Source organism: Peromyscus californicus, unplaced genomic scaffold, assembly GCF_007827085.1.
Source record: "Peromyscus californicus insignis strain IS unplaced genomic scaffold, ASM782708v3 Scaffold_4__1_contigs__length_199733344, whole genome shotgun sequence".
Lineage (NCBI taxonomy): Eukaryota > Metazoa > Chordata > Mammalia > Rodentia > Cricetidae > Peromyscus > Peromyscus californicus.
Genome location: NW_026294562.1, coordinates 79,943,998 through 80,015,529, shown reverse-complemented (window position 1 = coordinate 80,015,529; position 71,532 = coordinate 79,943,998). Strand labels below are relative to the sequence as shown.

Here is a 71,532-nt window from a genome sequence, read left to right as displayed (position 1 = left end):
TAGTTGTCATCTAAATATATCTAAATATAAACCTAGAAGTGCTTCTCATCAGGCCAAAAATCTCTGTCTAACTTATACCTGGCTCTCTGGACAGAAGGAAAATGCACATACCTTTAACCCAAATCTGTAGTTCTTGTTGGGACTCAAAGGTCTGAGTCCACTTCTGCTGTTTTGCAGATACCCATCACCTGCTTTGTCTACGATATGGATTTCAGATGGGTAATACTGATGTATCTAAAACTTTTATGTCATTTTATAAGACAATTCATATAGACCTCAAAGGATTAAAAGAGTCATAGAACTTGTATCTACTTCCCAGAGGTTGAAAGGACCCCAGATAAGCAGAGCTTATTCCTAAGAATGGTATTTTTTCTCTCTCCTGGTCTTGGGACTCTTGCTCTTCCCAGTTACTAAAAATGTGGGCCTAAGGGTTCCAAATAACTTCATAAACTTAAACTTCTGTTTTTAGTTTAAAATTGTCCCAACAGGTTTCCACTTGGCTGACAGACACCTCCAAGCTTCAGTTGCTGACTACACTGCTCTGGACTTACTAAAAGCTGACGTGGACCAGCCCAGCCAGTGTGAATGCTCCTTGTCTCCAGCTGGGTCAAATCAGATGCTTCTGATAAATGCCCCATTGCCTAAATTCCCTCCTTACCTTTGACTCACCTTTTTAGCCTTCTTGGGGCTTGACCAACTATGTCCTGTTTCAGCTTGAAGCAGCTATAGAAGAGAATACATCATCCCTGCTCCCCAAACAGGCTAAGTAGGCCAAGTCAAAGGAAAACTCCCTGGCACAGGGAGAACAATATGGCTAACTATAATGCCCATTGATGTACCAAGAAAATGGGTCCAGGGTTATCAACTGATAGATTCATTAACTAAAATGATTCTACAGTAAGATAAGACACTTAACCTTCTTTATACAGAGCCAAAAAGGTTATTATATGGCTTAAAATTATTATTTTTGTATAAATCATTCAAGATTATAATCTGGCTCATATTTAGATATAAAAGAATCAAAGGTTTGATTCTGGTTATAACTCAAAGGGGAATGAAGGGTCCAGGAATATAAAATATAAAATTACAAGCTTAAGAGATAAAAACTGACAGTCATCAGCTCTAAAGGTTAACTGCTAACAATGGCTTTCTGCTTTACAGCCAGCTCCCCTGTCAACAGCCAGGGGTTAACTTTTAACCCCTTCCCCCTTATAGCCAACAACTGCCTGCACCAAAATTAACTTTTTCTTTTTTTTTTTTGGTTTTTCGAGACAGGGTTTCTCTGTGTAGTTTTGGTGCCTGTCCTGGATCTCGCTCTGTGGACCAGGCTGGCCTCAACCTCACAGAGATCTGCCTGACTCTGCCTCCCAAGTGCTGGGATTAAAGGCCTGTGCCACCACCACCTGGTTCAAGTTAACTTTTTTTTGTTTTTTTTTTTTGTTTTTTTGGTTTTTCGAGACAGGGTTTCTCTGTGTAGCTTTGCGCCTTTCCTGGAACTCGCTTTGGAGACCAGGCTGGCCTCGAACTCACAGAGATCCGCCTGGCTCTGCCTCCCGAGTGCTGGGATTAAAGGCGTGCGCCACCACCGCCCGGCTTCAAGTTAACTTTTAATAGTTGTTTCCATGTGACTTATAGCATGCATCCCATGCCTGATGTTTCTACGTCACTCCTAGCATGCACCCCATGCCTGATACTATAAAAGGGGGCCAGGACCCACCTCCAGGGCCACAGCCTTAGAATTCCAACATTGGCTGTGGTCTCAGCTAGATGATAAGCTTTTGTGCCTCTCAGTGTTTTATTTTTTAAATTTTTTTATTTTTTATTTTTCTGGAATAAAGTTTGCTTCTGGTTTAATAGACTTTGGGGGTCTGTCTCTCACTATTTCAAGACCCCAGAACCAACACTCTCTGATTTCCCAGCCCCCATTTGTTGCTTTTTAAAGCCTTGATTATTTTGCTGGGTGTGTGTCTAGCTCATTGTGGTTTTCATTTTCATTTTCCTGAAGCCTCGTGACATTGGACATCTCTTGTGCTCACTTGTCATCTTTATGTTTTTAAATATAGTTTGTGTTCGGTACCTTGTTCAGAAGGGTCTCCCCTGTTTCAGTAGTGTAAACTAATTAATATGCACCCTGGTTTTGTTTTTGTTTTTGTTTTTGTCTTGACCCTGGGGATTGAATCTTGGGCCTCCTGTGTATTTGTTACTTTCTGTGGCTGTGAAGAAACACCATGACTAGAAGCCACCGATGGAAGGGTTTATTTGTGCTTATAGTTCCAGAGGCATGAGAGTCCATCATGGGGGGGGGGGATAGAGCATGCCAGACAGCTGCAGGCATGGTGGCCTCAGCAGGATCTGAGAGCTCACAACCTCAGCCCCGAGTAAGGAGCAGAGCGAGCAGTAAGTGGGGAAGACTACACACATCACAGCCTGCTCCCAGTAACACACTTTATTCAGCAAAGCACCGCTTCCCAAGGTTTGTACAATTTTCCCCAAACAGCACCACCAAATGGGTACCTAGGGTCCAAATGCCTGAGCCTATGGGGGACATCCTCACTCACACCATCACATCAGTCATTGAACTATGCACCACCCATCCCAATTCCAAATCTTTCCACATTTTTTTTTAACATTTAAAATGTGTTGTACTTAGAATTATTTTCTTATGCACATAAAAGAAAAAATTTGGCTCTTCTGTTTCCCTCAGAGGTCAGCCTGTGCCCTCCCTATTCTTTCAAGTTTACTGACTGACAGCTTCGTGAACTAAATTCCTGAAAACATTTGGAGGCTCTTCCCTAGGCTCATTTTTTCAATTTTCCACAATTCACCTCTTTCTTCAGTTCTGAACTACCTGATTATGTTCAGTGTGATGGCACGGTGTCTTGTTGAGCTAATTCCAGACAATTCCCTTCTTTCTCAGAACTCCTAGTTATTCCCACACATTTGTTTTCTTTATTATCTCCCTAGCCACGGGCACTTGACCTCCTCTCATGCTCTCAAGGGCCCGTGGCTAGGGAGGTTATAAACTCTAGAGGGAGCTCCTGCTGCCGTTGTTTTGCTGAGTGGACATGTCCATCTGCTTTCTAAATATTTACCTTTCTAGCTATAAATTAGTGCCCTTCTCAGCATGCCTTAGGAAAACTTCCTATTCAGTGGATGGTGATTAATGCAGACACTCATAAGTGGTCAAAGTGCCTGTCTGCCTGCCACCATGCTTTCCACCATGATGTTCATGGTGACCCTCTGAAACTGTAAGCAAACCCCCAATTAAATGCTTTTTTTTTTTATAAGCTGCCTTGGTCATGATATTTCTTCATAGCAATAGAACAGTGACTCAGTCACCTGTCTTTCTCTGAGGAGCTATTGGTGGTTAATAGGTACTGGGGATAGGGGAATCCTTTCCTTCCGGGGTGTAGCCACTGATAGTTCCCATGCTCCAGTAAATAATCTCCTATGTATGTTCCTGCAAGCATCCCTAATTAAACCCTGCCAGTCACACGGATGCACACAAAAACAGGAAGGCAGAAGTGGGGCTTTGGGGGAAGAAGAAGGGGTTCATCAGGAAGGGGTTTTAGAGTCAGTAATGGGGGTTAAAATGACTGCAATTCATTATATGCTTATGGGAAATGTCAAAGAACTTTTTAAAAATGGTGTAGGTAGGTAGGTGTGGCATCTCTGTAATCCCAGCACTCAAGAGGCTGAGGCCGGAGGATCACAGGGCAGGCCAATGTGGGCCACCTGGGGAAACTGTCTCAAAGCAAAGCAACAAATGGAAGAGGAGATGCGAGGAGCTGGAGTCTGAGTCACAAAACCTTTAATGTTAATGCAACCATTGTCATCATAACTAATGCACGAAACATTATTTTGCTGTGTTTTCCTGACTCTTGCTGTGTGGTTCTTAGGGTGGGTAAGAGAGCACTAACACCATACACTACTGAACATGATATCTGTTTAGATTAGCTTCAGTAAAATGTAAAATACATACTTTGTAGCATTTCAAAGATGGTGACCGTTCACAGGCCGCCATGCCATACTGCAGACATCTCTCTGTGTAGGCAGTCCCGTATTGTGTATGCGTTTAATACCTACATGGAATCAGATGGTACATTCTGTTTTATAAATTGACTTTATTGTTTACTTCATTGCTTTCCTTCCCTTCTCCTTTCTTTCCCTATCCCCCCCCCCACCCCCCCGCCAAGAGAGGCTCTTATGTAGCTCAGGTCAGCTTTGAACTTACTACGTAGCTCAAGCAGGTCCTCCTGCCTCTGCTTCTCAAGTGTGGGAATTACAGATATGTTTCCACACACCTGGATTTATTTGTTTGTTTTTCAAATAGAGTCTCATTATACAGCTCAGGCTGCTCTGAAATTTGCTATGGAGTCCAGCCTGGCTTTGAACTCATGATCCCCCCACATTGTCCTCCTAAGTTCTTTTTACTCCAAAATTTCTAAAATACACAGAGATCAAAAACAGAGATTAGTAGTCCTCCCTCTCTGATAAGTCTAGATCATAAACATTTTTGATGTTATGGGACAGGAGGAAGTTACATATCTTAATAAGTATTTAAAATGTAAAATCCTTTCAGTTTGTAGTCTATACAATAACAAGCCACTATCCACAGTTGGCCCACAGGCCATAGTCTGCCAGCCTCCCACACACACGATCGGCTACACACCCCCTATTTAGTAAGCTGTTCTGTGTCCTGTGCACAGTAGTTCTAATTCATTACTGTAAATAGTTCCACAGTGAACATCCCTGTGAGGAAGTCAGGGACGGATCCTAGAAATAGTTACTCAGCCAAAGTGTGTGACGTTCTACTCTTTGATTTCTGTTTATGCATATTTATATTCTGATCAAGTACGCACAAGAAAGCCTGTCTCAGCACATCCTGACTGGCACTGGATATTCATCACCTTTTAATTGCTGCGTCTGGACATCTCCCCAATGTTTGCCTGCTTGTTCTTCATTTAGTTCACAGGACTTTTTTCCACCTGTGCGTTCATTACTGACCAATTCCTGGATTGTGTCTTGGCTTATTTTCCTCCATGACTTTTTTTTTCATAATTTATAAGCTTTTCACATGCATCTGTTGAGGGGGGTTCACTGCACATGCTAATAGGTGGATGTGGAGGCCAGAGGTCCCACCAGGGGCTTCCCCCATCACCCTCCACCTTTCCTTTGAGACAGCGTTTCTCGCTGCACTTGAAGCTAACTGGCTCAGTCAGACTAGCTGCCTGGAAACTCCCGGGATCCTTCTGTCCTCACCTCCTCAGCATTAGGTGAGTGCTACTACACCTGGCTTTTTACAGGAGCACTGGGGATCTGAACTTGGGTCCTCAGGCTGTGGGACAAATACTTTACTATCTCCACAGCAACCGTAAGAACTTTTTACACACAGTACTGCTCAAATTCTCCCAGATGGTTTATATTTCACAAAACTATTTTCACTAAAATTTTTGTATGTCCTACTTTCACCATGATGTTAATTAGATAACTATTATCGTGCGAATCCACAGATGAGTCATTTCTTCGTGACACTGAACCTTTCTGGACAGCACTTTTCCCCAGTTTTTGGCCTTGTTTCTGGTGATGACTCTTTTGATTTACAAGTTCTATATTGTGTCTCATGAGGAATGATGGACTCCTTTACGAGGGTGCCTCACATTCAGGTCATACCTCTCTACCGTCTTTATAGGGATGCTCATCATGTTTTATTTTAGTGCTGCTATGGTCTCCTTACATGGTGACCTTTGGTTCACTTAGCATTTATTTTGAGGTAAAGGATAAGATTCAGTTTCAACTTTGATTTTTTTTTTTTTAACCAGGCGGCCCGGCCTTCCTCACACTATGCAGGTACCTTTAGCCATTAACTACAAACTAGGGACTCTCCATACATATTCTTGAGTCTAAAAGGACTCATTAAAAAAAAAACCTCATTTAGTTTTTATTCATCCTGGCTTTAAATCAAGAATGCCTTGAAAAACAATGCATGCCTTGTCTTTACTTGGCAGTGTTCATATGTCAAAGAGCTTTTTTGTTGTTGTTATTCGGGTTGATAGGATTGTTTGTGGTTCCTCCTAAGCAGCGTGGAATTGAGAACCTTGCCCATACATACAATTGTGGGTCTTTCTTTGCTCACTCTCTCTCCACTAGTGTAACTGTGTTGATGGGAACAAATGGTTTGCAGCACGACTTCTAAACCTGAAGAGATCCAAAGGAAGCAGATTGCAAAATGGCATGTCACCAAGTAAGGATAAGGCACTGGCTTTGGGGGTCACCTGGGTCAATTCCAGTTCTACTGTTCACAGGGGCATGGTCTAACCACATAGTCTGTCCTTTACCTCCCTGAGCTTTGATTCTGTCCTGTATCAAACAAAAGTAATAATTATAAAACCCACTGCCCGCAGAGGACTGGGTACATTAAATGAGGCTGTAACCCATTGTGTCTGGGGTTATCCATTGGCATTCATGTACCCCCACCTCCTGTGTGTGTCTCTGTGTGTGTGCACATGTGTGTGCATGTGAATAAGTGTGTGTATAGAAACCAGACATCAATGTTGAATGTGTCTTCCCTAATCTTTCTTCACCTTATTCTCTTTTAAGATTGATTTATTTTTATTTTATGTGTATGAGGTTTTTTTTGCATCATTGTATGCATGTGCACCATGAACATGTTGGTGGCCGCAGAGGTCAAAGGAGGGTTTGGGATCCCCTGGGAACTGGAATTATTTATGGTTGTGAACTGCCATGTGCATGATAGGAACCAAACCTCTACAAGAACAAGTACTTTGAACCACTGAGCCATCTTTCCAGCTCCCCCCACCTCCCCCGCCCCTCCCCCAACCTTATTTTTTGAAACAGGATCTCTCACAGAACCTGGAACTTGCTGATGTAAACTAGCTTGCTGGTGAGCTCCAGAGTTCTTCCTATCTCTATCTCCCTAGCGCTGAGATTAGGGGCTGTGCTCAGCTTTTCTGTGTAGGGCGCCGAGTGTCAAGCTCTGGCCCTCATGCTGGTACTTCAAGCTCTTCACTGACTGAGCCATTGCCTACTGAGGTGTCTTAGTTTAGCCTTCAACCCCCTTTCATGTTGACACTTCACCTCCTTTCAGCGTCTGGCTCTTACTGAATGAGCCAGCTCCAGACTGACTACACAGTCTACTCAGCCGAACCATTGACCCTTTGCCCTGTCACTCCTAATTATTGCCTGAGTCCTGCTCACTGTCACTGCATTTCCAGTATTGTTGGGAAAGCCTTGACTACCCACAGTGAAAACCTGTGGCTTCAGTCAGAGGCCACCACACGCCTAAGTCCCCTAGTTGGGCTTCTGGCTGGGACCCTGGCATTCTTCCTTCCTTTCTTGGCCTGTGGTACTGAGACTCCGGATGGACATATGGATCACTACTGTTTCCTAATTCTACAGGGGACATTTGCATTTCTGAAAGGATGGTGGAGAATGACTCCTCATACTGCCAGCATTCCTGAAAGTGTGACAAAGAAGGACGTGTGGCCTATTGTTGACCCCGAGGTCAGTTCATTGGAGGTGCCACAAAGTCCAGGGCAGTTTCTCTGAGTGTGGCTTTTGCTCTCGCCTTCTGCCTCATGGAACAGCTAGTTATGTTGACTGTGCTGCCTATAAACTCCTGAGACAGTGTCTGTTACTCATCTCTCTCCTGGATAGATAGGCAGGTGTGCTGAAGGATGACTAAACTGTAGCCCTTCCCTTTACCTATGAGTAATGTTGGTGGTCCAGGAGACCAGGGATGTGCCTCCCTGCTCTGATGTGCCTGGTTAATGGCTTCTAGAAATTCTGAAATCTGAAAGGCCAATGGTAGCTTTGGAAGAACAATGGAGGCAGCAAGCAGGGTTCTCCCCTTTTCCCCTTTTGGCAAGGGAAATCCCCAACTTGAAGTGACTTAAGGAAAGGATGTGAGCAGAACAGATGTCTAGACCCAAGGTCCACATGGGCCACCAGTCTTACTCTTACACTTGGCTCTGCCTTCCTCTGAGCATCTCTGTCCTTTTGCTTTTCTGTCACAGAGGTGAGCGCGGCCTCCAGCACCTCCTGGTTTGTGCCCTCTTTCTCCACAAGCCACAGAGAAAGGGTGCTTTCCATGACCAGGAATCCCTGAGCCAATGAGTGTGGCCTGCAAGATGGAATGTCTGGCAAGCAAGGCCCCATGCCTCAAAGGTTGGGGAAAGCATCGTTTTGGGGAGCTGAGCATTGGTGGAAATGGGCGGCAGTGCTACCCAACTCATGTGAACTGAGATTGGAGGAAGACTGGCTTCCTCAAGCATAGTCAGGGTGCTATTATCAAAGGAAGGAAGAGTTAAGTCTTAGCAGGTACCCATCGCAGAGATGGAACAGGAGAGAGAGTATAAGAGAAAAAGAGAGACTGCTGAGGATCACAGCCATTTATATTGGAAAAAAAGAGACTAAGACCCGTTGAGGGCAGGCATGGTGGGGCACACCTGCGACCCTGTGGAAGCTTAGGCAGGAGTTTTCCAAGAGCGAAATGTGGCATATATGACTCAATGGGCTACTATTGCTCATGAGAAGGAATGAAATGCTGAGACCTGCAGCATGGATGAGCCCTGGGGACATCTGTGATGCCTCTTAGATGAGGCACTTAGAGCAGCTGGGTTTGCACAAACAAGAACAGCTGTGGCTTCTGGGGGCTTGACAAGGGGGAATGGGCAATTGTTTGATGGGTATATTAAATTTGTTGTATGAGTTTGACTTTCACAATATGGAAGGGTTTTAGAGATGGATAATGGTGATGGTTGTACAACAGTAAATGTATTTAATGCCATCAAACACTGCACTTCCAGAAAACTAAAATTTCAGCTGGCTGTGGTGGCCTGTACCTGTAATCACAGCACTTGGGAGGTGAAGGCAGGGGGATCAGAAATTCAAGACTAACTTTGGCTATCTAGAAAATTCAAGTTTAGCTTGGACTACATGAGGCCTTACCTCAAAAAGTACATACACAAGGGCTGGCAAGATGGCTCACTGGGGCAAGGCACTAGTGCCAAGCCTGAAAACATGAGTCCACACGGTTGAAGGAGAGAACTGACTTCTGCAGGAGGCCCTCTGACCTCCACGTGTATGCAATGGCACACTCAAGCATTTGCACACACAGTCACACCAACAAACAGTTAATTATTGAGTTAGCTAATTAATTAAAAATTAAACACACAGAGAAGAAGAAAGACTTTTCACTGCTTTCTTCTCAGAAATTGAGAGGTAGAGGCAGGAGGGTCTATGAGTTCCAGGCCAGCCCCAGCTACATAGTAAGACTCTTTCACAAACAAACAAACAAACAAGTTAAGATGATGAATTTTATATTATACAATGATAAAACAGATAAGCCATTCTAGCTGGGTCGGGGAAGAAGAGCTACTTTTGTCCTGTGCCTTTAACAATACATTGATCTCGAACTTCCTCAGGATCTACAATCAGAAGAGGCTGAGGAGCACTTGATGGATGTGGCAGAGGAGCTTAGATCTCTCGGCCCCATCACATCACAGGTTTCTGAGCAAACAGTGAGATCATCATCTGCAAAAGACCAGCTCACTCCCTGGCTGCTGGGATCCATGTGGGGACAACAGCATTGCTAACAGAGGCTCAGTCATTGGCCTGTGGATATCGTAAAGAGGAGCCTTCTGCAGGAGTCAGCTCTCTATATTCTAGACAAATACTTTGCTGCAAGCAGTAAAGTGTATGTGTGTGTGTGTGTGTGTGTGTGTGTGTGTGTGTGTGTGTGTGTGTGTGTGTTCTAGTTCTGGGAACCCAGGGTCTTTATTATGCTAGGTAAATGCTCTACCATCAAGCTAGATCCACATTCTTGTGTCTTCCTGCTCCCCCTTACCCCCCCCCCCCACCTCCACACAGGGTTTGTCTGTATAACAGCTCTGCAGCTCTGGCTGTCCTGGAACTCACCATGTAGATCAGGCTGGCCTCAAAACTCACAGAGATCTGCCTGCCTCTGCCTCCAGAGTGCTGGGATTAAAGGCGTGTGCCACCACTGGCTGGCTTCTTCTTCTTCTTCTTCTTCTTCTCCTCCTCCTCCTCCTTCTTCTTCTTTTTTAAAGACATGCTTTTTTGGCCAGGCAGTGGTGGCACACACCTTTAATCTGAGCACTCAGGAGGCAGAGGCAGGCAGATCTCTGTGAGTTTGAGGCCATACTGATCTACAGAACTAGTTCTAGGACAGCCAGGGCTACACAAGAAACCTGGTCTTGAGTAAACAAAACAACAAAAAAGACATGCTTTTTTGCGTGTTTATTTTATTAACTTTTTTTGAGATATGTAGTGTTGGCTGTCCTGGAATCATAATGTAGACCGAGCTGGCCTTGAACTCATGGAGATCTGCCTGCCTCTGCCTCTGGAGTTCTGGGACTAAAGGTGTGTGCCACCACAGCTGGCTTATCCCCATTCTTTTAAGAGACATTTTTAGCTATCATAACTGGGCGATGCTGCTGGCATCTTGTTAAAAAATACCAGAGAGGCATCTAAACATCCTACCACGGATAAGCAGGTCTCCCACAATAAAGACTTGCCCCTTCCTAAATGTGGATAATACTCACATCCACACACCCATACACACTCACGCCCTCACCTATACCCTCCTAGGTACCTTCCTGGTCTTTGTTAATTTTCAATGAATCACAAGAAGTTTATAGCATAAAGACACACTTCTAAAATTAGCCTGTTGCACAACACCCTTTAACTCTAAGAGCCAGGCAGTCTCTGTGTGTGAATTTGGTTCTGGGCTGGGGTTCTTCTCAGGTCACAGGGCAGCGGAGGGAGGAAGGAGGGGCACCAGTGAACCATTCCCTCATCAATATGTAGATGTAGATATGACACACACAACAGACTTTCTGGAGGTTGTAGGGAGCCTTTGGGATAAGGACTGGAAAGCATACAAGGAAAAAAAGGTTAATGTGATGATATGGTTTTGTTTTTAAACAACCAAATGAATACTTGACATTTCTGTGTTTCTGGAAAAGCACCACCATTTGAGGATGCTTCAGTTGGGCACAGTTGATCAGAAATTGAAATTTTCATTTAATCAACCAAGATTTTCTGTCAAAAAAATCAGAAAAATAAAAGCAGCAACAGAAAAGAGTAGTTGTTTATTCTCCTCCCTGCTTCTCCTTCCCCCTTTATTTCAGTGTGTGTGTGTGTGTGTGTGTGTGTGTGTGTGTGTGTGTGTGTGTGTGTGTGTGTGTGTGTTTGAGATGTGAGTTCACAACGGAGCTGTGGCTGGCTTCAGACATCTGACCCTCCCGTATCAGTGCTGGGATGACGGGGGCTTCTCCACATTCAGCTCTCCCTGCTTTTGCCCTAGCCATCTTCTGTGTGGGTAAGTTAAGCTTAATTAAATTTGTGTGTGGGCATGTGCTCTGCATGCATGTAGAGGTTAGAGCATAACTTGTGGGGATCAGTTCTCTCCATCTACCATGTGGGTCTAAGGCCAAGCTGTCAAGCTGGCTGGCCAATGCCTTTATCCAGTGAGTCCTCCCACCAGTCCTGCTTTGGGTTTTGTGTTTATTTTCCTACCAGAGTTTCATGTCCTCAGGTTAGCATTGAAGTTTTTATGTAGCCAAGGCTAGCATTGAACTCCTGATCTTCCTGCCTCCACCTCCGAAGTGCTGGGATTATAACTACATGCTATAGTACATGGCTCAATTTATTTTATTTCATTTTATTTTTTGAGACAAACAGGTTCTCATTATGTAGTCCTAGAAGGCCTGGAAGTTGCTATATAGACCAGGCTAGCCTGGAACTCAAAGAGATCTGCCTGCCTCTGTCTCCTAAGTGCTAAGATTAAAGGCATGTGCCACCATGTCCAGATGAATTTTATCTTTTTATTTATTTTTTTGTTGTTGAGACAGGGTCTCATGTAGTCCAGGTTAGCCTTGAACTCACTGTGTAGCTCAGAACGACTTTGAAATTCTGTTTCTCCTGTTTCTGCCTCCTATGTGCTGTGCTTAATAGGCAACCACCACTTCACCCAGGTTTTATACCCAACAGCAATTCTTTATTTTTTGTTTTTGTTTTTTGAGACAGGGTTTCTCTGTGTAGCTTTGGAGCCTGTCCTGGAACTCTCTCTGTAGACCAGGCTGGACTCGAAAGATCTGTCTGCCTCTGCCTCCCAAGTGCTGGGATTAAAGGCGTGCACCACCACCGCCCGGCCCCAGCAATGATTCTTAAACTCACCAAGCAGTTCAGGGAGCCTTTTCACCTTTCAGTTTTAAAACAAGTCTAGGACTGGAAAGGGGGAGGGGGATGGTTCTGTGGGTAAAGTGCTGGCCAGAGTTCAAATCTCCGGAACCAGCATAGGAAGTAAGGAAGGGTGCGGCAGCCACCTGCAATCTCAGCACTGTGGAGACAGAGGCAGGGAATCCCCTAGGCAAGCTGGATAGGTGAACTAACCAACCAGCAAGTTCTGGGTTCAGTTGCGAGATCCTAGCTTAATAAATGAAGTGAAGAACAATGTAGGAAGACAGCCAGTTAACTTGGGGCCTTCTCTCTCTCTCTCTCTCTCTCTCTCTCTCTCTCTCTCTCTCTCTCTCTCTCTCTCTCTCTCTCTCTCTCTCTCTCTCTCTCTCTTGTGTACACACCACTTACACATACATACCAAGAGAAAGAAAAAGTCCAGAAAGCTGGTCGTGTTAGCACATGCCTATAATCCCTATACTTGGAAGGTAGAGGCAGAAGGACCAGGAGTTCAAGATCATCCTCTGCTGCAAAATGAGTTTGAAGCTAGCCTGACCTACACGAGACCTTATATCAGAAAACAAAACAAACAAGAGCAGCAGCGGAATCTTCTACAACATTCCTAAACAGTGTATGTTCAACCTTTTGACTTGGTGATCCTACGTTGTCATTTACAAAACCCATACTCAGAACTACACAACCAAATTACTCCCCCAAATTGAAAACAAAACCTCGTAATGCTGTATGCCAGTTTTCAACATTTTGTTGGGCCACATTCATAGCTCCCTGGGGTGCATGTGGTCTATGGTCCACAAGGTAGATAGGCCAGAAAGGTTGTCTATGCATTGTTCATGGATTTATAGACCCTTAGTCTATCTTTTTAAATAAAAAGGCTTAAGACTTAACATTTATTTTTTTTTCTATTTGTTATCTTTTTAATCCACTAGCTCATTAACCAACCTTTTTTCTATTATTGGGATAAAATTTTAAACTCTGCTTTTGAAGAAAAGTGTATTTTTTCTCATTATGTTAGACTGTTTTCTGCAGAGCTTGGAGATTTTAGAGAAGGAAGAGAATAAAGTAAATTTAGAAGCTGGCATAATGTTCCATCCTTGTAATCCTAGCACTCAGGAGACTGAGGCAGGAGGGTCTTGAATTCAAGGCCAGCTGGGGCTGCAGAGTGAGACCCTCTCTGAGTAAAACAAAGCAAGTATGTAGAGGCAGCAAAGCCGCTTGGGCATGGAGATTGCATCTGACCTTCAATGAGTTGCAGTCTTTGAACCTTGGCTCCCTGTCTGCCTGCCTCACAGGACAGGCATGAGGAGTAGGTAGGGTGGTGTTTGTCAACCACTCAGTGTGCGGCCTGGACCAGGACTACTGATCATTAACTGGTATTGCCGTGATAACAGTTTAATGACTGCAATAATAAAAGGTATAGCAAAGGGTTCTGCTTTTCCATTCCATAGAGAGGGAGAGGGAGGGAGAGAGGGGGAGAGGGAGAGGGGGAGAGAGAGAGGGAGGGAGAGAGGGAGGGAGAGGAAGGGAGAGGGAGGGAGAGGGAGAGAGGGGGAGAGGGAGAAGGAGGGAAAGGGAGAGGGGGGAGAGGGAGAGGGAGGGAAAGGGAGGGAGAGAGGGGGAGAGGGAGAGAGGGAGGGAGAGGGAGAGGGAGGGAGAGAGGGAGGGAGAGGGAGGGAGAGAGGGGGGAGAGGGAGGAAGAGGGAGGGAGAGGGAGAGAGGGGGAGAGGGAGAAGGAGGGAAAGGGAGAGAGGGGGAGAGGGAGAAGGAGGGAAAGGGAGAGAGGGGGGAGGGAGAGGAAGAGAGGGAGGGAGGGAGAGGAAGACTATATGGCCGAAGATGAAACTTTTGGTGATTCTCCTGCATTAGCCTTCTGAGTGTTGAAATTACAGGCATGAGCCACCACACCTGGCCTAAGATTTCTGACTTTAAAAGATGGTTTTTCACTGTGCATTTTTCTATATTTACAGTGATAAAATATTGCCCTCAAAGGCTTTAAGACTGAATTCTGTATTCTTTTCTTTGGGGCTATAAGTTCACCTCTAGATTCCCTCTTTATGTCCAGAACAACATGCCCCCAATAGAAACACTGTGTATCTAAAATCAGATGGGGCTTATTTTTAGCTGTTGACTGAAGTAGATCACACACAGAAAACCGGCGGCCACAACGTTGTCCGTGATCACAGCGAGCACACCCACAGCAGCACCCACACCATGACACAGATTGCATGTGCTCTGGCCTGGTGACCTCCTGAAGCTCAGGGCTGCCAGCTTCGCTCACTGCTGAACGCTGCAGCCTATGGGATGCATTCTTTGTGTCTGCCTTCTGTTTCTTCCTTTTCAGATTCATTAGCCAATACACAGGATCCACACCTCCCCTAATGCTTCTCTCATCAAAACATTATCTTGTGTGTGTGTGTGTGGTATCTCATGTCGGTCTCAACAAAGCTGTTAATATTTATTAAGTCTAGTTGAGATTAAGTCTAGTTGAGACTTGGAGAATGAACAGGCGTTTGCCAGAATCAGGAAACAATGTAGGTGGAAGAAACAGTCTGTGTAAAGACTCAAAGGGAGAGTGGAGCTCAGGGGTGTTGAGGACACGGACAGCAGTCAGGCTTTGGGAGTAGATAGCCCATGCTCTGTCTAAATGTTTTCAGAACTGTCACACCCCAGCTGTTTCCTGTATTTTCTACAAACATAAGAATACATAAATAACATTGTTATCACTGTTCAAGTGAATTTCCTTTTACATATGGGGGCTTTTATTACATGTATAAATGTATGTGTATATACGTATGTTTGAATGTGTGTGTGTGTGTGTGTGTGTGTGTGTGTGTGTGTGTGTGTGTGTGTGTGCGCGTGCGCGCACGTGCGTGGGGTTGGGGGTTGCACAAAGCTGTGTTTGCATGTGTGTGCAGGCAAATGTAGAGGCCCGAGGTTGACACTAGGAGCCTTTCTTGAACACCCCGCCCCCAAATACTCACTGAGGCAGAGCTGAATGCAGCCGTTCTGCTGGTCAGCTTATTTCAGGGATCCCCCTCTATATTCTGAGTGCTGGATTACAGGTGGACTGCATGGCTATTCAGTGTTATGAGGGTTCTGGAGATCCGAACTGTGGTCCTCACACTTGTATGGTGAGTGCTTAGCCACTAGCCAGCACCCCAGCTCATGGGAATTTTATTTCTCCAGCTTTCCAAATCTGAGACTTGTTGAGCCTGTGCACACACACACACACACACACACACACACACACACACACACACACAGAGTTAGTAAATCTTGCAAGGCTGTGTTTCAATGTCTGCCTGTGCCCATTTTCCCCATTGCATCAGCATTGCTTGGAGATTGCTTTAAAGTCTACCAATCTAACATTAAAAATGTTATTTATGTTGCTTTATTTGATTTTTTTCCCATGAAAACATTGCATTTTTATGTTTATTGACCATTTGGTTTCTCTTTTCCTTTTATTTTCTTTCTCTTCCCTTCTGTGCTGACCATTGAACCTTGCCCAAGCTTTCAACCACTGAGCCCTGACCTCAAGCCCTGACCTCTCCCTTTGTATACTTTATCTAACTTGGGTAGCAGGACACAGGAAAAATGAGAATGAAAAAGGAGAAATGGGACCTTCGTGATCATGCATATAATGTAAGACAAGGTGATGCTTGGATTAGGCCCTCAGCAAGTGGCTGTCATTTTCACTGCTCTACTGTTGTTGAAAAGATGCAGAAGATGATGGGGAGATGGTCATTGTCACCATGCCTTAGTGACCTGCTGTCTGTTCAGCAGCTTTCTGGCTGTAAGGAGTTCTGAAATAGTCAGCATGTCTAGTTATTGATGGTGACATGGGTCCTGGGGACTCCTCTGAGAAAGAGAGTCGCTCAGGTTCGAACACATCCTGACATTTGAGGCGGAGAACAAGATTCATTTCCTGCAGTCATGTTGCCCCAGGCTCCAAGCCACCGCACATGCTGAACGACCGCAGAGCTATCTCCGCAGAGATGCATCCTGGGTTTCGGAACACAGATGTTCACTCTGCGCCTAGCCTCAAGGATTTCCTCCTAGTTCTAGTCCTTAAACAGCTGGCTCCAAAAGTCTTAGTATTTATGCTCTGAGAGCTTACTTAGCCATTTGGGGTGGGGGGAAGGCATGTATATTAAAAAACTACACATATATTGAAGAATTAATACATATAAATTCTGCATACAGAAAACATTTCTACTCATATTTTGTTTTTATTATATTACTATGACGAAGAAATTAATTTGAGTTCTGAAATAGCATTCTTTTCAGTGTAGGTATGTGCGTGTGTGTATGCATATGGAGGCCAGAGATTAATATTGGGAATCTTCCTCGACCATGCTCCACTTCGTTAAGGCATGATGGCTCTCTGGCTGACCAGTGCTCACCTGTAGGACGAGTGTAGCGAGGTAGCTTGCTCAGGGAGTCCCTGTCTCTGTCCTCCAAGTGCTGGGATTACAGGTAGGTCGCCATGCCCACCTGGCTTTTATATGTGTCCTTGGGGATCCAAACTTCAAGAAATTCTTAATCCATGAAACCGTCTCCACAGTCCATAACATTCATTCATTTTTTTTTTTTTTGAGACAGGGTCTCACTATGTATCCCTGGCTGTCCCAGAACTCTGTATATAGACCAGGCTCTGGATCAGGCTAGCCTTAAACTCACAGAGATCCTCCTGCCTCTGCTTCCCAAGTGCTGAGATTAAAGGTGTGCATCACCCGGCCCAGCTAGTTTCTCAGACTTTGTAATCAGATCAGGCACTGCTATTCTCATTTTTCCTTTCACGTTGCTTTTCATGGGAAATTTTTTTAAAAAATAATTTTTAATTTTATTATTTATCAAGACATCTGTATGTGTCTTATGAGTGTTTGCAATGTATATGTGGAGGTGGATGCCAGAAGAGGGAGTCGGATCCCCACCCCTCCTGCTGGATTACAGGCAGAAGTGAGACGCCTGACATGGGTGCTGGGACTTGAACCCAGGTCCTTTGAAAGAGCAGCAGCTACTCTTAGCTACTGAGCCATATCTCCAGCCCCAGACTTTTAGATTTTTATCCCAGCGACTGCTATAAAATCGACTTCTCGAAGATAAAAGATCCATTGCAATTAAAAGGCAAGGGAGGGCAGCCAAGCTGTTGAACTGGAGCTGTCTTGAGCTGGTCTCAAAGTGGTTTCTGAGAGACACGGAGGAGCATCACTGTGTTTTCTCTGGAAATTTAAAATGTTCACAGCCTTTCTATGAACTTGCAAGAGCTCTCAGCTGTGCCCTGGCACTCAGTCTGGTGACTGCAAGGTAATTTCCTAGGTCTGGAGTAGATAGTCTGGGGTTTGATCTGGTGTCATGGTCATGATGTCATCACAGATCTGCCCACATTCTTGCATGAGCAGAACAGCTGTCCATGCAAGAAAAGGCGAGGACAATGTACTGTCAAATGCTAACTGCCCTTGAACTCCATCTGGGCATGGTGGTGGGCTACAGAGACATCTTAAAGTATTAGCATCCAAATAAAAATAAAACAGAGGCCTTGGTTATATCAACCAGGGGTTGGAAAGCTGTGAAGTCATTAGGAAAAATTTATCATCCTAGCCTATTGGGATCTCTGCGGTTTGAGAGACCACATGTGCATGGGGTCATCCAGACACTTGGAAGTTCTCAGGGTGAAAACGTGCTGGTTAAATCGAGACTTGCCAACTTGTTTTGGAGCTGTGGAATCTAAGCTTGCCTTGGGCGGGGAAAGGGTACGTTCAGAGGACTAACAGCTAGCTGGCCTAGGCAGCAGTCAAGGAGGGTCGAGTTCGAGGTTTGGAGAAGCTGAAGTGGGTCAGAAGAATTCATGTACAGCAGCAGGGACAGGCATGAGAGCATGGGTCTGCTCAACTGTGTGGGCCCCTGCAGGGTGAGGTGAATCAGGGCATAGGACGGAAGGCCTGTGCGGCTGGCCAAGGGCTGGCTTTTGAATGTGAAATGCCTCCGATGCTCTCCTGTGTTTGAACACTTGGTGCCTGGCTGGTGGGGCTGACTTGGAAGGCTGTGGAAACTTTTGAAGGTGAAGCATCTTGGGACTTGAGCCTCTGGCCCCACTTCCGGCCTGCTCTCTGCTTCCTGATTACAGATGCAATGTGACCAGCCACTAGCAACCCGCAGCAGTGCCTTCTCCACCATGAGAGACAGTGCTCCTTTTTAAACTGTAACTAAGATAGGCCCTTCCTGCCCTGAGCTGCTTCCTTGTTAGAGATACTGTCATTGGACTGACCGTGCAGGGAGCAGTCGTCCTGGCGCTCATACAGTGCCTTTCTTTGTCTTCCTGTGCCCATCTCAGGTTCTTCTGCAGTCAGCTGAAGCCATCTAACCAAGTTCTAGCCCATCAGGTGTACCTGGAAGAGAGACTTATTTCCAGGCCCAGCCCATAGCAACCTCTCACAGGACATTCTCTTTCTGCATTTGCTGGAGGACACCCCAGGGCTGCAACATGGGAGGCTGAAAGATGGAAATATCCTGGTATCCCAGTGACTACTTAGTGGAAAACTGGGTGGACAGTTCTGTGAGCCAAGAACCCATTATTATTGTGTTAAGGCATAGAAGTGTTGAGGGGCATGTTTGTAACGGCATTTAACATACTCTCATAGAAGCCATAATGGCTACTATTTATTGGGGCCTATCTCAGTGAATTCATACAAAAGCCTATGGGAGTGGGCCCTTTCCATATGCTAGAAGAGGAAACTGGAGCCATGCTGGCAGCAGGTGAAGAACAGAATATTCTGTTCCCCAAATGCAGACTCAAGTACCAAACTGTGCTGTACTGGCTCCCAGTGGGAAAGGAATGGATGAAAACTAGGTAGGCACGGGGACTGGATGAAGAGTTACTGGGTGCTAGTAGCTGGGAGGCTGGGAGATGGGGAAACAGGATATTGTCCATGCTGACTGAGGGAGTATCTGAAGGGCTCAGTGCAGACAGGCCTAATTGTAGGTGTATAGTAAATACTGGCTCTATTTATCTGTCTATCTATCTATCTATCTATCTATCTATCTATCTATCTATCTATCATCTATCTAGCTACCCATCCATCTATATGTACGTGTGTGTGTGTGTGTGTGTGTGTGTGTGTGTGTGTGTGTGTGTGTGTGAGTCACAGCTTACATGTGGACAGCCTTGTGTGTTATTCCTCATCTTCCACTTTGCTCTTTTGAGACAGGGTCTTTGTTTATTGGATGCTGCATGCACTAGGCTAACCAGCTCACTAGTGTCTGGGCATTCTCTTGCCTTTGTCTCTCTGTGCTGTAGGAACTCTGAAATTATAGACTTGCTGGACCACCTCAGGCTTTATGTGAGTTCTGGGGATTCAGACTCAAGTTTCATGCTGACACGACAAGGATTTTACTCACCGAGCCATCTCCACATTCCTAGTTTGAGTTTTGTTTTTTTTTTGTTTTTTGTTTTGTTTTTTCGAGACAGGGTTTCTCTGTGTAGCTTTGCGCCTTTCCTGGATCTCGCTCTGTAGACCAGGCTGGCCTCGAACTCACAGAGATCTGCCTGGCTCTGCCTCCCGAGTGCTGGGATTAAAGGCGTGCGCCACCACCGCCCGGCTAGTTTGAGTTTTTAAAACAAGCAGTGGTGCTGATCTGGGAGGAAACAGGAGAGAGTTGTTCTGGAAGCTCCATTGGGAGGATGTGTGGTGACTATCTTATCTTGCTGCTCACAGGGACACAGAAGGAAGGCTAAAGAAGTATCTTGTGCAGTGTGATTTTGAGGTAGGAAGAGGCAGGAAACAGGATGGAAGATAATCAGCATGAAAGCAAAGTCCAAACATTTGGCCATGCAAAGATGCTCAGTGGAGGCCTATGTCAGGGCTCTAGCTTTCAAGGCAGTCAACACACTGCCTAGCCTTTGTCTGGGTGTATCCACATCTGTCCTGGAGTGGATACTTGTAATCTGCACCACTGTGTTCAAATTCTTTAGTTTCTTTGTGTCTCCTTTAATCATCAGAAAATAAGGACAATGAGTAACAGGACTTATCTCAGGGCTGTTGTGAAAAGATTCAGTGTACTTGTGGGACTGGACTAGTGTGCTATCAGCAAGTGGTAGAAGTGATCATTAAACTCCTTAGTCTTTAATATTAGTCTTCTATCTCTATATGCACAGAAACTCAGATCAGAGCTCTCAGCCCAGCAGAATCTCGAAACTCAGTGATTAGAATAGTGATGGACTTACAGTAGCCATTTAAATATTTGTGAGACAATCAAGAAAGCACATTGTACCTTCTTCTTTCCCTCCCTCCCTCTTCCCTTCCCTCCCTCCCTTCTTCCCTTTCTCCCTCAGTCTCTTCTGTCCTTAGTCCATCTGCCGATTTATTGTTCTTGAAAGTTGAGAGTGTATAGCTGAGCTTATCCTTTCCTTCCAATAGTGTGTGTGACATGAAATGAACCATTCAACTATCCGAAGTGTGCAGTTTAGTGGCATTGAGTGCCCTCAACTGTTTCATACATCTCTGCCATTCATATCTAGAATATTTTTAACCCCCCAACAAAAACCCAGGTACCGTTGAACACTAACCCACTCTACTCCAGGTCTAGAAACCACGTGCTCTTTTAAAAACCATTTATGTATTTATTTATAGATAGATAGTGTTTGTCCAGAGGTCAGAGGACAACTTGCACGAGTTGGTTTTCTCTCTCTACTTCGTAGGTCCTGGAGATCAAACTCAGTTATCAAGCTTGGAGGAAAACTGCTTTTACTCACTAGGCCATCATGCTGTCCCCCCGACTTTTTTTTTTTTTTTTTTAAGACAAGGTCTCATATAGCCAGGCTGGCCTCAGACTTTCTCTGTAGCCAAGGATGACCTTGCACTCTCCTGTGCCCACCTCCCACGTGCTGGGATTACAGGTGTGTGTTGCCATGTCTGGTTCTGTGTGGTGCTAAGGAGAGGGTCCAGCCCAGGACTTCATGTGTGCTAAACAAGTACTCAGCCAGCTGAGCCCCATCCTGGCCCATTCTTCTTTCTGTATTTATACATTTGACTGTCTGGGTACCTTATGTGAGTGGAATTACATTGTCCTTTTGTGACATCTCATTGTTTTTATAATCCTAGGCTATGTCATCCTGAACACGCACTTTCTCTTCTGTGGCTCTAAGGTACCACCTACGTCATGGAATATTCACCAGGTGAATGTGAGACGACAGATAGAAGGTTGTTATCCAGTTCCTGGCTCATGGAGGTATGCAGTGTAACACCCAAGTATGTATTCTAAAGTTGATGGGCAATTACGTATGCACTGTTTTATATGGTTATTGTAGGTGTTACCACTCTGAGGAGAAAGGCTGCCCCAGTGGAAGAGTTACAGTTTTGAGAGAAAAGACTTTCCCAGTGGAAGTATTACAGCTGGCGGTGGGGGGTGGTGGTGGTGGCGTAATGTTTCTCCAAACCACCAAGTGTTAAGCTCTGCTTGTGTGTGTGTGTGTGTGTGTGTGTGTGTGTGTGTGTGTGTGTGTGTGTGTGTTGGCGGGGGGACGGTTCCCCACTGCAAGTGTTAGCAGCTCTGCTTTAGGGGAGGGGAGGAAGGTTTCCCCAGTGCAAGTATTACAGCTCTGAGGGGAAAGGTAACCTGGCAGTCAGGAGCCAAGGAATACCACAAAGTCACACTGCCCAACAAACCTCACACAAGAGCCTGGGAGAATGGCGGCCTCTGCTCAGGTGAGAAGCAGTAGAGAACTGAGCAGAAGACAGGCTTTATATAGGGTTTCTTGGGGGACAGAGCTTTCCGGGGTGGAGATTTCCAGGGTGGGGATTAGGGGGATTTCAAGTCCTGAGTTTGGGCTTTTTACTCTGTGGTAGAGCTTGGCTGCCTGTTTCTGGAGGGCCTAGGGCTGGCCATTATGGCAGGTAGAGTTTTCTGTGGACGGAGCCTGGTGGCTGGAGGTCCTCAGGGGTGGGGCTTGGCCACTTGTGCCTTGCGGGGCTTATAGGTATGTTCTGAATGAATGGACTCTGGTATTTGGTAATGCATCTGGAGCTGCCACGATCCCTTCTCATATGTTCACTCACTGAAACCTTGTAAGGATGCCGTGACATGGTTCAGTCACTGTCGTCTGCGGGTGAAAGAGTGAGGGTGAAGAGAGTTTGGCCACACTCAGTTCCGTGGCTAGCTCCTGGCTTGTTCATGCTGAGCTGGGGTTCCAATGCAGGCAGTCTGAGTTGGGATGTGTGTGCATCTCATTGGTGGTGCCCCGGCTTCGAGTGTGTGAGGGTGTAGGTCCCACCCATCAGCAGGTTTCTAAAGTCCAGCAGCTTTACCATATGCAATAATACCACATTGTCTTTACTGCCTCAGGCACCCAGCAACCATCATCCACACACGCACTTGTGGGGCCAGGTTATCAGGATGAGCGTGGAAAAGGTCCTAGGTGGGAAGAAGGCCCTTGAGGCTGGTGGAACAATGGTAGAGGTGTTGGCTGCTACTGAGTGTCAATTTTCTCCTGGTGGGGCCCTCCTCATGCCTGTGCACACATGCTGGCCACCTTTGGACCCTGGAGAGATGAGGCACTGTGGAGGGAGCCTGGAGTATGCTCTGCACGTGATGCAAGCAGGCCACACCTTTCCTGTTGCTGGCACCAAGCCCAGCAATCATTGATCCCACGTGGCCCTTGCTCTGTTGAGATTAGAAAAAAAATGTTTACTCTTCTGGGCCACCTCCCATCCAGGCTTTATTGCTTTCTGGACACCTTTGGTGAACGTCCCCAGTCCTTTAAAAGAGCAGTCTGTAGCGGACCGGTCTCTGTCCTGGAGATAAGTGGGCACATTCCAGAGCAGCTGCTGTAGCTCCTGGTAGCTCTTGCTTGGACCTTCTTGCACTGATGTCTGGGGAGGTGAGTTTGTTGACTGGGCAAGGGCACCAAGGATGTGTTCAAGGCTGGGGATGGGGGCTTCTGTTTGGGGGCAGCTGCCACCCGTGTTTCCTCTCTTTTTCCCTACGGCAGGCACCGATGTGTGAGGTGGACCTCGGTGGGGGCAAGGTGAAGGAGAACAGCATGGCTGGCAGATGCCGACAGTCCTGTTACGAGCGATACATACAGCCGTGTGTGGTGGAACTTTTGGGCTCTGCCCTCTTCATCTTCATCGGGTGTCTATCGGTCATTGAGAATAATCCAGACACTGGGCTCCTGCAGCCTGCCTTGGCTCATGGGCTGGCCTTGGGGCTCATCATCGCTATCTTGGGAAACATCAGGTGAGACCAGCTCCCAGCATTTAGCCTAGTGCCAACCTGGGGAGCTCTTGGGCACCCATTTGGGATCTTACAAATATGGGGGTAGGTGGGCTCATCTAGCTCTGCAGCCTGTGGATTCTGTGGGCAGGTCACTCTCCAGGCCTTTTAAATGGAAATAATAGTTACCACACTTTAGTTATTTTCCAAGCCAACACACATCTATTGCTAACTATGCCTCTGCTCTATACAGAGCACTCTTTTGATGTCATTCTATTCCCATGACAAACTGATGGAGTAGGTCATGTTATTTCCCCTGGTTTCTGCCTTGTCCTCCCCAAAGAGAAAGTCCACATCTCCGGTAAGAGGTATGTGCTAGAGGGTGGGGGGAGCCAGGAGTCAAGTTCAAGCTGTCTGACTGTAGCGCCTCAGGAGAGTGTGGGGTGCTCGGCCCTCTCTGCTCTTGCTGTTACACTTTGGAAACTGATTAGGAAAAGCAGAGCAGCACAGAGGATGTGGCTGGGGCTTTGTTTATCCGCTGTGGTGCACAGAAAGCTGCCAGGGCTCCATCCCCACAAGAGGGGTTTTTGTGGGGCCAGAAAGATGACCCTTCTCTTGCTTGGCCTTTATCTGGGTATGGGCTCAGTGGGATGGGTTGGGAGGAGGTGGGCCATTTCCTAGAAAAGCCTACTGTCATGGTGGGTATCCTGCTTGGGGCATCTAACTGGGTGAACTGGGATAGGGCTGTTCTCTATTTAATCTCACTCAAAATCAGATCTAAGTGAGGACAGTGACATACTGTTCTCTAGAAAGCAAGAATGAGCACTTTATTCTCTCTTTAAATGTCCGAGGGAGACTGTCAGTGGGATGAAAAGCACATGGCCTTCTATCTAGGTAGGCCTGGTGGCTTCCTGGCTGGGTGACCAAGGCGGGCCACCGAGCCTGTGTGCAGTTGTGGGATGGAGAAGATGAGAACAGCCAGGGTTCAGCGAAGCCAGATGCATGCTGAACTTGCACCAACATCTTGGTTTTGCAACCTGTTGTGTGCTGTGCAAATGTGGCACCTGGCCACATTTCTGGAGGTCGGGAACAAGCTCTGAGGAGCCTGGGGGAATTCGTGGATGTTCTCCCTATGCGTTTGTCCCCAAGGAGGGCCTGGTTTCAGGGACTGTCCCACCCATCCCAAGCTCCGTCTGTGCCTCTCATCCCACCACAAGACTCTTCAGAGAAAATGGGGCTTTGCTGCATTTCTGCTTACGGTAGGGCTGGGCTGACTCCAGCCTGCAGGCCCAGCTTGGGGGACAGGCTAGAGTATATATTCTCACCCAGTGGTGAGCTTTGGACCGTGGCCTCAAGGCTTCCTTCTCCTCTTGGTTGTAGCGGGGGACACTTCAACCCTGCTGTGTCGCTGGCAGTCACACTGATCGGAGGCCTCAACGCCATGCTGCTTCTTCCCTATTGGATCTCCCAGCTGGTCGGAGGACTGATTGGGGCTGCCTTGGCTAAGGTTGGTGATCCCTGCTGGGACTGGGCTTGTGGCTTGTCTCTGATGGGATTCCCTTCCCCTTCCCCCTCTCTTTCCTTCCAGTTGATAATTTATACTTGAAATCTTTCCATCAATCAAAAAAGCTAATTCTGGGGCTAAGGAGATGACCCAACGGTTAAGAGCAATGGCTGCTCCTCCAGAGGACCTGGGTTTGATTCCCAACACCCACATGGCAACTCACAACCATCTGTAACTCCAATTCCAGGGATCCCACACCCTCTTCTGGCCGTTGTGGTTACCAGGCATGCATGTGGTGTACACAGACATACATGAACACAAAACACTTACACACGTAAAAAATAAATAAAAAATATTTTTTTTAAAAAAGCAAGTTCTTAGCTGCAGGTTCCGCATCTGCCAGCACAGGTGATGGAGCATAAGGCCTTCAGCATGCCAGAGAAGTGCCCTACCATAGAAGTTCATCCCCAGGCTGGGCCAAAGATTTTATAGCTCTACATATAATTCCATGGGCTTCTCCTTGCTCCCTCCCTCCACACTCCCTCCTCCTTTCCCTTCTTCCCTTCTCCCTCTCTCTGACACTCACCAGTGCCTGCTCCCCGGAGGCTGACTCAGTTTCAACCCCTCACTCAGCCTTCCTCAAGGCATGCAGGCCTTGCCATGTCTCGAGCTTGTGAGGCAAGCTAGTTTTGTACTCTTTTCCTCAAAGAGGGTTAAGTAAGCAGCATAGGCTTCAGGACACAACACCCGTTGTTCTCAATTTTCAGGTGAGCAAAGCAAGGTTCAAAGAGGTCTTGTAGCTCCCGAAGTCACATGTAAACCTGGGAGGAACTGGGATATGGATACATATATGTCCGAGAGCAGATGGGCTGGAGCACAGGCCTACATGGTAAGCCCCTGGGCCCAGCTCCCAGCTTCTCTCTGTCCTCGGCTGAGTGGGTTTTCTCCACAGGCGATGAGTCCGGAGGAGAGGTTCTGGAATGCATCTGGGGCAGCCTTTGCAACAGTCCAGGAGCAGGGGCAGGTGTCGGTAGCCCTGGGGGCAGAGATCATTCTGACGATGCTGTTGGCATTGGCCGTGTGTATGGGCGCGGTCAATGAGAAGACGAAGGGTCCTCTGGCGCCGTTCTGCATCGGCTTCTCGGTCGTTGTGGATATATTGGCAGGGTAAGTGTCCCTCAGCAGTGTGATGGCCACGTCCAGATGTGGACCCACATCAGGGCTGAGGGCTGCAGCCTCAGTTGCCGGCAGGGGCCAGGAAAGTGTGGCAAATGGAGATGGTGGACTGGTTTTGGGCAGGCCATGGGCAGTGGCGGGGTATGCGGCATCAGACAGTGCTAGATGATTTTTGGCTGTGTGAGAATGTGGTGACCCTTCTACTTCATTCAGGGCTAAGTCAGAGCTCTGGATTTTTATTTCTGTAGTAGAAATAAAACATTCCCTCAGGGTGTTGCCTCAGTCTTACAAAAGATTGCTTCTACTCGTGGCCTCTTTTATTTTGAGCCTCTTGCTAGTTTTGGGGAAGGCATTAAGGAGACAAAGTTGGGTCAGGAATCATTTCTCCCACTGTACAGATAGTCAAACTGAGGTTCAGAAAGGCAAGAAATGACTTAGGGTCATTGAGAGTATAGGTACAGTGGCAGGCCTGGGACGGTCACCCACAATCGGATGAGGTGTGTACGAGGTCACTTCCAGAAGTTCTGTTCCTTCCTTCCTTTTCTTTCTTTTTTTTTTTTTTTGTTGTTTTTTCGAGACAGGGTTTCTCTGTAGTTTTGCGCCTTTCCTGGAACTCACTTTGTAGACCAGGCTGGCCTCGAACTCACAGAGATCCTCCTGCCTCTGCCTCCCGAGTGCTGGGATTAAAGGCATGCGCCACCACCGCCCGGCTTGTTCCTTCCTTTCTTTTGGATACAGAACCAAACCTTTCTCAGGGTGCAGGTCTCCCGGCCACCTTGGGTGTGCTGGGAATGCAGCAGATTAATAGTAGTGGTGCTTCTCTGCCCCCTAGTGGCAGTTGCTTTACTTACATGTGCGCTCCACCACTTGGCCTGGCTTCTGGGTACAGAACCCATTGAAGGCTGTAGGACCCAGCCCAAAGGTATGGGGTCTGCAGACAGAACCCAGAGCTAGAGGGGTGCCTTGGAAACAAGCTCCCTTCGGTAAGCCTGGGGGTAATGCCCCCTTTGGTGTGCCTAGGAAACAGACCCCTCTGGAGGAGGAGGGCCCAGATCTGTGGCATGAGGACCTCAATGGCCTGGCTACACTATAGTGATCATCAAGACATGCACATTTTGTCATTTGTTCCTGGCTACAGCCTGTAGGTTGGGCACTTTCATCTCAGTGGACATGCGGAGAGGTTAGACAAAGTTTTCAGAGTAGAACTGCCTGGGCTGGACTTTGAATGTAGGTCAACTGGACTTCAAAGTGGGTGACGTTCCTCGGACTTTGCTTTATAGACTTTGGAAGAGAACCTGTGCTATTTTTTCCTCCTGTCATGACTAAGCAGCTGTTTTTACTGGCTACTGTTCTAGAAGAGTGTGTGGGGAGTGGCCTATATGATGGCCATGTAGGAACCATCCTATGTCTACCTAGTACTAAGATCTAGACTCAGAGAGAATGTCTGGGTGCAGTGGGCTGTAGGTCTGATTAAAGATGTGGATTTGAGGTAGGACCTTTAGAGATGCTGGTGAACCGTGTACCTGTGTGTCTGCAGGGGTGGGATCTCTGGAGCCTGCATGAACCCTGCTCGTGCCTTTGGACCTGCGGTGATGGCCGGCTACTGGGACTTCCACTGGATCTACTGGGTGGGCCCCCTCCTGGCTGGCCTCCTTGTAGGACTGCTCATTAGGTAGGAGGGTGCCAGGGAGTCTACACCTAGTAGACTGGCACTCACTTGGACTTGGAGGAAAAGGGGAATCTTTAGAAGGAACTAAGCTGGCTCTGTCTAGGGCCATTGGCTCCAAGTGACAGAAATCCACTTTACAAGGGGGTCTAACTGGCCCTTAGGATTGAGATGTTCATGAGTGGCCCTGGCTCCAAATAGTGCTCAAACACATTTTTGGGGACTTGGGATATCTCCTAGACTTTCCTTTCCGATAGGTGGGCTTCATGTTTAGAGGTGCTTTAAAATTTTTTTCACTAAAAAGTTTTTGTACAATATATTTAGATCATATTCTTTTTCTCCTTGAGGCACCAACTCCTTCCAGGTCCCTTCAACTGTGTCTGAGAGGGTTGGATCTGGGCTGGCTATGTAGCCTTCTTGTACCATTGCCTACTGCAGTTCAGGGGCCCCAGGCCATGCCCAGGACATGGTGTAAAACACCACTAATCACTCCACTGCTGATTTTCACCATAAGAATCCTTTTGCCTGAGGGGGCTGAGCTCAGGAAGCCACCTGTCTACAGAGTTCTGGGCCTGGAGATTCATGATGGGAAGCTGGGTCTCTCTTCTAGGGGAATGGAACCTCACAGGACAATTTCTTTTTAGGCTCCTCATTGGAGATGAGAAAACCCGCCTAATTCTAAAGGCAAGGTGAAGAACCGCTGGCGGCGTCCCCACTGCCTGGTGGCCTCAGCTGCCTGTCGTGAGCCGAGGACAGGACAGTTCGACCATTTCCTGAAGGGCTGAGCTCAGAAGAGCTACTGTGGCAGCAGCTGACCTTGGCCTGGCTTCTCAGGCAGACAGGATGCTGCTATGTCCTGAGCATGCTCCCAGAACCCGTTCATGGACTGTGCCTGGGGAATGCGTGGCCAGCAATGCCTAAAGACGGGTGGAGACCACACAGACAAAGAGCTTTTCTCGAGTGGGCAGGTCACAGGGGAGATGAGCATGTGGAGACTATGGTTGCTAAAGCACATTGTTCATTTCCCCAGCCCCCTTCCTTCCCTCCTTCCTTCCTTCCTTCCTTCCTTCCTTCCTTCCTTCCTTCCTTCCTCCCTCCCTCCCTCCCTCCCTCCCTCCCTCTCCCTCCCTTCCTTCCTTCTCTCCCTTCCCTCCCTCCCTTCCTTCTTTCCCTCTCTCCCTCCCTCCCTCCCTTCCTTCTCTCTCTCCCTCCCTCCCTCCCTCCCTTCCTCCCTCCCTCTCTCCTCCCTTCCTTTCTTTTTTATATGTTGCGTTGCAACCCAAGGTCTCCTGCATACTAGGTGAGCACTCTGTACTGAACCTCCTGCTCTCCCTACCCTTTTCCTCCTGATACCATAGTTACAGAGGGGATTTCCGGAGCCCGGTGACCTCCTGGCTCCCCCAGCTGCCAATCTGGATCTGTAATAAATGGCTTTAGTGTTTCCTTCCAGTTGTCTTGTTGATGTCTCTTTCATTTAGGACATGGACATGGATGGGGAGGAAATAAAAGTCTGCTGGAGCTTTGCCTGCACAGAGTCTGGCTAAGCTTAGTAGAGGCTGGTTTCCAGAGTCGATGTATGATATACATATATATATATACATATATATATGTACGATATACATATATATATATTATATATATGAATGATATAGTCCCACTCAGAGCCTGTGTGCACAAGGCTCTGTGATGAACATGCTGAGGACAGCACCTTCAACAAACAGTGGCCAAACTGGATGGCCACATGTAGAAGAATCCATGTCACTCTGCACAAAACTCAACTCCAGATGGGTCAGATACCTCAACATAAAACCAGATACTCTGATTCTGACAGGAGAGAAAGTGGGGGATAGGTTTGAACTCATTGGCACAGGAAAAGATTTTCTGAACAGGATACTGATAGCACAGGCACGAAGAACAACAATCAATAAATGGAACCCCATAAAACTGAAGAGCTTCTGTATGGCAAAGGACACCGTGATTTGGACAGAGTGGCAGGCTACAGAACAGGAAAGAGCTTTGCCAATTACACATCTAATACAGGGTTAATATCTAAAGTATATAAAGAACTACAAAAATTGGACATCAAGGAAACAAATAAAAATGGGATACAGGACTAAGCGGAGAGTTCTCAAAAGATGAAACACAAATGGCTGAGAAACACTTTAAGAAATGGTCAATAAGCCAGGAGTAGTGGTGCACGCCTTTAATCCCAGCACTCAGGAGGCAGATGCAGGTGGACCTCTGTGAGTTCGAGGCCAGCCTGGTCTACAGAGTGAGTTCCAGGACAGCCAAGGTGACACAGAGAAACCCCGTTTCAAGAAGAAAAAGAGAGGAGGGAGGGAGGGAGAGTCGATATCTTTAGTCATCAGGGAAATGCAGATCAAAACTACTTTGAGATTTCATTTTATACCAGTCAGAAAGGCCAAGGTCAATGAAACAAATGGTAGCTCACATGAAACAAATGGTAGCTCATGCTGGCAAGGATATGGAGCAGGGGGAATACTCACACATGCTGATGGGAGTGCTAACTCATACAGCCAATACAGAAATCAGTGTGGCAGTTCCTCAGAAAGCTGGGAATAGATCTGTCTCAAGATTCAGCTAGACCACTCTTGGGCATATACCCAAAGAACCCTACTACATGTTCATTGCTTCTCTATTCATAATAGTCGGAGATTGGAAACAGCCTAGATGTCCATGAATGAATAATGAGAATTTGGTACATTTACATAATGGAATACTACTCAGTGTTAAAAAATGAAACTATGAAATTTGCAGGTAAATGAATGGAACTAGAAAAATAAATTCATCCCAAATAAGGTAAACCAGACCCCAAAAGACAAATATTGTGTGTTTTCTCTTATTTGTAGATGTTAGTTTTTAAGCCTTTGATATGCATGCTACAATCCATATAACAACAGAGGTTAGGTATCAAGTACAGGACTGGGGGAGAGGAGGATCTCCCAAGGAGGGTAAATAGAATATATAATTATGGAGAAACCGGGATGAGACTGGAATGGGAGGGTTAAAAGGGAAGGGGATGGAAGAGAGGGGTAAAGAATGGGATATGGGGAGGGACAACTAACACTAAGGGACATTTGAGGGGCATATGGGAACCTACTATTGTAGAAGTTTCATACATTATACATATATATGTATATATTATATATACTCATACACACACACACACATACACACATACATATATGAAAGATGTCTAAATGGAGTCAACAAATAACATGGGAGACAAAGCCCCAACTAGACATATTTCACCATCAAGTAAAACAACAAGTTCCAGGAATGGGTTACATCTAGTGGAGTCATTGACCAAAGAGGACCCATGGGTTCCCATTAACATCTCCAACTATTGCCAAGGCTATTGGTTGCTTTCTGCAAACTGATGGTAAGGCCCTATTTTTGAGGACAACACTTACTGTCTTAGTTAGGGTTTCTGTTGTGTGAAGAGATACCATGACCATGGCAAGTCTTATAAAGGAAACATTTAATTGGGGCTGGCTTACAGTTCAGAGGTTTAGCCCATTATCGTCATGGAGGGAAGCATGGCAACATGCCAGCAGACACAGTGCTGGAGAGGTAGCTGTGAGTTCTACATCCAGGTCAGCAGGCAGCTGGCCAAGAGAATAGCATTGGGTCTGGCTTGGGCTTCTGAAACCCCAAAGGTGCCCCCCACCGCCACTGACATACTTCCTCCCACAAGGCCACCCTTCCCAATAGTGCTACTTCCTACGAGCCTCTAGCAGCCATTTTCATTCACACCACCATATTTACATAGCTAACTTAACAGGGAGATGTCAAGCTGGTGTCTAACTAGAGGCTTCACCCCCACTAACTGGGGTTCCTAGTACTAGAAGGGACCAGAAGAGGGAGGTAGCCATCAACCCAGCTATAAACTATGATGTACAACAGTGACCTACCTGCAAGAAGCGCTGGTGCACTAGTGGCACTTTGCAGGAGGAACCAACCACTCTCTGATTGGATTTAAGGTCCATCCAGGAGATGGAACCCATGTCTGACACTGCTCAGGTGGCCAAGAACCTGACACTAGACAGGCCATTGGCCCAGGTGAAAATCAAATGCTATTGTTTGGCTAAAGGAACATAGCAATAACATGGCTCCTAATGATGTTCTGCTGTACCCATCGATCAGTGCCCTGCTCAGCTATCATCAGAGAAGATTCCTCTTGTAGTAGATGGGAACCAACAAAGAGACCCACAATTGGACAACGGGCAAAGAGTAAGAGATTTTGGAACACTGAGTCCTAAATGGGATGTCTTCATCAAACTCCTCACCTCAGGGTACAGGGATCTATGTGGAAGAAGGGTTAGAAACATTTTTAAGAGCCAATGGAGATGGAAGACTCCAAGGAAACAGTGCCCTCCAGACACAACAGGACTGGTGTACATATGAACGCAGAGACTGTACCAACATGCATAAGGCCTGTGTAGTTTCAAGCCAGATGGGGTCCCAGTGCTGAAGTGGGGAAGTGGACACAGGCTCCTCCCATCCCTAAACGAGAAGTTATCTGCAACTGATAGCAGCTTGCAATGTTAAAATTAGTTTTCTCCAGTGGAATCTCACTGGGTATTTTAACCATACTTCAGGGTAGGCCTCATGCCAAGCAGATGGCCAACACAAAACTCAGTGGTAAATTGGTAGACATTTTGTTTCATATTGTTTTGTTTGGGTATTTTTTGTCTTATTGGTCTTTTGTTCACATATTATGGTTTCTGATTTAGTGTTTTTTTTTGTTTTGTTTTGTTTTTCGAGACAGGGTTTCTCTGTGTAGCTTTGCGCCTTTCCTGGAACTCACTTGGTAGCCCAGGCTGGCCTCGAACTCACAGAGATCCGCCTGGCTCTGCCTCCCGAGTGCTGGGATTAAAGGCGTGTGCCACCACCGCCCGGCATAGTGTTTTTTTTTTTTTTTAACCTGTGTAGTTTTTTGTTTGTTCTCTAAAGAAAGGGTATGGAGTTGTTTGGGTGGGGATGATCCAAGAGAGCTGAGGCAGAGGAAAAGTATGATCAGAATATATTGAAATTTTTTTCAATAAAAAAGAGAAAAAATTTTAAAAATCATGGGTCTTTTATGAAAGAAAATCACTTTGATACCATAAATTAGCTCCAGGAAAGGCCATTTTCAAATACAATAAAAATCCACCCATTTCTATAGGGTAAAAGTGAAGAATGCTCTTTACTGGAGAAAAGGCTCCATTACAATGATGAGCACAATGTCTATGCATATGCACATAAATCTCCTATCTATCTATCTCTCTTTATATCTTTAAATCTCCAAAAATTCTGAATGACCACCATCAGCATCTTCAGGAAAAGGGCTGGAAATTAACAGTGCTTCTGAGGCTGGCAGGGTCCTGTCTACCTGCAACCTCAGACTATGGTCTTATTTGGAAATAGTCTTTTTGTAGATTCAAGCAAGGGAACTATCAAGATGAGACTATATTGACATTGGGTACTAAATACAATCAGAGAGTTCTTGTAAGAGAAAGTGACACAGGACACACGGAATGCAGTTATTGAGTGTACAGGAAAATGGGGAGACTGTCACAAGTCAGCAACATGTGGAGCCAGTAGAAGTGGGAGGAGGTGGGAAGTCTTTTCTTTGCAGCCTTTGGAGGGGACACATCCTTATGGAGACCTCAATTTTATGTCTCTTGGCTTCTAGAACTGTGGAAGAATAAATCTGTCATTTTAAGTTACAACGTTTGTGGAAATTTATTATAGCATCCCCAGGAAACAAATGCAGACAGACACTCATATTCTCATCTGTCGCGGACTGGGTCTCAGTAGGAACATCAGACCGAGGGAGAACGGGTTGAAGGTACTCAGGATAAGTGGGATTCGGCGAATGACAGACAGACATAGACATCAGAGTATGCTGTGAACTGTTGTAATTTTATTCAGATCAAGCAGTGTTTTTTATACATTTATTTGAGGAAACATGGCAATCGGCCAGTGGGGCGATAGACATAGAATTAACAATGTGGTCACACAATTTTTTCAGAATGATTAATAGATCTTATGAGTACAGGTGTTATTTTTTCTTTTGTGGTCTCTCATCTAGACAGAGAACATTACGGCCCTAGCTGAAGTTTTCCTTTTACGTAATTATTAGACCTTTGTTTTGTATCATAATTAAACCCTTCCCACCATCGTTTTAACCATGGTTTTATTTGTGTGAAAATATTTAACCTTTGCTTGCAGGTGAGAAGGCACCAGGGGGGTTGGGACCTAGCTATTCTTTTCATGAATTGTAACTTATGTCATTTTGTTTTCATACTATTATGATTCATCCATTGGTTCTCATGTTTATCATAAGCTCCCGTAAAGGGCAATGGCTCCAAATAATTATTATATCTAGGATTAAAGTTAGGGGGTTGCCACCACCGACCCTTGATGAGAAACTCTATTTGTCCCTTGATAATTCTTGTAGGACTGGTTAGTTCCTGTAACTGCTTCCTTGCAGCTGCTGTTGGCTGCGGTGTGGATTGCTTATGAGTTCCTGGACTTTTACTTTCATCTCTCCTCGCTAGACTCTTTGTCCCTCTGAGTCATAAGTTCTTTTTGTTCTAAGTCATTCATAAATTCCCCCAAACTTCTAGGACCCTCTTTAACTGTTTGCCTAAAAGCTTGAATTATAGGTGGGGGTATTGAGGCCACTTTTGAGGAATCATTATACTCTTTATGGGGCACATCAGGAACATTGAGAGCTAACTCCCTGAAATTAATACACAAGGAAACAGCAATAGTCACAGCTGCAAAGAGAAAAAGGCAGAGTGCCAGCCAGCCTCTGCAAGCAGATTTTGTGTGGTTCCGTGTAGCCTGGCACCATGATTCGGGCAGATTGATAAGGGGTCGCCGGGGGCATAGACCCGAGGGCCGCGAGCCCCCCTTTCCCACGTAACCACCTCATCCAAGGCATTTGTCACGCGGGCGACACCGTCGTGGGCGTGGCAGTTCCCCCTTTTTTGTTTTTAAGGCGGAAGGCATACAGGTCCTCACGTATATTGTCCAGAGATTTGGTTATTGTCCTGAAAAGACAAGGGAAAATCATAATAACATAAACTATAATTAAGGCAAGAATGTCTATGAAAATAAAATATTGAATTTAATCTAAGGGATTTATGGCCTTAAGGTTTTTTTGTAATCCTTGTGTTAAGATATTTAACGAGCCAGTTTGTATATGAGCTTGGCTCATGGCCGATATGTTTTTTTGAATAACCTCTAAATCATGAGTAATGGAAGAATCCTTTCATATCTCTAATAAATGATGTTTAACTTTATCCCAATTTTCAGAGGAATTGTAGGGAAGTGGAGTCATACAAATAGCTTTGTATTTTTGATGACATCTAGTTTTTATAAGTTTTTTAATATTGGCCATATCTTGTCCTAAGGCTAACATTATTTTTTTTAATATATTAATTTTTGTCTTTAATTTTTTGTTAATAATTGTTTGTTTAGATAATGTAAAGGAAATATTTTTATTTAAATCATTTACAAATTGAGCTGTATGAATCTCTTGAACCAGGGCGGTGGTGGCAATGGCAAAAGTAGTAATAATAGATATTAATGTTGTTATCCCTAATATCAATGTTGTAACAAATCTTTTTGGCCTTATTAATTCATGAAGCTGTCTAAGTACCTGTAAAGCTGAATTATCATACCAAGTTATGTTATGTAATTGTATAGGCATCATTATAAAAGGTGGTCTTTTTATAATCATCATAATCTGTATTTTTTGTTTTTTTCTTGGTGAAATATAATTAGTGATAATGCATCTAAAGCAAGTTATATGATATGAGTTAGACCCAAGAGTAGAGATATTTACCCGGGCAGCAGAGCCCAGTAGCAGAGCAAAAGGATAGGAAATATATGCTCTAACTGTAATGGGAGATGGAGTAGTTTCTTTGGGTCTTTTTTGAGACATTGGGCCTGAAGCGGCAACAAGCCGAAACAAGTCTGGATGTTTTCTCATGTTTTCGGAGGGGGTTCTAGTGACCCATACTGGCTCAACATACCCAGGTGAAAACCATCTAGTGATTTTTTCTCCATGACCCATAAATGTATAATTATGGAACTTATTTTTATTTTTTGAGATATAATTTTTATATTTCTTTTTTTTAGAAGAGGCGGAAAAATCCCAAATAAGCAATTTAGACAGTAAAGGATTGTAGGAGGAGGCTGCGTGAGGAAACCCATAACGTAATCAAGTAGGAAAGGCGGTAATACCATCATCCCAAAATTGATTTTTATCCCGATATTTAGTAATACAGGAATCAAGAGGCATAAAATTGACAGACTGAAAAGTTTTATTTATAGTGGGAAGTCCCAGAGTAAGCAGTTGAGTCTCCCAGATCCATCTAGGATCTCTTTTTTTACCGGTAGAGCTGGGGGCATCAGTTAAAAAGGTTCTGTAGCTGGTGGAGAGACACCCGGGAGGAGCTACTCCTTCCAGGGCGAAGCAAATTGGTAATGAATCTGAGCTTCCTGCAAAGTTTATAAATGAGGAAGCATTTGTCCTTTTGTCTGAATCTTGGAAACCCCCGATGATCTCTGTCTGATTGTTCAATATCTTATAAGTCTCATCATCCAACCATCCCATTACATGTAAGAGGGGAGGACGAGGAACATAAGCCCAATAGGTAGAAGGACTAGTAGAGGCTGTAGTAGGCCCAACAGCAATCAAGGACAACATGGCTACAAACAGCATTTCTAAAGGAGGGTTAGAACATTGTTGTGAGGCAAGTGTTTTTGTTTTCGTCGCCAGATGTTTTAGTTGGGTCTATGTCGGAAGCTTTTGTGGCTTCAGGGTCAGCTTTTTTATCTCCTGAGTGAGCCGGGCCGTCGCTAACTTTTTTTTTTGTTTTTGTAGTTTTTTGTAGCGCTGGCCTGATGAGTCTGTCTGGAATCCATATGGGCGATTCTGTATCCTGTGGAAAGATACAAGCATACCCTCGTCCCGATGTTATCAGAGGGTCGGGTCCTTTCCAGGATCCCGAAAGCAAGTCTCTCCATAGTACTTGTGGCAATGATGATGCCGTCTCTTTTACTGTCCAATGTTTAAGAGCAGAGGAATTATTATTTGAGTCCATGTTCAAATGGTTTAATACAAAGAGAGAATGACTTAAAACATGATGAGGGGACATATATGAGTTAGCATTTTGTAATCTTTTTATTTGTAATTTTAATGTCTGATGAGTTTTTTCTATGATGGCCTGTCCTTGTGGGTTATAGGGAATTCCTGTCGTGTGACTAATCCCCCATTGTGCTAAAAATACCTCAAAAGATTTTGAGGTGTAGGCAGGTCTATTATCAGTTTTGATATGTATGGGTTTCCCCATGATCATGAAACATTGTACCAGATGCTGAATCATATCCTTTATTGTTTTTCCTGATCTGGCAGACGCGTGGATAAAATGAGAGAATGTATCCATTGTTACATGAACATATTTCATCTTCCCAAAGGAAGGAATATGGGTTACGTCCATCTGCCATAATGTAAGAGGCTTCAATCCCCTAGGATTGACTCCCATCTTTAAACTCTGATTTTGTGGAGGGCAATGAGCATATTCCTTAATTATATGTCTAGCTTGTTTTCTAGTTATCTGAAAAGCTTGTTTTAATGCATTAGCATTCTGATGATGCAGAGCATGACTTTCTTGTGCCTCCTGTACTGTAAGGAGATTAATTCTAGTTAATAAGTCAGCCATGTGATTACCATGGCTCAGGGGTCTTGGTAACCCTGTATGACCCCGAATATGTCCTATGAAAAGTTTTTCTGTTTTTTGTCATAACAGAGCTTGCAGTTCCTTAAGCAGAGGCTTAATAGTAGAAGAACCTGTTAAACTCGCTGTTTCTATGGCAGGAAATAAATTAACTACATACTTTGAGTCTGTATAAAGGTTAAGGGTCTGGGGAAAATGTCTAAGTGTAAGCAGAACTGCACGTATTTTTGTTTGTTGGGCTGTTATCTGCGGTACAACTTTTATTAAAGGTTCCTCCCCTTCCGAGTATACCGCAGACCTCCCATTTGTTGACCCATCTGTAAAAACCATAATACCCTCTGTTAGGGGTTGAGAAACATATATCTTTGGAAATATAAGAGGAACTTCTTTTATGAATTCAATAAGAGGGTCTTTGGGGTAATGAAAGGCGATTTGTCCTAGGTATCCCATTAAGGAGAGACATCAATCTTCTGATTCTTGTAATAAGAGCTCTAATTGTTCTTTATTATAGGGTATAATTACAAAGGCCGGTTCTTTGTCAAACAATTTTCTAGACCTAATTTTGTCCTTATATATAAGTTGTGCACAAAGAGAGGGATAAGATATAAGTACCTTCTTATGTGTGTGTGGTAGGTGTAGCCATTCCAACACATCTCCCTGCCATAGGCAAGCTGTTGGAGTATAATCTGTGGCAAAAACAATTAAATACCATGGAATCAAATAGTCTACTTGATGTACTTTAGCTTTTTCCAAAGCCTGCTCTATATGTCTTAAAGCCTGCAAGGCTTCAGGAGTTAAGTGTCTTATTGACCTTGGGTGAGCTTCTCCATGTAATATTTGATACAGGGGGCTTAATTGACCTGTTGTGACATTTAAATATTTTTTTACCCAATTTATATTTTCCAACAATTTTTGAAAATCATTGAGGGTCTTTAATTTATCTACTCTGATAGATGCCTTTTGGGTTGTTATATAATTATCCCCTATCCATTGTCCCAGATAACTAAGTGGCCTATTTTTTTGAATTTTTTCTGGAGCCATGACAAGGCCATAAGCTGTTAGACTACTAATTGTCTCTTTGAGAATTTTTTCTGTTGTATCTTTATTTTCATGAGCCAATAATATATCATCCATATAATGAATAATATATGCAGAGGGAAAAGTTTTTCTTATTGGTAAAAGGGCCATATCCACAAATTTTTGACATAATGAAGGACTGTTCTTCATTCCTTGGGGTAATACATTCCAATGAAATCGTCTATAGGGTCTCTTAAAATTAACTGAGGGTATGCTAAAGGCAAATCTAGGGCGATCCTGAGGCTGTAATCTTATTGTAAAAAAGCAATCTTGTAGATCAATGACTATAATGTGCCAGTCCTTCGGTATGGCCACAGGGGATGGGAGTCCTGGTTGTAGGGCCCCCATATCCTCCATTGTAGCATTTACTGCTCTTAAATCTTGTAGTAGTCTCCATTTTCCTGATTTCTTTTTTATGACAAATATAGGAGTATTCCATGGGCTATTAGATTCTTCTATATGCCCTTTTTCCAATTGTTCTGATACCAGCTGTTCTAATGCCTGTATTTTTTCTTGTGTCAGGGGCCATTGACTAACCCATACAGGCTGATCAGACTTCCATTGTATAGAGTCTGCATAGAGATCCTTTGCAGTGGCCCCTATGTAAAATGCTGCTCCAGCTCAGAACTTCCTGTTACTAAATGTACATCAAGTGACTCCATTAAGTCTCTTCCCCATAGGGTAAATGGTAGAGAGGGTAGCACATAAGGCTGTATAAACCCTTCTTTACTGTCTGTTTGCCATTTTAAAAGCTTTGAACTCTGCATTACTCCGGAAGCCATCCCTATTCCCATAAGGGAGGATCCTGTTCTGTGTGTTGGCCAAGAAGAAGGCCAATCCTTTCCTGCTATGCAGGTCCTGTCAGCACCTGTGTCCAAGAGTCCTTGGAAGGTCCTGCCGTCCAGGATGATTGTCTTAAAGGGTCGTTGCCCTAATTCTTGTACCCAGTTGACTCCTTCTACGGAGTCTGAAGAGCCAAACTGTCCTGACCCCCTATGGCTTTTCATAACAGGGTTAGGCATTTTTATGTAGGGGAGTAGAACAACCTGTGCGATTCTCTGTCCCTTGTGTAATTGAATGGTTTCTTTTAAAGGCCTGATCATCACCTTTATTGTACCTAAGGTATCTGCATCTAGCACTCCAGGGAGTACTTCAAAGCTGGTAGCAGTATTAGAGCTTCTCCCCAAAATTAATCCTACCATTTGTGGTGGCAGGGTTCCTGTAATTTTTGTATCTATGACTGTTACCCCATCCCACAGGGACAGGAGCAAGTCCTGAGGACATGATATATCTAATCCAGCACTCTCTGGAGTAGCTCTAGGCAGGTTATGGACAGTGAATTCTGGCGCAGCAGGGTTTAGCCCTGGTGTTAACTGTACTTCCTTTTGGACATTCCCCTTTTCTTTCTCGGGGCTAAGGGGGAGCCCCGAAGCTAGTTTTTTGTCTGACTGTCGAGCTTAAGGGGAACTCCCTCCTTAGTGAACCTTGACTTGCATTCATTTCTCCAATGCTTTCCTTTTTTGCATCGTGTGCAAATGCCAGGAGGCGCTCTTCCTCCTCTATTCTCAGCATTCGGGCATTCCTTTTGCATATGCCCTGATTTTCCACACTTATAACAGGTCGGGGAGCTATCAGCCCCTCCGCTACTTATTTTCTTAACATTGGCGCTAAATCATTGTCCTTTCATTGCTGCAGCGTAGGCCATTCCTTGCACTACGGCTGGTGAGGCATCCATGCATGCTTTTATATAATCCTGTAATGAGCCTGTCTTCCTGACGGGCCTAATTAAGTCTTTACAAAGGGTATTGGCATTTTCTCAGGCTAACTGTTTCAGAAGCATGTCTGTCCCCTCTAAAGGGGGAAGCATTCTATGTATTGCTTCCTCAAGTCTAGAGATAAAGGCTTGATATGTTTCTTCATTCCCTTGTATAATCCCTGATAACACCATGCTCTTTGTCCCGGGAGGCGGAATGCGACGCCAAGCAGCGACTGCATTGCTAGTAATAGCCTCCAAGACATCACGAGGAAAAGCAGACTGATACTGAGGCGTTCTTCTCCCTTTTCTTTTGTATATCTGTGCATAGCCTTCCCTACCTTCCTCCATTCCGTCAGTGTCAGGCTGCCATCCTCTGTGAGCCAGGGACACAATTCCTTCACGAGTTTAAGGAATTCTGCCAAGGCCTCTGGTGTTGCCTTCAAGCCCTTTTCTGCCAACATATGTCTTATCACAGATGCAAATAATTTGTCCTCCTTTGAGAGGTGGTGCCCCATGCTTACCTTCTGGATTACCTGTGCTTAACCGGTGAGCCTTTACCGGCGGGTCTGCAGAACCCTGACAGGAGCCGATCCCTACTTATGAAAAGAGAGAAAGAAGAGAAAAAATTACCTGTCCTTCATGTCCCTGTTCGGGCGCCACCTGCCGCGGACTGGGTCTCAGTAGGAACACCAGACCGAGGGAGAACGGGTTGAAGGTACTCAGGATAAGTGGGATTCGGCGAATGACAGACAGACATAGACACCAGAGTATGCTGTGAACTGCTGTAATTTTACTCAGATCAAGCAGTGTTTTTTATACATTTATTTGAGGAAACATGGCAATCGGCCAGTGGGGCGATAGACATAGAATTAACAATGTGGTCACACAATTTTCTCAGAATGATTAATAGATCTCATGAGTACAGGTGTTATTTCCTCTTTTGTGGTCCCTCATCCAGACAGAGAACATTACGGCCCTAGCTGAAGTTTTCCTTCTACGTAATTATTAGACCTTTGTTTTGTATCACAATTAAACCCTTCCCACCATCGTTTTAACCATGGTTTTATTTGTGTGAAAATATTTAACCTTTGCTTGCAGGTGAGAAGGCACCAGGGGGGTTGGGACCTAGCTATTCTTTCCATGAACTGTAACTTATGCCATTCTGTTTTCATACTATTATGATTCACCCATTGGTTCTCATGTTTATCATAAGCTCCCGTAAAGGGCAATGGCTCCAAATAATTATTATATCTAGGATTAAAGTTAGGGGGTTGCCACCACCGACCCTTGATGAGAAACTCTATTTGTCCCTTGATAATTCTTGTAGGACTGGTTAGTTCCTGTAACTGCTTCCTTGCAGCTGCTGTTGGCTGCGGTGTGGATTGCTTATGAGTTCCTGGACTTTTACTTTCATCTCTCCTCGCTAGACTCTTTGTCCCTCTGAGTCATAAGTTCTTTTTGTTCTAAGTCATTCATAAATTCCCCCAAACTTCTAGGACCCTCTTTAACTGTTTGCCTAAAAGCTTGAATTATAGGTGGGGGTATTGAGGCCACTTTTGAGGAATCATTATACTCTTTATGGGGCACATCAGGAACATTGAGAGCTAACTCCCTGAAATTAATACACAAGGAAACAGCAATAGTCACAGCTGCAAAGAGAAAAAGGCAGAGTGCCAGCCAGCCTCTGCAAGCAGATTTTGTGTGGTTCCGTGTAGCCTGGCACCATGATTCGGGCAGATTGATAAGGGGTCGCCGGGGGCATAGACCCGAGGGCCGCGAGCCCCCCTTTCCCACGTAACCACCTCATCCAAGGCATTTGTCACGCGGGCGACACCGTCGTGGGCGTGGCACTCATCTTCCAGCAGCATTAAGGGACTTCGGAGCTACTCAAGGTCACGCTAGCACAAAACAGTAAGTTATAAAATCCACGTGTGCTGAGTGGTGGTGTTGGTGCAGGCCTTTAATCCCAGCACTTGGGAAGCAGAGGCAGGTGGATCTCTGAGTTTGAGGCCAGCCTAGTCTACAGAGGAAGTTCCAGGACAGCCAGGGATACACAGAGAAACCCTGTCTCGAAAATAAATAAAAAAAAATAAACCCATGTGATAAGAGTGATAGAAACCCTTCATCTGGAATCCACTGAGCCATCTTACCGTTCTTCCTATGGTTTCTGGGTGTATAACTGAGAATACACACCCACAAGGCAGCTGACCTTCTATATTGATTCGAAGGCCAACGATCACAATTGTTACGGTGAGAAAAGCTACATGGAAACCACAGAACTTTTCCTTTCTGTCAAAGCAGTGGCCAAGAGTAACACCGCGAGAGACTTGGTAGCGAATACCTGTAGTTCCAACACTGGGCTGAGGTGGGAGAACTAAGAGTTGGAGGCAAACCTAGGCTAGACAGACCTAGTATTCCAGCCCCCCCAGCCCCCCAGCCCCCCCAGCAATCTGCAATACTGTAAAGGATGACAGAATTTGCCACCTCCAAGAAAGGCATCCTTTTTTACATATTTTGGGCTAAAAGCACTTGGAAAATAACTAGTTCAAGAGGGGTTGTTTTGACAATTCTTCCAGAAGCAGGAGGTACCTATGTGAAAGATGTTCCCCTCACCAAGAAGAAATGTTCTCATAATGAGAGATGGGGAATTGGGGCTGAGAGAGTTCTACACAGACCTTGTTAAAACCATGTCTCCCTTCGGTTCTCCCAGCCTAGTGATGTTGCACAATCATTTGTTTCTTCTGGTTGGTAGACAAGCACTCAGGCTTTGTTATTCTTTGGGCCTGTATCTGGAAGACCCTCCCACACGCAGATAAAGCTGTTTGGTCTTCCCTGCCACCTGCTTATGTTAATCTACCCCTCAGGCCCAGCAGGAGACACTAAGAGAATAGTCTTCATTTCCTATAACTTCAGGGAAACAGCTAGGGTTTCTTCTAGTTAGGCTGGCATGCAAGTCTTGTCAGAAGCACATGTAGTGTGTCTGTCTGTCCAACATCAATTTTACCTTGGAAGTAAAGCAAACCATTGTTTGGGCTAATGGTAATGGCAGTCGGCGGACTTCGTACAAGAACTGCTGTGGATTCACATCACATCCCTTTCTGCTGGCTATGAAGGGCAGCTGTGAACTGGCATGAATTCAAGGTCTTCTTACTAGTTATAAGGATTGGCCTTGGACTTCTCAAATAAAGACATCTTTCAAGTTATAGCAAACCAAAGGTAGCCATTTATTGTAGACATTTCACATACAAGCTTTCAAGAAGACATCTAAGTGAACATTAACACAAAATGAAGACAGATGTCCATTTACACTTGGCCCTAGAATGCATTCAGGTGGAGGCGGAGGCTTTGGACCACACAAATCACTCAGCTGCTCCTTCCACTGGGGTTTTCCTAACCCATGAATCTTGTCTGTCACTGAGCACCAGAACTCAAAATATTTTCTTCACTCTACCTACCCACCTTTGGCTCTCAGGGTGATGGGGAGAGGGAAGGCTTTCCTGTTACTGAACACAGTGGCTTCTCCTTTCTCCTTACTAAGCCAGCTGGGTTGGCACTGCTGCCATCCTCTTAAAGCATGAGATGAACTCAGTGTGGCCCAGAGGTGGCATACAGTGGGTAGCCAAGGTGGGAGTCTGGCCTTTCTATTTTTTCATTTCTACCATGCTCCATAGCTTCAGGAACATGAGAACTCCTGCAGTTTTGGCAATAAGTTAACTACTCTGTAAAGAGAGAAGTTGTGATTTATCCAGTCAAGTTTAGGAAGTGGTAACAATACTAAACTTTTCTTCTGGCTTCTGGTCTAATACACATTCCTTGGTAGCAGGATGCCCTGATGTATTTAATGTGTGAGTTTTCTTCTTTACAAAAACATGTTTCTTTCCAGATGAATGAAGTAGGTTGAATATGTAACAAAATCATCAGTAAGAATTAGCAAGGTATTTGTGGAAATGAATGAAAGCCTAGGCAGGAAATACAAACACAGTTTCTAAAATGTCTTTGATAGAATGCCAGAAAATAATCTGTTTATACATATACCATTGTTCAAAAATAGAACTTGAGACAATCTCCAAAGAAATTAGATAGAGTAAAATAAGTAGGTGTAGGTAGTTGGCTGAGGTGAACTGTCTGTTGAGCTTTCCAGCATCCAGAGAATGAGGGAGAAGCAGCAAGTTATAAAAATCACAGTGTTTCAAATATTTAAAAAAACCTGTTTTCCTCCTTGAAGTCCTTGGTATTGAGATCTATGGATCATTACAGAGATGTGATAAGGATGTATTACTCAGAATGTGATCACTCATTCTAACTTTCACACAGTTGACAAAAGGGAAACACGTAAGCACCTTGGTCTAAGATGGTAGGGAGATCTGTTTCTTAAGAACTGAGAAAAGGTCCACTAGATCAACACGCATCCTAACAGATTGTTTATGATTAGGACTATAGGTAGAGGAACCCAAACCTACCTCACTGTATCTTAGACACAGGAAACAATCACTTTGTCGTGGTGGAGATAGAACAGGCCCTGGATCTTTCCTGTTGCTGGGAAAATGTGTCAAAAAGTGGTGCTCAAACTGGTTTTCTATTTGCAATTTATAGAAGGTCTTCAGGATGTGACTGCAGTTAGTTCCTCCAGATGGGGTGACTAACCTTCCACATCACTGTGGACTTAACTAGATTATCTTTTGCTGTAACACTTCCTTGCTGGAGTACAGCCACCATGCCCCCATCATTTTTGTATCCCTTTCTGTGGTGACAACATGGTCTTCTACGTAACAGTACATAAGTATTGGTGAACAAGTCATCTACTTTCTGAATCATGCTTCCATATAAGTATCAATCCTGTGTACATGTCACTAACTGGCAATTTATACTAATGTGCATCTTTTCTAGAGCTGGAATTCCAGAACATCTACATAATTATAAGCACAAGCCCACTGGCACCACACAATCTTACTGGTCTAGGCACAGTACCAACATGAAGCTGCATGTACCACTCATTAGAAGTCTCTAATTCAGACAATACACAGGAAATAAGCTAAGGAGGTGTCAACAATTATAATATTTCCAACAAACACACATCACAAACAGTTATCAGCATTTACCTGAGTCACTTGCCTTCAAACAGGCAACATCCTATGCTGGCACGATAAAGCGCTTTTCTTTCTAGTGTCTACCCTCTTTGATACTTTGCTGAATGAGTCTCAAAATATTCAAATATACTCACATAAAAATATCATCTCTAGATGTTTTCAAACGAGAGCAACAGACAGGAGAACAACCTAGTAAGAGCCCTGACTACGGTTCTCCTTCCACTCTTCTTGGGACTTCCTCCTCCCCAAAGCAAAGCTACACTGGATTACCTTTGTATTAAAGGTTATGAATGCCACAGGCCTCATCTTCAAGTAACTGGTTTGGGAAGATCAAATTCCTGAACTTCATTTGTAATTCTATGAGTTAACTATTTCCCCACCAGAAACTTTCTGACAATATTTACCTGGTTAATACCAAGGGATTATCAAAGACATTTCCCTCTAGATGAACAGGGAAATGGGGAACATAAGGTGGTGTTCTAGAGTGGAAGTTTATAAATAGCTCTACTTTCACTGAGTGCACTATAGAGTCGTGTAATTATTTAGGGCTCTATAGTCAGGTCTATGATCCTACAAACAGGAGCCGGAAGCAGAGGCTAGTATGTTTAACAGTCAACCCTGGAAATGTAGTCTTGACTGAGGTAGCTCTTTGATTGAAAGCAGGCCTAAAGGGTCCATGAAATATTTCAGGTCTCATGTCCTTCTTCCTTACAACCTTAAACTTTTAGAAATACTATTATAGTACATTGAAATGTAGAGCTAGGCAGTTTGAAATATGCCACCCTATCAGTAGGTCTTGTTATAGGTTAAGAGTCAGAGAAGTGATGGGGTAGAACTAGACTTTGGAATCTGATTTTCTCTTAATGAGACAACACTAACATGCATCATCTCCCATCTGAATGGGTCAAGGTAGTCTACAAAAGTCAGACTAGAGCACCTAGAACAATTAAGAGGTAAGTATAGACGTGATGAACAGTAAAAGGAGAAGCAGAAGCCAGTGGAGTTAAGTCTTCAGGAACAGACAGGGAGATGAAGGGTGAGTAAGTGTTTCTCTTGGAGGAGGACAAGGTATTAGCAACATGACTTCAGTAGCAACACAGGGAACTAGGATCAACTTTTTGATGCAGACTTCTGAAAAAAGCTGTAAAACTTTCGCTCTCATTTTATACCCTCAAAACAAAGATGGCTCCGATATAGTTCAGATCAAACTCCTAAAAGTTCTACCCAGATATAAAAATCCATTGTCAAGTTGCTGCCAAGCTCTCATATGGGTGATAACACTATAAACTTTTCACCGTTCATATACTTGAAAAGAACTCTCACCCACATGCAAGAAGAGTATTGCAAAGTTGCCGGACAATAGCATTAACCTCAACATTCTAATGAGAATTTTATTCTGACCTCAAAAAACTTATCATCTCACTTTACTGAAAGTCAATACTCATAGGAGAGAGGCAGACTGAGCATGTTAGAACAAGAGAACAGATGAAAAAAACTAGCTTTTTTATATCCTCAGGCCTGTCTTGGGAACTGCAATTTATAGCTAAGAAAAGACAGCTTCCAAGTGTAGGATAAGATGGCTAACAGGGCCTGTGGAAAGAGCAGCTCACAGTCAAAAGGACTTCCTGAACTCATCACTCTTCCCCCTCAGCAGGCTCTCTGGGGAGTACCCCGAGGGAGAGTATGGCAGTAGCTTTTCTCTCATGTGGACTTCCCGGTGTCTGGTGAGGAAAGAGCTTTTACTGAAATGCTTGCCGCACTGGGCACATGCATAGGGCTTCTCTCCAGTGTGGATCTGCCGGTGCTCTCGAAATCGTGTGCAGTTATTGAAGCTCTTCTCACAGTCCCCACATTTGTAGGGATTTTCTCCAGCATGGACTCTGCGGTGGGCACTGAAATGAGAACTGTTGGTGAAGCTTTTCCCACACTCTCCACACTGATAGGGCTTCTCACCAGTGTGGGTTCTCTGATGGATGATAAGACTTGAGCTCTGACCGAAGCATTTCCCACACTCGCCGCATCTGTACGGCTTCTCTCCAGTGTGGATTCTCTGGTGGGCTCCAAAATTTGAGGAGTCATTGAAGCTTTTCCCACAGTCAAGACATTTGAAAGGCTTTTCCCCTGTGTGGATTCTTTGGTGTCTGATTAGGCTTCTGCTTCTACCAAAGCTCTTCCCACAGACACCACACTTGTAAGGATTCTCCTTCTGGTGGGTCATCCTGCACATAAGACGGGCACTCCTTCCAAAGTTTTCTCCGTATTTGAGAAGTCTGTATGGTCTCCTCCCCATGAAAGGTCTCTGATACACTGTGGCCTTCCCTAGATCTCTAGGTTGAGACATCAATTTTCCCTGCCTAATTCCTTGAAGATTTTCCCATTGTCTTCCTGAGATGCACTCCCTTTTATAATATTTACTGGAGTTGGTATTCTGAGAAACAAATCTTTTAGACTTTTCTATTAATGCTCCATGGGGCTCTCTGTCCTTAAATATTACCTGTGTTGGGTCCTCCTTAATACTACTTCCAATTTCAAAATCTGGAAAAGGAAAAGACAGTAAAATTTCACAAACTCCAGTATGAAAATAATTAACCATGCTTACAATGGTTATGATCCTCTAATGTTTATGGCTACACATGGTGACTTGACTGACTCACCATGCTTTAACCTCTTTCAGTTCTATAAAAAGGCCAATGACATTTGCTACCATGTTGGTCCTCAGTATTGAACTGCATTGCTGTTCAAGCTACCATTCTCCATCTATATCCTCATTAACTTAGCAACAACTTGGTTTAATCTCCTTGAAATTTTAATTCATTCTACTTTTCTTCTTTCATGTCTATATTAAAATATTTCACACCTATATTAAAATATTACAACAATTAAAATACTGAATAGTCTCTAATGGACAACTCCAAATTCCTTAAGATACTTCTAAATTCTTCAATAGCTAGTCAGGTTCTACTCTACAATACTATTTTTTCCATATGATCTTGTAGCTTGTTTTTCTGGTTATCTCATGGACCACAATAATATAAATACTCCTTTTTACTGCTTTCAAAGCTAGATTTTCATTACACCCCCATTCACTATAAAGCACACCTTGGATTCCACTTCTCTGTGGAGTTTTATGGGAGGCATGACATAGTAAAAAGCCAGAAGCTTTGGAATGACATAGTTTGGTTCTAGCAACATCCTGGTCACTTGTTAACTGTGTTTTTGTTATTAACTTTTAATTATGGGAACTTCACACACACAGAAGAATGAACAGTGTAATATGTATAAAGAACTCCCATGAACTATTTATTTACCTTTAACAATGATCTATTTATGGCTAATCCAGTTTCACCTCTATTCCCATACACTCCCTGCTCTCTACCCAGATTACTTGGATACAAATTCTAAAAGACGTATTATTGCCATACATAAATATTTCACAGGCTGAGTATCTTGGGCTAAATCTAGGTTGATTTCCAAACCCTTGTGATTAAGCATGTGCTATACATCTTGTTCCTACTTGTAGGTGTCAACATGACTTCCCTTCCACACATTCAAGAGAAACTGCTGGTTAGTGGGCTAGCTATGGTATGGTGGGGAAGAGAAGGGCAGTCAACACTCAGTTCATTAACATATATAAAAAGCCACAGTAAATTTATTTTCAATTAGTACTCCTTTTGAGGTTTTATTATTGCATTCAACATTATTCTGGGATTTAGAGGAAGTCATAGCCTATTAGCTGACTCAGATAGTAACTGACAATTTGATTACATTCTGGAGGTCATCAAAAAATAATATTCACAGGGACTCTTTTTACAGTTATTAAAAAGGAAGTTGGGACTGGAGACATGACTCAGCAGTTAAGGACTTGGGTTGCTTTTCCAGAGGACTAGGGTTTACAGCTCACAACTGTCTGTAACTCTAGATCCAGGGATCTGACACCATCTTCTGACTGTGGGCACCAGGCATGTACACAGTACACAGATATCTGTGAAGGCAAAACACCTCCACACAGAAAAAAATGAATAAATAACATTTAAAGAAAGAAGTTATATTGGACTTACTCTTTTCTTTTCTTTTTCTTTTTTCTGAGACAGGGTTTTTCTGTGTAGCCCTGGCTGTTCAGGAACTTGCTCTGTAGATCAGGCTGGTCTCAAACTCAAGAGATATGCCTGCCTCTGCCTCCCAAGTGCTGGGATTAAAAGTGTATGCCACCATGCCTGGCTGGATTTACTCTTTATGATTTCTCATACAAATATCTCTAGGCAGCATATGTATGAAGTCCTTGCTCTGTGGTATCTGGATATTAACTCCTCTTAATGGGCCTCTACAACTAATTCAGGCAAACCAGAAAGACTGGCTTCAAGAAATCAGTGTGAAATGCCTCACATTCTGACATACCCTGTGGCTACAGAAAGAGAGCTCCCATCCCTTCAGGAGCTTACTGCTGACTGGGAGGTTGGTTTTAGGATATAAAAGTGATTCACACCATAATACAAAGTGTTGGAATTGAAAGAATTTGGATACACAGATGTGTAGAGCTGAATATGTTCAAGGTGTGGGTGGTTGGGGAGGGATCATAAACCATGGTTTAGATACGAGAGAGCTTAAGGTGCATGTAGAACACAGCAAATAGTTTCATTTCAACTAAGCACAGAGAAAGAAAACACTAGCACATATGCCTTGAATGATAGGATGAGCTCAGATTAAAGATGGCTCAATCAAAACATGGGTGCTCTTCCAGAGGATCGGTGTTCAATTTCCAGCACCCACATAGCAGCTAACAACTGTCTGTAACTCCAAGATCCGACACCCTCAAACAGACATACATGCAGGCAAAATACCAATGTACATAAAATAAAAATAAATACATTACCCCCCCCCCCCCCAAAAAAAAACCAACCACGAACGAAAAGCTGGGTAGGATGGTGCATGCCTGCAATTCCAGAATTCAAGGAGTGGAAGCAGGAGGATCCTGAGTTCCTGACCAGCCTGGTGTGCTACAGTTGGGACCTTTCTCTCTCTCAGGATAACTCCCCGACCCTCCTAAAAAAGTATGGCTAAGGAAATTTGGTTTTGAGACTTTTATAGTCTAGGCAAGAAACAGAAAGACAGAACTAGAATAATGGCTATCTATGGAATGAAAGCAGGGGCAGGCAGAAATGACAGTCTACTTAGCAAGCCATGTCATCTGCCTGGATGTAAATGCTGAGTGAGGAGCCATTAAAATGATCTTTAAAGGACACTGTGGGGTTTTCGTTACATTTAATGCTTGAGTTTGCAGTTAGATGCCAGTGAGGACAGCCAGTGGGCAAGAGAAGCAGGCTGCTGAGCTCAGGACCAGGACAAAGCCTCTCATCTTGTTCTTGCCTATCCTTTTCCTCATATACACTACACACAACAGTGAGAGGCTTCTGATTTGAGCTTACTGACCTTCCTCCTCCTTCAAGTTTAAGGTAGAATCTCACATTCTTCTCTATAGTATTTCCAGAAACAAAACACTGTCTGACCGCCAAGACAGAAACCAAGCTAAAGTTCCAAAGTCTGAGACAAAAGAATGTGAGGAGCTTAGCTCCTCCTTGCAAGGGAAGTACCACAAGAACAGGACTCATTTTACTCAGTTCTATTTCCCTGTTCCTCTAACAACAAATAGCATTCAAATATCTTCTGAGTGAGTAAATATGCATGAGCCACGTGCCAGGTGTACTGATTTTTTAAGAAGTCACATTTTCTCCTTACTTTGACCAAAAGCCCCGATGACCCTTACCAGATGGGCTTTGTGGTAGGCCTGTAGGTCCTTGGAATTCTGGCTCTTCTATAATTTCCTCCTCACTCATTCTCTCACTACCAGAATCTTCTAACACTGCCTCCTGTGAGGTCTCCTCAGGTTCCCAGATTGTAGGCTCTTGGGGTTCAACCTCAATATGTCCTCTTTCTTGCCTTGAGAGTGATGGAATTTCTTCTGAGGTGTTGGTGGAAAGGGCAGATGTACGGCAGTTAACTAGGGCATCCATTTCCTTGTAAAATGCACAGGACTCCAGTACATGGCCATTCTTCACTTTTCGGTAACTCTTCTGAAGGCTTTTGAACTTGGTTCGGCACTGTTCTGGTGTCCGGAGAAAGCCACACTCTCGAAGTTGTTCAGCCACGACTCCATACAACTTGCTCTTCCGATGACAGGCTTGAAGTGCTTCATAAAACCGAGTCTCACGAAGGATATCAAGAAAAGTCTTTGTTTCTTCATAGCCCCAATGCACACCTGCCATTCAAGGATAAAGTTTAAAGACATAAGGAGTCTGGAGCTTCTCTATTACACACACTTTAAAATGTGATGGTATTAAAGTCGTATTAAGGGAGAAATACTGTGAAACACCATCTTCTGGACATGATAGATTAGTGTATTCACGAACTCACAGCAGGTATGGCTGCAGGAGACCTACACAGCCAGTCGGAATTCTAGCATAGGTGTGTGTGTATTTGTGTGTGTGTCTCACTTGACAACTTCTGGAGGAAGGAGAATTATTCTGAGAGTGTTCCCATTGGTAGGTTACCCATGCTTCAGGGGATGGTCCTATACCCATGCACATATGGGCAACACTAATTGGATTTAGTGTGTTAGTGTATATATATATATATATATATATATATATATATATATATATATATATATATATATTATATGATAGATAAGAAATACATGAAGTTGGGATGGGGACTTGGGGGGAGTTGGAAGAAAACAGAGGTGGATATGATATTTCATTGTATACATGTATGAACTTCTCAAGGACAAAGAAAATTATAATTAATGTCCTATTCATGATAGCAACAGGAAATATGGAATATCCAGAAACAAGCTTTGTAAAGAGCAGTAAACTCTATGTTAAAAAATCTGTAATTCTTTATTCAAAGTTATTAAAATAACTAGAAAAAGTGAGATGCCATGTTTCTGGATACAAAGACTCAAGTTGCACAGATACCAATTTTCAAATGAACAGGCAAAATTCCAAAAGAACCAGAGTTCACTTGGAAGAGTAAGTGTAGTCTCCCACACTGTCATTGCTACAGAGACTAACTGAAGGACTTAGCCACCTACAAATGTCTTTTCCAAGTAGTTCATAACAATGGATTACAACCCCCAAAACAGCCTGAAATCTATTATTTCTTTGACTAGTTTTCCTTGAGAATCAGAGCTATGTCCAAGTAGTTCTGAGTCTGATAAGTCATCCAATCTTCTAATTTGAGAGAGAGTATCATCTGTATGGCACAGACAGCAGAATATAACTTTTCTTAGTAGTTTGTTAAATATGCTTTTTGTTTTGGAAAAAGTAGTAGCTAGTCTCAATATTTACTGGATACTTTCAGTCCCATCATTGGACTTCTACACTTGAGACCATCCCCAAGAGCCTTACCCTTATGTTTTTGGATTTTCAGATTGGTGAATACCTGTATATGCATGACAATCCTCCCATTTGTCAGCAGATCTGCTTATTTTAGGCACATGTCCTCATGAACACACTTCTAGCTTTCCTAGCCTGATTTATTTTTCCATTCTATTGATGGGTTTATCATTTTTATTACAATGGACTAGGAAAGACATCAGTAATAACTGATGCATTTTAGCCTTTTAAGAGTACCTTCACCTGTTATGTCTTGCTGAACACCAGTAATAACCCTGTGAGTTCTCAGTCATATATTCCATAGGAGAAAATTGAAGTCCAGTATTGTTACATGATGTAGCTACTGTCAAATAGGTATTAACTGGCTCTTTAATTCTGTGTGTCTTGGTCCCCAAATATGCAACAGTAGATTTGCACGGTGTATCTTTTCATTTTTCTTCCCCGCCCCCAAGATCTTGCTGTGTAGCTCAACCTGGTTACAAATTTACAATCCTCCTGTCAGGTCCTAAGTGCTGGGATTACAGGTTTGTAGCACCAGGCCTAGTCTCCTTTTAATGCCTGTCTTCTATATAGGGTGCATCTCCTATGATGAGTGTCGTCTTTTTTTTTAATGTGTTAATTGTGGTTCAGTAAATTTGTAATTAGGGATATATTTAGATTTATTTCTACCAGAATGAGAATAACCCCAAAAGGCTCCTATAGTGAATGCCTAGATCCCAGTTGGTGGAACTAAGCCAGATTAGTACCAGGAACAGGGTACTGATGTGATAGGTCCTACCATGCTTGTTTTTTGAAGAAATGTGGAAGACTTTGGACCAGGGAAGTGGTTGAATGCTATAAGTGAGGTTTAATGGGCCATCCTAGTAGGAACATGGAAGACAGTGGTGTGTTGAGAGCTATGTATACTGTGGAGGCTTGGCTCATGAGGTTTCAGAGCGGAACAAGTATTAGCTAGAAACCATTCTTATGGTATTTTGGCAAAGAATGTGGTTGCTTTTTGCTCTTGTCCTAAGAATCTGTGTAAAGCTAACTGAAGAGGTTTGAACTATTCATTGGCAGAGGAGATTTCAGGACAACCTAATACTTAATGTATCATGTGGTTATTAGTGATCACTCTTTTTTGTTTTGTTTTGTTTTTTGTTTTTCAAGACAGGGTTTCTCTGTGTAGCTTTTGGAGCCTGTCCTGGAACTCACTTTGTAGACCAGGCTGACCTTGAACTCACAGAGATTCACCTGCCTCTGCCTCTCGAGTGTTGAGATTAAAGGCATGTGCCACCACCGCCCGGCTACTGTGATCACTTTTATGTGGGTCTATGATGAAAAGGAGCAAGCAGAGCAAAATGAAATACAAACTATACAATTTGAGGAGAAAAAAAGTAACAGGAAATTTCATGCTGGAGCCAAGTCTTGTGTTCAAAGAGATGAGACCTTTAGAGACAGGCTGGATATGAAATGGAACAAAGAGTATTTTCCTCAGGACAACACCCCACGCAGTTAAGCTTCCAATTTGTAGAAAGGAAATGTCAAGGAATTTCCTGCTTCTGTAACAAAGGAAAGCTTATTCAACAGATGAAAGCAACAAACTAAAACTTATGCAAATGTAACTTAAGGAGAGGGCTGAGTCCATCCCAAGTTTGCAGCAGTACTTGGCAACTTCAGCCACGTGATTCTGGCTTTAGTCATGAAGAATAGAGTAGTAAAGGGGCTGTGGACTCTTCCTGCTCAGTTAAGGAAAGCCATTAGGGACAGCCATGTAGCAGGGGAGTCCTTATATGGAGGTTCAGAAGAGTCACTGTGTGAAGCTGTGAAAGTGAAGTCTGGATTGTGTTGGAGACCACAGGATGTTGGAGGTACCAAAATCATGGGATGTCTGCCGGGAGAGCTGCATACAGGGAGTGAAACCAGCTCATAAGACAGAAGTGTGTTACAGTTAGCAAAGCTGGAAGGGAAAAGCCATCAAAGGCTTTTGGCATTGGACATAGAACTACAAGACTGAGAGTTTGCTCTGCTGGGTTTTGGTCCTGCTTTGGGACAGTATTTCCTCACTATGTCCCCATTCTTCTTTTAAGGATGGTAATATTGTATTCTGTGGTATTCTGTGTTGGAAGTATGTAATGTGCCTTTTTAAAAAAATTCACGGGTGGTTACAATTAAGAGACTGCCTTGACTCTCAGAAGAGATTCTGAACTTTTAAAGTTGGACTAAATGCATTTTATTATATGGCAACAAGCCTATGGGGGCCAGGGCATGGGATATGGTAGTTTGAATGAGAATGACCCCCAGAGGCTCATATATTTGAATGCTTGGTCCCTGGTTAGTGGAACTGTTTGGGAAGGGTTAGGAGGTATGGCCTCATTGGAGAAGACATGTCACTGGGGAAGGCTTTGAGATTCCAGAAGCCCACACCTTTTCCATTTAGTGTTCTCTCCCTGCCTTCTACTTGCTGATAAAGATGGAAGCTCTCAGCTACTGAGCCAGCACCATGCCTGCTTGACTGCTGTCACACTCCCTGCCGTGATGGTCATGGACTCTCACCCTCTGAACTGTGAGCCCCAACAAACTCTTCTGTAAATTGTCTTGGTCATGGGGCCTCTTCCGAGTAACAGAAAAATAACTAAGACATCTTGTTTCTATATTAATTTATTTAGAGAAGGGATTTTGCTATATGGTTCAGGCTGGCCTCAAACTCTTGATGTTTCTGCTTCCCAAGTTCTGGGATTTCAGCTGTGTGCCACCAGACCTGGCTCTCACTATTGCTTTCATGTGACTCATGGTTGTATTCTGTTCACTCTCCTTTCTTGTCTTTTAAACTGGGCAGAAATAAGTTTATATTTCATTTTCTCTACTCCTTTACACTGGTTTGTTGTTGGCTATACTGTATGGACTAATAAGGCATCCTTCATTTACTACAATCTAATACAACTGATTATACTAATCCTCAAATAATATTAGACACACCTTTTTAGCTCGACTTACCTTCCTTCTGTAGGAAAAAATATAATAAATATGATGAATTATATGTGTATATATTAAAGTCTGCATCTGTGTGCCTGGTGCCCAGAGTCCAGAAGAGGGTGTTGGACTCACTGGAACTAGAGTTACAGATGGTTATGAGCTGCCATGTGGATGCTGGGAACTGAACGTGGATCCTCTGCAAGAGCAGCCTGTGCTCTTATCCATTGAGTCATCTTTCTACCCTGACCACCAAATATTTAAAAACCGTGCTTAGCTCTAACTTGAATAAGAGCCTGCAGGCTCCTCAGAGCTGTTACTCAGGCTGCGCTGGGAACAGCAACAAACACCCAATTGCCCTTTTAGTTGTGGGGTAATGTCACAGTGAAAGCAGCATGGAGTATGATAACCCTCCCCAGGATTAGTCTAATCTACTACTTTCTCCACAGGGCTACACTTCTATCTTTACACCAAGAAAAAAACCAGCACAATTCTTACCACTTAGGTTTTGAAACAAGACAGGGGTAGCACGGATTTCAGACTTGCGTATAAACTCAATGCCCACTTCATCACCATCGGAGTCTTCAGCACCTTCTTCCTCCTCCTCCACTAAATTGACCTGTTCTTTAGCACCAATACCAATTCTCTTTAGTCTGGGGAGAGAGAGCATGGCCTTTGGCTTATCAGTAGATGAAGAATGGGCTGTAGGGTTTAACAAGGCATCCATGTCTTCAAAGAAGGCACAGGGTTCCAGCATGTGGCCATTTCTCACTTTTCGGTAACTTTTCTGAAGACTTTTGAACTTGGTCCGGCACTGCTCTGGTGTTCGGAGGAAGCCACATTCTCGTAACCACTCAGCCACAGCACCATACACCTGGCTATTTCGGGGACAAGCCTGGAGTGTTTCATAAAAGCGAGATTCCTTGAGAATTGCAAGGAAAGTCTTGGTTTCCTCATAGCTCCAGTGCACACCTGCAATTTTTTCATCTTCTAAACCCCACTGTTGCTGCTCTCGCCACACCTTCCCTGAATTCCTTGCTGGGATCTGAACAGCACGCACTGATTTCTCTTTGATAGAGTTGCTTCTCAGGACACTATTCCTCTTATTTGAGGAATGCAGACCTACAGTCCACGGTTCTTTTCTTTGTTCCAACTGGGCTATCTTGTTAGTAGACACAGTGCCTCCTACAGTAAGAGAAACATATTTCATAGTAGGCACAGATGTCATTACTTCACACCCCAGTCTCCGGTTGAAACACGCTTTCCTGGACTACTTGTTTATACCATAGCCTTCCTCAGCAAGGACCATGTACATTGTAGTTATTTACGTGACTTTTTAGGCACAGAAATCTAGAAATGATATCTTACTCTCATGTATATACTATTTCTATCTAGGTAATTCTTTCAGGAATGCCCTCACAGGTAAAAAATATTTCATTAGTCTTGACTCTTTCTTTTGGATGATGCTATATCACACCGTAGACCAGGCTAGACTAGAACTCACTGATGGCTTTAAATTTGTAACAATCCTTCTGCCTCAGTCTTCCAAGTGCTAGGATGTAGTCTGAGCCACAACAGCTAGCTTAGTATTTGCTTCCTTTACTTATATATGTGCCCCAACATCCTTTCTTGTCTCAATGTACAAGGAAAGTATGTTTAATGAATGATGCTAGGAAAACTGAGTATCTACATGCACAAGAGTAAAACTGGACTACTACCTTATACTACTTGCAAAAATTAACTTGAAATATATTAAATACCACATGTGGGGCTGGGGAGGATGTTTGGTTGGTAAAGTGCTTGCTATATAAGCATAAGGACCTCAGTTTGATCCTCAACATCCATGAAAAAGGGAGGCTTGGTGACATATGCTTGTTATCCCAGCAGAAGGATTCCAGGATATAAGCTCTCAGCTACTGCTCCAGCACCATAGACACCAACCCAGAGGGTTAGCGTCCATGACCATCATGGCAGAGAACATGGCAGCAGGCAAAAGAGAGACCATGCCTCAAAAAATATGGTGGAAGATAATTGAGGAAGACACCAGATATTGACCAGTGGTCTTTATATGCACATAAACAACCCATTCCCTCCACCCCACATGCATGCATATATATATATATATATGTCCTAGAAGAAAGTATACGGTAAAAAGGTAACTGACCCCAGTCTTGGGAAATTTTTTTTTTTTTTCTAAAACAATGAAAGTAGAGACAATAAAAGCTCCAGTACAGCAAGGAAAACAATCAACAAAGTAAAGAAATAGCCTGTAGCACAGGGGAAAATACTTACAACCATATATATTGTAAGAGGTTAAAAATCTAAAATGAGCCGGGCGGTGGTGGCGCACACCTTTAATCCCAGCACTCGGGAGGCAGAGCCAGGCAGATCTCTGTGAGTTCGAGGCCAGCCTGGGCTACCAAGTGAGTTCCAGGAAAAGGCGCAAAGCTACACAGAGAAACCCTGTCTCGAAAAACCAAAAAAAAAAAAAAAATCTAAAATGTACAAGGAATCATACAATTCATAGGAAAACGTATGATAAAAATGGGCAAAGAATCTGATGTGCAAATGGCCAACAGGTTCACAAAAAGTTACTCAACATCATTAATTAACAGGGAAAAGCAAATCAAAATCATAATGAGTAATTACTTCACATCTATTAGAATGGTTAACATCAAGAAGATGAAAAATAAGTGCTGGTGAGGATGTATAGGAAAATGAGCCCTATGCACTGCTAGTGGGAATGTAAACTCATCCAGCCACTGTGAGAAACAGTACAGATGTGACTTGAAAAAGGAACTTGAAAAATGAGCTGGGACAACTATCATGTGTCCCCAGCTCTCTCACTTCTGGATACATTTGTAAAGGAAACCAAATTATAGCTGAGGCACCAGCACTCTGACATTCACTGGAACACAGTTTATAATACCTAAGGTATAGAAAAAACCCAAAATATTTATCAATGGATCAATAAAGAATATTTGAAAATGGCTCAGTTTTTATGAGCATTGGCTGTTTTTCCAGAGGACCTGAGTCCTATATGGTGGCTCACAACTGCCTATCATTACAGTTCCAGGGTATCTGATGCCCTCTTCTGGCTCCCTGAACACTAGGCACACAGGTAATACACAGGCATAGATGTAGGCAAAATACTCATGCACATAAAATAAAAATGAAAATAAAGGATATGTGAAAAACCTATAAAGTGGAGCATACACAAGAAAACTATAGAAAGAATGAAATCCTTCTTCTCATCTAAAATTTTTTAGATATCCTGGGCTCAGAGTACATTATATCAAGTGAAATAAGCCAGATAGATAGTGAAAGACAAATATCATACTATCTCAGCTTTAAATGGAATCTTAAAAAATACTCTCAATGTATAGAGGAACAGAACAGTGTTCGGATTAAAGGTGGGCGCCACTACTGCCAGGTGGGAGAGCAAGTTTCTTAACCCCACTGTATCCTGAAGAATAATACCATCTATGCAAAGATGAATGCACAGGTTTCTGTACAGTATCCAATATGTATGCAATGAACTTTAGTTTTCTTCTCCACATAGCACACACAAGAAATTTGCAGGATTTTCCTAGAGAAGCACATCAAATCACACCTTTCCTGAGGAGTGCTGGGGATGGAGACTTGCTCTTTACTTCTTACACGGGAGAAGCAGAAGAGGAGGCATGCAGACTCAAGTACTCAGAAGTTCTAGGCAGGTGAAGCAGTGAGTGAGGTCGTCGGAGCAGGACCCATGACAGTTGAGCCTTTGATTTAGTTCTGGCCAAGTACTGCCACACAGGAAAATGGGTTGACAGTTTCTAAAGTCTTATTTCTATGTAAAACTGGAAATTCATATTTCCACACTAACTTTAAATTAAGTATCATGCAGACCAAAATATCTACAGGCCATATTTAGTCTGTAACTCATTAATCTACAATCTACAATAAAAGATTGGGGCATGTATCTCTGGGCCTGGAGCTTCCCATATGAAATTGTATATAAAGGAGATAGGTTGAATTTGAATTCTCCAAGTATAGTCCCTCCTCACTAATGGCATATTTCATGAGTGACTCAAGGCAGTTGGATAGGATGACTGATAATTTTTGAAGAACACTTTGTTAGTGCTGTGATATATAAATGGTTTTTTGAGACAGGGTTTCTCTGTATAGCCCTGACTGTCCTGGAACTCATTCTGTAGACTGTGCTGACCTCAAACTCACAGAGATCTGCTTGTCTCTGCCTTCTGAGTACTGGAGTTAAAGGCCTGTGCCATCGTCACCTGGCAGTGTTGTGGTATTTTATACTGGTCATGTTTTTTATTTTTATCATCTGGAAGAGCAGCCAGTGCCTTTAACCAGTAAGCCATTTCTCTAGCCCCAAATTGAAAATTTAAATGTATGTATGGCTAGCAGTTACTCACCGGACAGTATAGGATTATAGTGTCTATAATGTATACTTTATTTCCATTGGTTATAAATTGGTATCAGTGCACATTTGCACCAACAACTTGTGTGTATATATGTCTGAGTATAACCCCAGATGTTGTTGTTCCTCAGGCACAGTCCAACCTTGTATATGTGTGTACAGCTGTACTTGTATGCATATATGTGTAGAGGTCAGAGGCCAATCTCAGGTGGCATTCCTTAAGCACTGTCCTTTTCTTTTCTTCTTTGAGACAGGGTCTCACTGTGCAGCCCTGGCTGGCCTGGAACTTAACTCAGAAATCTGGAAGCTTCTGCTTCTGAGTGTTGGGTTTTAGTGACTGTGCCATATCACCTTGCTTTTTATTTTATTTTATATTTTTAGAGAAGTTCTCTCACTGACCTGTAACTCATCCAGTAGGCTAGGCTGGCTTACCAATGAGCCCTAGGGACCCACTTGTCTCTACCCTACTCCCAGGACCAGGATTATAACAATGTACCACTACATCTAGTTCATTCTCATCCCCCCCCCCCCCTGTATTGAGGATTGAATTCAGGTTCTTACACAAGCACTTTACCAACTGAGCAGTCTCTCCAGCTTGTTCACCTTTTTCGTATTGGAGGGACCAAGTATACCACTGTTGGGTAGGCTACATGACTGGGTAGGCTACACACCTGGATCTGCCTGTCTCTGCCTTCCCATCATAGGTTTGCAAGCACATGCCACCACCCCTGGCTTTTAAAAGTGTGGACTTTAAGGGCCAAATTCATGTCTTCATGCTTGCAAGCCCTTCACTGACGAGGCTTCCTCCCCAGTCCTGGCTATGATATTACTCACTAGTCTTTGACTTTTTAATTGAAACTCACACATGAATGACTACTACTCATCTCTCCTGTCAGAGCAGATGGAGTCAGTCCTCTGAAAACTCGCCTGCACAGTGACACTATAGTGCTCATGTGTGCCTATGCACTTGTCTACTTAAACAATTCACAGTATGCTACCAAGGTTACTGCATTTAAATGACTTTTTATTCAATATTTAAGATTTCTATCCATCTAACAAATATTTAACAGGCACTCATCCACCCGTTAGGCAGTTCTATGGTAGATGTTGAGGTCATTGTTGTTAAATGAAAACAAACTATAGAAAGACCTTGTTGGTGACTTTACAGACCTTTAGGCTGGTGGATGTAAGTCTGTATTTCCTGCACTATAAATATGGTATTCATTCATAACTCCTGTTCAATATTCTAATTAGTATTATAATGTTTTTATTTTTTCTGGAAAGAGTACATGAATAAGGAAAGGGAACAGATAAATAACTACATTAGAGATCCTTTAAGCCAGTGGTTCTCAGCCTTCCTAATACTGTGACCCTTTAACACAGTTCCTCATGTTGTGGTGACCCCAATCATAAAATTATTTTTGTTGCCATTTCATAACTGTAATTTTGCTACTGTTATGAACCATAATGTAAAAAGTTTGCCAAAAGGGTCATGACCCACAGGTTGAGAACCACTTCTTTTTTTTTTTTTTTTTTTTAAAGATTTATTTATTTATTATGTATACAGAAGAGGGTGCCAGATCTCATTGCAGATGGTTGTGAGCCACCATGTGGGTGCTGGGAATTGAACTCGGGACCTCTGGAAGAGCATTCAGTGCTCTTAACCTCTGAGCCATCTCTCCAGCCCGAGAACCACTTCTTTAAGCACTAACATTTACAACTATTTATCACCAGTAGGAATTAAAATATAAGAAATTTGCCAGTCTATTATTTGTAAAGGAAAGAATGCTTACCCAGGGAAACTGTGCTTCCTGCACTCTCCTTCCTGATTTCGTGGTAGAGATCTGTATGAGTAGGAATCTGATGCACACTCTTTTTGTAGGAAAAGCTTCTCACTGTGTGGACATCTTTCACTGGTTCCTGTAACAACACTAACACCAGTGACTACCAAGACAACTGCAAAGGTCTTCAAAGGACGAACAGCCATGGGTGAAGCAGAGATGGGTGAAGCAGAGAAGGGCCCTGAAGAAGAACTGAGTTAAGGAAACACGTGTGTATCATGTGTCCAGTTAAGTGGAAGATACGGTAAAGAATTAGGATGAGATGACGTAAGAGAGCTGGTCCAGCAAGAAGTTCCATTACAGAGAAGACTGAGTCTAACCTCTTCTGGAAAAGAAATGAAGGGAAAAATCTCTTTGGAAGAAGCATAAACAATGCAGTAAAAGCACAGGAAATAACTGTGAGTGAATTCCTTAGAAGGAAGGCCAGGGAGAACAATTACAAGTAACCTGGGAGTAAATTACCTGGGTTGTCATCTCCTGATCTACAGTGTTCCACTCATCACTAGGGACAGGAACCCAGAGAGAAGAGTGAGCTAGAAAAAGAGAAGAAACAATTAAGGTATGTAGTATTCTGAACTTCGGTCCTTTAATTCATGCTGTTTTTCCTTTTAAGAAATGAGAACATATTAAAATCTACAGCTAGGAATGAATGATTTTCTTCAATGAGTTCAGAGCAATGCCCAAATCTACCTTACCGAATGCTGGGCTCACAACTCAAATGCTTCGGGAACAAGCAGGTAAAGTGCATGAGGAGAGAGCTGAGACTGGGGAACCAGAGATATGTGTTCTATTGAGAGGAACAGCCTATGCTTAGCTCTAGATGATGCTTCAGGGTGAGATTGTGTCACTTGAAGAATCATCATTTCTGACATTTCCAAGAGAAGCCAGATGTGCTGGCTAGTTTTTATATAAACTTGACATAAGCTAGAGTCATTTGGGAAGAGGGAACCTGTATTGAGAAAATGCTTCTCGCCATGGGCAAGCCTGTGGGGTATTTTCTTGACTGATGACTGATCTGGAGGGTCCAGCCTATTGTGGATAGTGTTATCCCTGGGCAGGTGGGGCACAGACGGTATAAGAAAGCAGGCTGACCAAGCCAAGATGAGCAAGTCAATATGCAGCACTCCTCCATGGCCTCTGCATCAGCTCCTGCCTCCAGGTTCCTGTCCTGTTTGAGTTCCTGTTCTGACTTCCTTTGAGGTGGAAGTGGAAGAGAAATAAACCCTTTCTTCCCTTAGTTCTTCTGGTCATGGTATTCATCATAGCAATAGAAACCCTAAATAAGACACCAGGAACCTGGGACTTTTGTGAGATCTCAAATCTTAAGAACAAAGAGCAAAAACAAAAACTGAAACAAAAACTCAAACAAAATTCTATGTAGGTAAAATATACAAATCCCATTTGATGCACAAGTTACCAGTTTGTCATCCCCAGTATAAGTTTAAGAACTGAGAACCTAGTTCTCAGTTGAGTCATGCTGACACAGCAATCAGTATAGCAATGGGCACAACAAGCAGTTAAATAATAACCCCTCAGGGCAGGAGAAAAGAGACCTTTTATACAGCAATCTCAATGGTCTACCTCCTCCTTCAAGCTCACAGGGAAACCTTCAAGCGTAATTTACTTGTAACAGATTTCAGAAGCTTCAACTACTCACGTGTGCCTTATAGAAGTGAACATCATTTAAAAATTGTGTGTGTGTGTATGTGTGTGTGTGTGTGTGTGTGTGTGTGTGTGTGTGTGTGTGAGAGAGAGAGAGAGAGAGAGAGAGAGAGAGAGAGAGAGACAGAGACAGAGACAGAGACAGAGACAGCCAGCCATGGTCTCTGTGCAGAGGTTGGAGGACAGCTTTCAGGACCTGGTTCTCTCTTTTCACCATGTGGGTCCTAGGGATTAAATTCAGGTCATCAAGCTTGGCAGGAAGTGCCAAATAATTTTCTTGGAAACATCATAGTTCTCTGAAAAGCATATGGCTGAAATCACATTCCCTCAGAGTTAATTATCTTTCTATCTAGCCCTCAAATTTCTGTTCTCCACTCCTCAGTCTTCAACAGATTTTTTTTTTTTTTACTTTTGAAATTATCATCATAGATGGCAATGTCCAGACACATTATAAGCAGGTATCTGTTGCCACACTAAGTTTCTCACTTCAAGTTATTGGTGCTATCTAACACACATGATGAAGAGAGCTTTGATGCTAAGGAACATACTGGATAATTCAGAATCCACTAATAGTTGCAATACATCCTTTAATTTAAGGGCTGGATACAGCAGATAGCCACTGTGAGTCTCTACTCTCAATGAAAGCTTTTTTGAGTCAGAGTTGAAGTTTAAAAATAATTTTGCCATTATGGGAGAAAATAAATTAGCATTTATTGAACACTATTATGCATGCACTTGCTATTTTTCATGGCCGCATTAAGTCTACACTAACAACCTTGCTATTTTCTTTTACAGGTGAGAAGATGCGAAGTTTGAGAAATAACCTAAGGCCACAAAAATAACAAATGGGAGAGCTGGGCTATGAGCTCAGGTCTGCTTGCCTCCTCCAGCCCAAGTGTGGGGCAGACAAGAAATACATCAAGTCTTTAGACCGGATCCTCCACACCTCCTTCTCTACTGGCCTGGGATGAAGCCACACTTTGAGAGATGGAAGAGTAAGTGGACTGGGAGAGACACCGCTCTCTCCCTTCTATCTGATTTGCTGTATTCATAGGGAGGGCAGCTAGATGCTGCCCTTGTGTGGACACCAGCTAGATGTTGGTCTCCTGCAGAGGAAATCTCACCATTTGTCCCTTCACACACCATTCTGGGATGCCTTATCTTGTGAGTCAAGTTTTGGAATGAAAATATCTTGTTTCCATTTCTCAACAGCTTTTCAAGTTGTTTGCTGTCAACTGAGAGCGTGCGCGCACACCCCCCCCCCCCCCACATATACACACACAGACACCATGACTAAAGACACAGATTGAATGTTGAATGGAGATTTTAAAATAACTGACCAAAATTCAAAGCTGCCCTGGACAATCTAAGTTTCCCTAATTTCCATCTTCATGATCCTATTTTATTTTGGTAAACACATACTCCTGACTCTTGAAACAGATGAAAATTTTCTTTACAAGTATCTGATTTATTTTCCAAATGGCTATCAAAGGGACCTATACTGAGCAAGGCACAGTGTTAGGGATGCAGTGTAAATCTACACGGTCTCTAATCTGGCTGTACTTTGAATCCTTCTTACCATTCTTAGGGAATGGCCTACTCTCTCTCTTTCCATTCAGCTGGTCCTGGTATCCCGAGTGGAGGCTTCCGGTGTCCTCATGAGGAACAAGCCTGTGATGCCTCTCCAGTTGCTCTGGCTCAAAGTCAGCTACTTCCCACACAGTTCCAGGCGGGGTTTGCTTCTCTGAGTGTAGGGGACTACTGACCTGCAACATACGGAGGAAAAGAATTGCAAATCAGGGTGAAATGCCCCTCACAAGGACGTTAAAGGACAAAAGAACTGAGAAGGAATGAAGTCTCTGTGGACTGAAATGGGCTCGCAGTAGTTTGGAAAAAGGGGAGAGGCGAGCACTTTTTATTTGTATTGTTTTGGCGGGGGAGTCATTACTCCAAAGACCTTGTTATCTATCAGGTGCACAGAGAACTAATCAGAACACTAGTTAACTGAAAACTTACAAAACCAACTCCTGAACACAGGCTGTGCAAGGTGAAAACTATAAACCTGGCCAACATTGCAGGATTTCATTTCGTTTCATTTCACTGCAGGTTAACAAAAGGGCGTTGAAGATAACTATGCCAGCATGCAAGGACACCGAAAAATGACGATCTGGCAATCAAACTGGATGAGTGCCAAGGACCATGGCTCTAAGAGTACTTCATAAGACAATGACTGGAATAGTAAAGGATTAGAGAGGATTCTAGGGTATTCAATGACATCTCCCCCTCCCACCAAAGAAAAATCCCGTGAGGTATTAACTATTTAATACTGTCTATACAGTTTTAGTAGAAACATTATACCAAGGATTAGAACAAACAGGCCATAATTTTAGTTTAATTTGCAAGATAATAAATAGTTAAACCAAAATTCTCCCCTCTATTTAATATGAGATAAAATCTGCTTTTAGGGAGATTCAGCTTATGGATCTTTTTCGGTCCCATTTATTTCTATAATGAGCTCTTCTTCCAATGTAGCCCCGCCCACCTGCTTTTCCCATCCCCTTCATTCAAAATCCTGTCTCACCTGCTTTCTCAGTCTTCTGGTCTCTTTCTCCAAATGCACTACGAGGGCCACCGCCTCCTCTCCACTTTCTGGACACTGCTTCTGTGCCCAGGCCTGAATCTTCTCCGGAAGAATGGTGAGAAACTGTTCAATGACCAGCTGCTCGAGGATCTGCTCCTTGGAACGCGTTTCTGGCTTCAACCACCGGCAGCAGAGTTCCCAGAGTTTACTGAAAGCTTCATGGGGTCCTGTCACATCCTCGTAACAGAGCTGCCGGAAGCATTTACGAAAGGACTCACATTCAGTGCTGCCCGATCTTTCCAGAATGGGCTCTGATGCCCACCCGGAGTCCTTTTCCACTTTCATTATGAGGCACTCCTCAACTTCCACGTCCACCTGAGGGTCCAGGACTGTAGCCATGATCCAAGCAGGGCCAACAGGTCTAGCTCCAAGTAAGGGCCCAGAGAAGCATCCTAGAGTGCCGCCTACTTAAACGTCCTTGGAAATATGGGACGGGAGGGAGATAAAAGACAGCTCGTCAGCCGAACAAGGAACTCTAGGCTGATTAATCAAATTTTTATTAGGATCTTGAAAAGGTGAATGTGCACCCACCCCAAAAGTCTGCAAACCCTCCTCCCTCTTTTCCAGTCAAGATAGGGGGCAAGGCCGGACAGAGAATCAGGTGCTGGGCTGGGAGGGAACTCGGTACGGAGGACGGGATGGGCGGAGGCGCCGACCGGGAGGGGGTGTGTCCGCGAGGCTCCGGGAGGCGCGGCCGGCCCAGGGGGCTTGGCCCGGGTCTAGGCCGCTGCAGGTGTCCAGCCGGGGCAGGGGTGCAGGGGTGTTGGAGGCCAGGGCCGGGCTCCCAGCAGCGCCCGCGCCACTCCGGACTCCTCCGCACGAGGCTGCCGAGAGCCTCGGCCAGGGTTGGGGGTTGGGGAGAAGCAGCAGCAGCGGGATGAGGCGAGGCCTCCCGGGGCGAAGAGCTGGCGCGCAGCCTCGTCCGCTCGCCCGGCGGAGAGCGCGGGGGGCGCTGGGAGCCGCGGGGCCACGCATGCGCCGCTCGCGACAGGGGGGGTGGGTGGGAGGGGGCGGAGGGTGGGGGGACCGCACGAGGCTTCCTCGCAGGCAAGGGCGAAGGCTGCGTGGAGGAATCTCGCGAGAGGGCGGGGGCACCGTGACTTGCCGCCGAGAGACTTTCGGAATGAGGGTCCGTGGGATGGTCTGGGGGTAGGGGGGACACGTTGAGGTCGGACCTCATTTCTCCAGAGACCGTGAAGCACGGCATAAAAACGGCAGTGAGCGTCCTGCCCCAGGCCCTGGAGACGCCGGGTGGAGACATTTCATTAGCGAAAGGGGATGCGAGTGTGTGGGTGGGGGGACTCCTTTGTTTGGCGGAAGGATTGCAGGCAGGCTTTGGCCATGCATAGAGTGCTTGCTCTCTGGGATCCTTAGTGGGAGCCAGCACTCCTCCTGAGGAGGGACATGTGCCGGGCTCTCTTCAAATGTATGGTCAGGAGAAGTCTCATTTTCCTTTTGGGGAATCTCTTAATTGTATAAGGCTCTGGGAAGACCTGAGTGGCCAAGCATGATTAAAAGGGCAACCTGGGACCTAGTAGGAGTAGGCTAGATTTCTCTACTGCTGCAAAACTTCACAGCTAGATGTCCCAGAACCTGCCGGTTCGTGAATACTTCTCCTGTTATTCATGGAGTGTCTACTTTGTGACAGTGTTTTAGGCTCTTGGCATTCATTAGTGAGCAAAACAAATCTCATTCTCAGAGTTGGTGGTTTGTTAGAAAATAGGTCAATGACTTATTTCTCAAATTTTTTTTCCCATAATTTGACTAATTCTCGCATCCCAGAGACAGAGAGCACCATATGTATACAAGGCATAAGTTGAAGGAAGGTCAGGGATAATCCGTGGGTGCACCTAGTATCTGCCAGGGGATAGATCGGGGCCAGCACACAGCTTGTCTTAACTGCATTTAAAAAATAGTATATATTGAGTACTGGTTTCCTACCAGACATGGTGAAGGGGGTGAATAAAAACAGAATTCTCTTACCATATTTGAGTTTTCAATCTGCTGGGCGTGGAAAACATCAACAAGCCACAAAAATTGTTCTGTGTAACTGTGGTGAATCCTTTCAAGAAAAGAAACATTCGAGATTCGGTCTAGGTAAGAGGTCTGGGTAAATTTCTTGGAAGAAGTCTTACTAGGGATGAGATCCAAAGGACAGACTAAATAAGGATGGAGCAAGCCTAGCCTTTACAAAAATTCCACAAAGAGGATGGGTTTGCCTCCATTTTAGAATTTAGGGCTCTGAGACCTCAGTAGGGTGATGTAAGTGTTAAAGGTGACAGGGCATCACATGGAAACCCAGGTTCAAGATTCGGCAAGAATAGGGTCTTTTATTTTCATGGCCCAGGCGTGTATCTGAGCTTCTCAAAACCACTAACTTGAAGGTTTGCTGCACTTAGGGAGGTTGTAACTTGAAGTGAGTAGAGTATAAGACAAGAGGGAGCTGGGTGTGGTGGTCCATGCTTGGAATCCCAGAACAGAACGTGGGAGGTGGTGGAGGCAGCAGGATCAAGACTTCATGGCTGTTCTTCACAACAAAGCAAGTTTGAGGCCAGCATGGGCTACATGAGGCCCTGTCTTATAAACTCTGTGGGGGACATTAGGGAATGTAGGGACTAAATAGGGGGTTATATTTTCCCTCCTTGAGTAGCCATTAGATCTAACCTTTTGCTGCTAGATTGGAAAATGGGGCAGGACTTGCCAGGCCAGGTTAATTAAAAGAAGTTGGCTAGCAGTGGGATAATCACACTTTTGAGTGGCTGGGAAACACATCCATTGTTCCCACTATGATGCCAGCTTAATGAAATATGAAATAGGATGTAAATTTTTTTTTTTTTTGAGATCGTCTCGCTATGAGGCCCAGCTGACCTTGACTTGTGGCCTTTCTGTCTCTTCTTTTGGAGTGCTGGGGTTACAGGCACACGTCACCATGCCTGTTGGAAGCATGCCTCCCTTCTGCCTCTGGGTTTGTGCCAAAACTTGTCAAGGGACATGGACAGTTTTCATTTGTTTTTGGTTAAGAAATTGCTCTCTTAAGGTCTCTCTTTGGAAGAAAACGATCATCCTTAGACGACTAAACCTCTTACTCTGTCACCTAGGCTTAAGTAAGACAAAATTTCAAGTCTGTCTTGGGAAGTTGCAGCCAGTTTTCTTTAGTTCTACCTTGAGCAGAAAGACATTTGGACCTACATTATCTCGTAGGTGTGGGGATTATTGTACTTTGTGGTCTTTCAGAAGTACATACCCATGTCTTAGTGGGAAATTTCAAAGGTCTACAAAAGTAGAATTAAACTGATAAGAACAGATACTACAGGAACGGCGCAAAGCTACACAGAGAAACCCTGTCTCGAAAAACAAAAACAAAAAACACAAAACAAAAAAAACAAAAGTAGAATTAGCTCATGTTCTTGCTTTCCAACTGTAACTGTTAGCAACTCATGGCTAATCTGTTTGCTCTATACCTCTACCCAGTCTCCTGACGCAGGAGTATTTTGAAGCAAATTCTGAGCATTCTGTGTATTCTGTGCAAGCATAAGATTGTATTGTTGAAAGTCGGGGGCTCTAGTTTGAAACAACTTCAGTAATATGGTAAGCCCACTCCAGGTGCATCAACAGTTCTTTTGAATGGAAGCTTTTAAAGGACAACAAATGTCCCCTTATTTTGCTAATTAAGTATTGTTTTTACTTCAGCAGGGGTGTTTGTGTCCTGAGAGCAGTAGAGCACACTTGTCAACAGAGAAGTGAATTCACATGCAGGTCGATAAATGCAAGTTGGAGACAGTGGAGGGTGGTTATTTTCTTAGGACCTCAGTCCCTTGAATAGATCAGAGACTCTTTCTCTGTGATCCCCAAAAGAGCAGTTAACCCATTTGCTTCTTTGGTAGATAATCTCACCACCGCTGTCATTTCACAAGCCTTCGTAGCCGTTTCTGGCACGGCTCCCTGTCCATGGTGCTGATCTAGCAGCCCTTTGGCCGACTGTCTGAAAAACTGTAACTTAGTTTGGTTAATATGATTTAATGTAGGATTACTGTAAAAGTGATCATTAAATATGCATTAAATAGCTGTAAGAAGTGCTGTCTATACGTGTGCCAAGTAAAAACTAACCACACATTCCAAGCTGGAAAGCGTCCCAGTAATACTGGTTAGCTGTCATTTCTTTAATGCCCTCATAAGAAAAATAGCCAGACTTAGACAAACACAACATGTGTATTTGTGTATCTGTTTCAGAAATGTATTGTCAAGTATTATTATTATTTTATTTTTTATTTTTATTTTATTTTTTTGTTTTTCAAGACAGGGTTTCTCTGTGTAGCTTTGCGCCTTTCCTGGAACTCGCTTTGGAGACCAGGCTGGCCTCGAACTCACAGAGATCCGCCTGGCTCTGCCTCCCGAGTGCTGGGATTAAAGGCGTGCGCCACCACCGCCCGGCCAAGTATTATTTTTTAACCAAAGGTAATTAATTATTCATATCACAAATTAAAAATTGCCTTCTTACTGGCTAATAATAGTAATTGTCAGAACAATGTAAAATATCCTAGTTCTTAGACTGTTGAGCGATACAATAGTCAGGAATGTTCAACCTTTTCCCCCTCCACACAGACAGAGACAGGCAGAGACAGCCAGGGGATTGAATTTGTGTGCCAGTCAACTTTTCTACCACTGTGTTATACTCTCAGCCCTCAGCTACTTCTTCATATGTTCATGTAGTTCTCAAATTTTTTTTTAAAATGTGGTTAAGAGCGATAGTTTCTCTTCCAAGTTCATTCCCAGCACCCACCCAGTGTCTTATAGCCATCTTTAATTCCAGTTCCAGGAGACCTATCACCCTCTTCTGACCTTCTTGGACACCAGGCATGCATGTGGTACACAGGCATACATGCAGGCAAAGCACTCATGCACATAAATATAAATTTAACAAAATTTAATGCATATGCTTTTTTATGAGGCATCATGCTAGGCACTATTAGGACAGATAGATCATGACTTATGTCTTTTACTCAACATACTAACAGAATTAGTACTAAAATGGAGAAAGTTAGAATTAACATTTATTAGAGTGAAAGTGGTTGAGGTATGTATGAAAGCCATATTACAGAGCAACAGCCTGTGTGTAGATATCTCAGGTGTGCCTCCCCTGTGTG

General features: G+C 44.0%; 2 protein-coding genes across 4 annotated transcripts; one reads left to right on the top strand and one right to left on the bottom strand.

Moving 5' to 3' along the window:
- Window positions 1-14,077: 14,077 nt before the first annotated feature.
- On the top strand, window positions 14,078-28,895 carry Aqp8 (aquaporin 8). Of its 3 annotated transcripts, XM_052713669.1 has the most exons (7): window positions 14,078-21,468; window positions 22,952-23,116; window positions 23,228-23,475; window positions 24,832-24,958; window positions 25,908-26,122; window positions 27,669-27,803; window positions 28,442-28,895. In XM_052713669.1, exons 2-7 carry the CDS (start codon window positions 23,105-23,107, stop codon window positions 28,488-28,490), a joined length of 786 nt encoding a protein of 261 aa, XP_052569629.1. In that variant the 5' UTR covers window positions 14,078-21,468; window positions 22,952-23,104; the 3' UTR covers window positions 28,491-28,895. The 3 variants fall into 3 exon arrangements, with proteins under 3 accessions (XP_052569629.1, XP_052569626.1, XP_052569627.1); XM_052713666.1 differs by lacking the exon at window positions 22,952-23,116; XM_052713667.1 differs by lacking the exon at window positions 14,078-21,468 and having other exon boundaries at window positions 21,760-23,116.
- A 14,693-nt stretch (window positions 28,896-43,588) lies between these two features.
- On the bottom strand, window positions 43,589-67,034 carry Zkscan2 (zinc finger with KRAB and SCAN domains 2). The gene is made up of 8 exons (XM_052763304.1): window positions 66,920-67,034; window positions 66,329-66,805; window positions 65,327-65,513; window positions 62,548-62,618; window positions 62,038-62,164; window positions 56,317-57,003; window positions 51,237-51,728; window positions 43,589-48,010 (listed from the first exon to the last, which is right to left on the bottom strand). Exons 2-8 carry the CDS (start codon window positions 66,725-66,727, stop codon window positions 47,088-47,090), a joined length of 2,886 nt encoding a protein of 961 aa, XP_052619264.1. The 5' UTR covers window positions 66,728-66,805; window positions 66,920-67,034; the 3' UTR covers window positions 43,589-47,087.
- Window positions 67,035-71,532: the final 4,498 nt, after the last annotated feature.

Coding starts and splice junctions, on each gene's coding strand:
- Aqp8 (XM_052713666.1), top strand. CDS start 21,400: ATGGAATATTCACCAGGTGAATGTGAGACGACAGATAGAAGGTTGTTA. Junction 21,469..23,227: donor CCAGTTCCTGGCTCATGGAG/GTATGCAGTGTA, acceptor TCCCTACGGCAG/GCACCGATGTGTGAGGTGGA. Junction 27,804..28,441: donor CTTGTAGGACTGCTCATTAG/GTAGGAGGGTGC, acceptor ATTTCTTTTTAG/GCTCCTCATTGGAGATGAGA.
- Zkscan2 (XM_052763304.1), bottom strand. CDS start 66,727: ATGGCTACAGTCCTGGACCCTCAGGTGGACGTGGAAGTTGAGGAGTGC. Junction 65,514..66,328: donor CCAGAAGACTGAGAAAGCAG/GTGAGACAGGAT, acceptor CGTATGTTGCAG/GTCAGTAGTCCCCTACACTC. Junction 51,729..56,316: donor CTTGTTTCAAAACCTAAGTG/GTAAGAATTGTG, acceptor CTTGAATGGCAG/GTGTGCATTGGGGCTATGAA.